At 51.7% G+C, this 60,948-nt stretch overlaps 1 protein-coding gene across 1 annotated transcript; it reads left to right on the forward strand.

The window, feature by feature from the left end:
* The first annotated feature begins 29,828 nt into the window (after positions 1-29,828).
* Positions 29,829-60,405, forward strand: NAT8L (N-acetyltransferase 8 like). The gene is made up of 3 exons (XM_068149721.1): positions 29,829-30,504; positions 31,900-32,064; positions 58,816-60,405. The coding sequence occupies exons 1-3, from the start codon at positions 30,168-30,170 to the stop codon at positions 59,181-59,183; spliced, it is 870 nt and encodes a 289-aa protein (XP_068005822.1). The 5' UTR covers positions 29,829-30,167; the 3' UTR covers positions 59,184-60,405.
* The last annotated feature ends 543 nt before the right edge of the window (positions 60,406-60,948 follow it).

Raw genomic sequence — 60,948 nt, forward strand, 5'->3', positions numbered from 1 at the left:
TCTGGGCCCCTCAGTTTAGGAAAGATGTTGAGTTGCTGGAATGAATAAACCTTTATTTAGAATAAACCAAACCAGGTTGGAAGAGACCTTCAAGATCATCACGTCCAGCCCATCAACCAATCCAACCCACCCAAACAGCTAACCCATGGCAAACCCATGTGTCCAGAGAAGGGCAACAAAGCTGGGGAGGGGTTTGGAGCACAGCCCTGTGAGGAGAGGCTGAGGGAGCTGGGGTTGCTTAGCCTGGAGAAGAGGAGGTTTAGGGGAGACCTTCTTGCTCTCTGAAGGGAGGTTGTAGCCAGGTGGGGGTTGGTCTCTTCTCCCAGGCAACCAGCACCAGAACAAGAGGACACAGTCTCAAGCTGCACCAGGGGAGGTTTAGGCTGGATGTTAGGAAGAAGTTCTTCACAGAATGAGAGATTGCCCATTGGAATGTGCTGCCCAGGAAGGTGGTGGAGTCACCATCACTGGAGGTGTTCAGGAGGAGACTGGATGGGGTGCTTGGTGCCATGGTTTAGTTGATTAGATGGTGTTGGATGATGGGTTGGACTTGATGATCTCAAAGGTCTCTTCCAACCTGGTCTGGTCTGGTCTGGTCTGGTCTGGTCTATTCTATTCTATTTTATTCTATTCCAGGAGCAATTCCATTTTAGAAGGAGTGGGTTCAAGCAACTAGCTGCAGACATCCACAGGCATTCCAAGCCATTTGGGTGGTTAAATTGTGGATCATCATCATCCAGACATTAATACTGAGGTTGTCCTTCAGTACAAGCACAGGAGTCCCTCTGCTATGCCATGGACCACACCTTTAGTGAGAACTGCATTGGTGCTGGCTCATGTCTGCACACAATCCTAAGCTACCTGAGGTGATGCTACTCAGTGGTACAGCACAGCCCCTAGCATGTGTGAAACACCTCAGTGTTCACCCACCATGAGGGACTGGAAGCAGAAACTGTCAGCACTGGTTTGTGTGTTGCTCCAGCTGCATGTTCTCTGTCCTCAAGCAAGCTCAAAGCATAGCTCTAGACTAGATAAAAAGAAGAAAGTGTTTGTGATGAGGGTGGTGAAACTTTGGCCTAGGCTGTCCAGAGAGGAAGCAGAATTCCCAACACTGGCAACGTTCCAGGTCAGGTTGTTTGGGGTCCTTAGCAACTTGCTGTACTTGAAGATGTCCCTGCTGATGCAGGGAGGGGTGGACTAAATGTTTCTAGTGATGTTTTGTGTCTCAGGTCTGGTGACTGTGCCATCCTCTGTTACCCTGGCCATGAATGAGAAATGGAAATGGAGCAATGAGTGGGGAGCTTTCAGAAACCATTTCTCAAGTCTGAGGGAGTGGTGGTATGCACCATGAGTGGGTGAGTAACCAGGCATCTTGCTACCCCTCAGAGAGGACTGTGGACTCTTTCAATCTGCACTGGATAAACTTATTCCTCCTAATGTATTTTCCAGGCTTCTTGAGGTATGGCATGACTGGAGAGGTGAAATTCAGGCAGGCATTATTGAGCAGAGATATATTCTGGTCAGGTGCCACTCTCTGTCCCAGTTAGTTCCATGCATGCTTAGCTGGTTTCATCATTGCAGCATGCTGACAGCTCCTCACAGGAGCAGAATCCCTTATCTGATCTGGTGCCTGGGCTGATTAATTGGTTGACTATGCAAAATGGCCCTACCAAGACCTGACCTTCTTGTGTTGCTTGAGAAAGAGCAGGAGGCTCATTTCATCTCCATTTCTGCAGCAAGAGGTTTCTGTAAGGGCTGTTTGTGCAGTTGGTGGAGAGATGATGCTCCAGGAGTGAGCATCATGACTGCTGGATAATACACAAGGAATCAGTTTGTCTGAGAGTACTTACAACAGGGAAGCTCCCAGGTGTTGCCTCTTTGCATTTACCTAATTGCCTGACTGTGCACCTAATTAACTTGCAGTGCTGCCTTCATGGGAATCCATGACCTTTCCAAACAATCCTGAGGCAGCCAGACGTGAGCCCTCTGTAGGAAAGAGGCAATCTGGTTTTTGATTGCTGTGCCCATTTTGCTCTGGCTCCTTTCTTCCAAAAGAATCACAAGTGAGGAGAAACAAAACTGAAGCAAGGACAGAAGAAATGTCAGGGACTCCTGAGACTGCAAGGCATAATGGGGAGTCCTAAAGAGATGGCATCCACATGAAATGTAGGCTGAAATTCTCTCCACATTTCACTGCAAACTATTCCAGCTGATGGATTTAGCCAGCATCTGTTCATTGTCACCTCCTTTTCCCATCCTGCTGAGGCTGGCTCTCCCCCTTGAGATTGTTCTTCTACCTGGCCATGACATTTTGAGAATGAAGTATCTGAAGGGGGCCTACAGGAAGGCTGGGGAGGGACTTCTCAGGATCTCAGGTAGTGATAGGACTAGGGGGAATGGAATGAAGCTGGAGGTGGGGAGATTCAGGCTAGATGTGAGGAGGAAGTTCTTCACCATGACAGTGGTGAGACGCTGGAATGGGTTGTCCAGGGAGGTGGTCGAGGCCCCATCCCTGGAGGTGTTTAAGCCCAGGCTGGATGAGGCTCTGTCCAGCCTGATCTAGTGTGGGGTGTCCCTACCCATGGCAGGGGGGTTGGAACTAGATGATCCTTGTGGTCCCTTCCAACCCAGACTGACACTATGATACTATGAATCTACCTGCCCAGAGAACAAGCTCCCCTTGGCATCTTCAAGGACAGCCATGGACTTTTGTACTTGAATACAACAAAGGGACTTGGGAGCTTTGGGGACTATTTCTGTCTCTGGCACCAGTCACTAGAGGAAGGAACTCAACAAAAAGTCTCTGACCTTTTAAAAGATAAAGACTCAAGTATTCACCAAGACCTCCTGAGAGATGGCAGAGAGAGTCACTCCTGGATGTGTCATCCCACACCCAATAAATATGTTTAAGTAAACAAAGTAACTCCCCTCCAAGGTCAGCTCTGCCTCTGTGCTGTGCTGGTGGCTCCATGTCAAATGGAGGTAATAAGGTTTGTTAGGTATGAAGTGAGGGCAGCCATGAAATTTCAGCTGCTAATATATGTCAGGTGTCCTTAAATCCCTGTGCAGGAAGGCAAATTGAATTTGCTGTCATTTTGATCCAATAGCAGAGAAAGCAATGGTCTGTACAGCCCTTTTCTCCAATGGGAGAGGTGTCCAGAAGAAAACTGAATCACAGAATCCCAGAATGGGAGGGGTTGGAGGGGACCTCCAGAGATCATCGAGTCCAACCCTCCTGCCAGAGCAGGATCACCCAGGGCAGGTCACACAGGAACACATCCAGGTGGGTTTTGAAAGTCTCCAGAGAAGGAGACTCCACATCCTTTCTGGGCAGCCTGCCCCAGTGCTCTGATTAGATGATTAGACCATGAGGTGGGTTGGCACCTGGCTGAACAACGGAGTTCAGAGGGTTGTGATCAGCAGTGCAGAGTCCAGTTGGAAGCCTGTGGCTGGTAGGGTTCCCCAGGGCTCAGCACTGGGTCCAGTTTCATTCAGTATCTTCATCAATGACCTGGATGAGGGGAACTGAGTGCACCCTCAGCAAGTTCATTAATGATACCAAACTGTGAGGGGTGGCTGACAGCCTGTCAGGCTGTGCTGCCATGTAACAAGGTTTGGACAGGCTGCAGAGCCAGGCAAAAGGGAACCTCTTGAAGTTTAATAAGGACAAATGTAGAGTCCTGCATCTGGGGAGGGTAAACACCAGCTACCAGTGCAGACTAGAGGCTGCCCTGCTGGAAAGCAGCTCCACAGAGAAGGACCTTGGAGTCCTGGTGGACAGCTAGTTCTGCATGGGACAGCAATGAGCCCTGTGGCCAAGAGGGCCAATGGCATCCTTAGGTGCATCAGGAAAAGTGTGGCCAGCAGTTCTAGGGAGCCTCTCCTGCCCCCCTACTCTGCCCCGGTGAGACCACACCTGCAATACTGTGTCCAGTTTTGTGCTCTCCAGTTCAAGAGAGACAGGGATCTGCTGGAGAGAGTCCAACAGAGAGGTACAAGGACGATTGTGGGACTTGAACATCTCTGCTGTGATGAAACTGAGATTGCATGAGTAGCTCTCCTGAGCCCAGGCAGTGATTATTCTGGGAGCAGGTGGATGGAGAGCTGTTGTCAGTGAGGTGCAGCTGTGTAGGCTGGAAGCTGTGCATCAGGTTATGTGGGTGGTGCTGTACTTAACCCAAGTGCAGAGCCACATGATGCCCTCAGGACTTTCCTTTCCCCATTTCCACTATTTTAGCTTTTTAATTGGGGTGCATTAATTATGCTGCCCATGACATTGGGCTAATAAATGGCTGCTCTGTCTTCTCACCATTAGCTTCTCTTTGCCTGTCTCTGTCACATCTTTGCCCCTCGTGCCAACTTGCCTTTTTATTCTCCTCATGCCTCTTAGGACATGCTGAGTGATACTAATCCCTGGCAGAACTGGTCTCTGAAGTCAGTTTTTCCTTGGGTTTGCACCAAATCTCCCTAGTCTTGGCTAGCCTGAGCATTTTGAGCTACCAGTCCCTTTTACCTCCTGGCTGGCCAGTGGTAAGCAAACCCAGCACCAGTCTGCAATCCTGGCTTTGCAGCCACCCATGATTAATCTCTAGACGCACTAAGAATCGGCCATTTGTTCCTATTCTGTGCTCCTTATCTCTTCTCCAGTTTTTAATCCGTGACAAGACTTTACCTTTCACCCCTGGATTGCCAAGTTTCTCAATAGCCTCTTGTGCAGGACTTTATCAAAAGCCTTTTGAGAGCCGGCAGAGTCCTCCCTGCTCTGCCGTTTCCTTAACCCTTTCAAGGGATTCCAGCTGAATTCCCTCGCAGCCCTGATTCTTTCCTGCCCTTGCATCCTGCATCCATGCTCTGGGGGTGCAGCTAGCAGCACTCTTTATTATGTAAAGAAAATATAACAACTGTAAGTGCATCTGGACAGGAGCTCTCTGGGTCTTTAGAACAGAACAAAACGGAACGGAACAGAACGGAACGGGATAGGATAGGGTAAGATAGGATAGGATAGGATAGGATAGGATAGGATAGGATAGGATAGGATAGGATAGGATAGGATAGGATAGGATAGGATAGGATAGGATAGGATAGACCAGGTTGGAAGAGACCTTCAAGATCATCAAGTCCAACCTAGCATCCAGCACCATCTAATCAACTAAACCATGGCACCAAGCACCCCATCCAGTCTCTTCCTAAACACTTCAAGTGATGGTGACTCCACCACCTCCCTGGGCAGCACATCCCAATGGTCAATCTCTCTCTCTGTGAAGAACTTCTTCCTAACATCCAGCCTAAACCTCCCCTGGTGCAGCTTGAGATTGTGTCCTCTTGTTCTGGTGCTGGTTGCCTGGGAGAAGAGACCAACCCCCACCTGGCTACAACCTCCCTTCAGGTAGTTGTAGAGGGCAATAAGGTCTCCCCTGAGCCTCCTCTTCTCCAGGCTAAGCAACCCCAGCTCCCTCAGCCTCTCCTCACAGGGCTGTGCTCCAGACCTTTGGTTTTTTAATGTCTTTTACAATGATCTACCCCAAGCTGAACTATAGACATATATTAATTATAGACAGAGTACCTAGGGCATAAATAATTGTACAGTTTGGGTTTATGTAGCACAGCCACCATACAATGAATACAACAGGAGCTGCAAGCATGGACTGACATCTCTGACTCTCACAGGGAATCCCCAAATTCCCAGCAACTGTATAAAAAGCAAACAACAAATGGCAGGAGAAAGATAACAGCGTATTTCAGTTGCTACCTGAAATCCTTAGGGGCATCAAAAGCCTCTGGAGGGTTCTGCTATTTATAGTGAGGAGTCTGAAGAAATGCTGCCACCGAGGAATAGGTGCAAGCAGGTTGCAGGTTACAGATAAACATCTTCAAGCAGGATCTGTGACAGCCCCACAAACCCAGCCACCTCTCCTGAGACAGCTGCACTAAGGAAGCCTTAACCCGTCAGAAAACGTGTCTGGAGGAGGGCAACAAAGCTGGGGAGGGGTTTGGAGCACAAGCCCTATGAGGAGAGGCTGAGGGAGCTGGGCTTGCTTAGCCTGGAGAAGAGGAGGCTCAGGGGAGACCTCATTGCTCTCTACAACTACCTGAAGGGAGGTTGTAGCCAGGTGGGGGTTGGTCTCTTCTCCCAGGCAACCAGCACCAGAACAAGAGGACACAGTCTCAAGCTGCGCCAGGGGAGGTTTAGGCTGGTGTTAGGAAGAAATTCTTCATAGAAAGAGAAATTGACCATTGGAATGTGCTGCCCAGGGAGGTGGTGGAGTCACCAATACTGGAGGTGTTTAGGAGGAGACTTGAAGGGGTGCTTGGTGCCATGGTTTAGTTGATTAGATGGTGCTGGATGATAGGTTGGACTTGATGATCTTGAAGGTCTCTTCCAACCTGGTTAATTCTATTCTATTCTAAAAGCAGCCAGCCCTTGGAAATGCCTTGTTTGTTTAATCATTTTACCTCCTTAGGAAGCAAACACCACAGACATGTTTCCTGGAGGAGAGCCAAGAGCTTACTGAGGAAGGTGATGGTTTCACCCCAAAGGAGCCAAAGCAACAGTGGTGTTGTGTAAATACCATGAAGCGTTGCCAAAACAACAAACCTGACAACAATGGACAACACCATAAACTGTCTGAACAGCAGGAGAGATGTTCAGCTCAGAGACATCACTGCTCACGCCAGCTAGAGACTCTGAAGAGAAGCAATCCTGGCAGGTGGGATGGGGACTGAACAACCTGGTCTAGCAGGAGGTGTCCCTGACCATAGCAGGGGGATTGGAACTAGATGATCTTGAAGGTCCCCTCCAACCCAAACCATTCTATGTTTGCCAGAGCACAGGAAAGTGCCCTCTGCAAGGTGACCTCCTCACTTCTCCCCCCTTTGGCTGAGGTCTGACAGCCTTTCGTTAAATTCTGACATTTAGTTATGTTCATGTTCCAGCTGCCTTGCCTCTCTGACACATTGCTGCTGACCAGGGGATACAGCAGTCTGTCAACTTCATCAAATGCTTGTGGGCTTGGGAGGACTTTTTGTGGGAAGTTTTGTAATGGCCTTAAAAGCAAACTCCCTTGTGTTCTCTTTGAACTTTTGTGACAGGCTCAAGAGTGTTAACCTGAAGGAGAAACTCTGAAAGGCTGGAAATTCAGCTGCCCACCTCACCTTCTTGCAGACAAAAAGGAGTGGCCAGCAGGGTGTAGAAGCTGGTGTGATGCAGTGCTGCCCTGGCTGGCAGAGGATTGGGTCAAAGGTAGGTAATGCTTGCTGGAAAGGGAAAGGGCTTGTACACAACAGGGAAACTGAACATCATCCCCTTAAATGTCAGGAAAGACTTGAACCTGTTGGAGTGGGGTCAGAGGAGGTCATGAAAATGTTCAGGGAGCTCAAACACCTCTGCTGTGAGGACAGGCTGAGAGAGTTGGTGTTCAGCCTGGAGAAGAGAAGGCTCCAGAGAGGAGTCCTTGTGGCCTTTCAGTACTTAAAAAGACCAATAAGAAAGCTGGGGACAGACTTTTGAGCAGGGCCTGTTGTGACAGGACAAGTGGTGATGGTTTTAATCTAAGAAGAAGGTTCAGACTGCATAGAACGAAGAAAGTTTTTGTGGTAATGTTGGTGAGACTCTGGAACTGGTTGTCCAGAGAGGTGGGAGATGCCCCCTCCCTGGAGTGAGGTTGTTTTGGGCTCTGATCAAGCTGCTCAAGTTGAAGATGTCCCTGCTGACTACAGAGGGGTTGGACTAGATGACCTTTAAAGGTCCCTTCCAACCCAACCCATTCTATGATTCTATGGGTAACATTGGTCACAACTCTGTTCTGCACCTGAAAAAAACCAACCCCACAACACCAAAGCCACAAAGCACTGCTGTGGGATTCCTGCAGGAAGTGTAGGACTTAGACTTAAATCTGAGTAAATCAGATTTTGCTCAGCTCAGCTTGAGAGCATCCAAGAGAGAAAACAAACTGCTCTCTTCTGTTCTGTCAAAACACAGCTCTGCCTCTATTCAATCTGGGGACTAACAAAAGGGGAAGAATGTTATGAGTCAGAAGCAAACTGCTTTAGTATGAAATAGTTTCTATTGAACTCACTCACCTCAACTGTGTTTTAATTTAGCTTTCTCAAGTGCATTACAGAGAGACTTTAGCCAGCCCTTGATGCTCTGGTGTCTCTGGGATTATACATCAAGCTCATTGCAAATCACAGCTTTAACACATCATGTGTTGCCTTTCAGCACCTGATAAATGTTATGGGTTCCCTAATGCTCTTGCAGAGCTGGAACCACCAGACACCAGGCTCCCCAACTGTTGTTTGACTCTGTGGCATTAAAGGCTGAATATTTTATTAACAAAAGGAAAACAGCACTGAAATTAAACTGAAATACCCCACCCAACAGCCTGCCTGCAGGATGCTCAGCCTCAGATCCAATTTGTGCTCTTAGCTGCCTCCAGAATACACAAATTGAATAGTCCTGACAATTAAGAATGTTTTCCAGGATCAGATTCAATAACCTGCCAGAAGTCCCACCTGCTACAACCTAAGGATGCCTTTTTTTTTTCACAAGGAAAATCATCAGAGCAAGAGGGTTTGGGGAGCTGAAATAACAAACCACAGCAGTTTGCTAACAGCAAGCAGTATCTTTTGGGACACTTGGCACAGCAAGACTGAACCAAACAAACTTCCAAGCACAAATCCTGAAACTGAGTGGAAATAGTCCCAGAACTGTAGACATGGTGGTTGGAAGGGACCTCTGGAGGCCTCTTTTGCCTGCTCCAAGCCAGGTTGCTGCCAACTCTGGATGAGGTCAGCTGTGGCTTTGCCAGCCAGACTTTGAAACCTCCAAAGACTGAAGCTGAGCAGCCTCTGTACAACCTGTTCCAGTGCTGCACTATGTTCATGGTGGAATCCTGCTTTCCCTGCTGTTCTTTCTAGCTACAGACTGGCCATTGTCCTCCCTTACACTGCCCTGCAGTCCTGAGGAGAGTTTGGTTCCATCATGTTTATCAGTCCATCAGGGAGTTGTAGGCAACTGCTCAATTTTCTCTTTTAAGTCCCTTCTGCCATATTAAACAACTCCAGCTACCTCAGCCTCCCTCTCTAGAAGGGCAGGAGGTCCCTGCACCCTCTTAGTAGAAGTGTATTAAGAAGTTTGGGGTCCAAAGGAGCCCAGACATGTTGTTCCCACAGCAGGGCATCCACCAGCATACTTGGAGCAGTTCCTTTGAAAGCCTTGGGTGTCTTACACAAGCTGCCCTTCCAGATTTACTGCCAGCTGAAAAATGCTGTCTTGAAGTTAATTCCCTCCAAGAAGAAACTAAAAGTCAGTGAGACTTGGAAGCTATTTCAAAAAGGTGTCAGAAAATGCACAGCTACCTAAAATCTCCATGTTTTGTTCCATGTGCTCTTTCACTGAACCTGGTCTAGTGCAAGGTGTCCCCTGGCCATGGCAGGGGGGGTTGGAACTAGAAGATCTCTAAGGTCCCTTCCCACCCAAACCATTCTATGAATGCAGCAGGCAGATGCTGGTTTTAATGCACATCCAGAAGTAGGTCCCACAGTCCTTTGGAGGCCTGCCCAGTGAGGGAAACTTCCAACCTGCTGAGATACAGAGCACAGCCTTTCAGGCAGGGCAGGGATGAGGTTGGTTCGGGGAGAAAGGAAAGGGGAGGGTCTGCCAGAGCCATCATCTCTGGAGCAATTGCCTCCTGTCGAAACTTCCATGCCTCTGAAAGCATCTCAGCCCAATTAGCTTGTAATTTAATCTCCTGTCTTTCTTCTCAGGGTGACTCAGTCTGCTGTGGGGTTTATTTGCACAGACGTGGTTTGTAGTTAGAGGCATGCTGACACTGTCTGGGAGGACCAAGGGAACCAGCTGAACATTAAACTGGTGCAGGCAAGCACCTGCTGCACAATGAATGAGCCCCCTGCTTTTCTAAACCTTCTTCTTTCATTCCCTGTTCTTTCCTCTTCCCTGCTCTTTCCTCTTGCCTCATTAATTTCCCTCATTTCTGAATTTTCTGGCTTCCTACTCCTCTTCTAAAACCAAACACTTCTTTCTCCCCCATTCTTGGTTTCTTTCCCCATCCTGCTGCCTGCACTTCACAGCTGTGTACGATGTCTTGAGGCCAGTGGTTGAGCCAAACTCATGAGCCCATGCAGCTGCATTTACAGACTGAAGGGATCTGGTAAGCTGAGGGAGATACTGGTGACACCGCATCTGGAGTCAGGTGTGTCCAGTTCTGGGCTCATCAGCTCAAGAGAGAAAGGGAACTACTGGAGAGAGTCCAGTGGAGGCTGTGAGGATGACGAAGGAACTGGAACACCTATGTGATAAGGAAAGGCTGATAGACCTAGGGCTGTTTAGCCTGGAGAAGAGGAGCCTGAGATGGAATCTGATCAATGCTCAGCAAGAGCTATAATGCAAGAGGATGGGGCCAGTCTCTTTTCAGAGCTGCCCAGTGGCAGGACAAGGGGCAATGGGCACAAACTGGAACACAGAAGGTTCCACCTCAACATCATGAAAACCCTCCTTGCTATGAGGGCAATGGATCCCTGGAGCAGGCTGCCCAGCGAGATTGTGGAGTCTCCATCTCTGGAGAGATTCCAAACCCACCTGGATGCATTCCAGTGCCACCTGCTCCGGGTGTACCTGCTTTAGCAGAGGGGCTGGACTCGATGATCTCCAGAGAGGTCCCTTCCAGCCCTCACCATTCTCTGATTCTATGCTAGATTAGAGCCAGTGTCAGGCAGCACTCGCTACGTGCTCACACACAGTCACCACCACGGGTCGGGCCGGCAGCGCTCCGGGGCCGCGCTCTCTGTCACCGCCGTGCTGGTGTTTGCAGATTGTAGAACATTTGTCCATAATTTAGGAATGCCAGGCTGCCCAACGGGGGCAGCTGCTCTTACCGGGTGAGCAGATGTCCAGAAACCCTGACATCTCCGCTGTGCACAGGAACATCTGCGCTGGAGCCTCGGAGCGGGCGGAGGGAGGCTCCCGGGAAGCCGCGGGGGGCGCTGGGCTGTGGCAGTAACAGCAGCGGCTCCGTGACCCTGGCACGGAGGGGCTGGAGGGCACGTCCCTGTGCTCCTGCAGGCTCCTGCAGCCTTAGCAAGCAGTGTCAGGGCAAAGCAGAGGACTGAGGAGGGTTTTTTCTATGCCAGAGGTTTGCTCTGCTGCTGTCGCTGCGGTTTTGGTGCCTGCATTCACACCAGCTGCACCACGGAGCTTGTGTTCCCCTTCTGCTTTTCCACTCAGGTCATCAGCAGTGCTGCTGAGAATCTCCTGAAGCTCAGCAGAGACCTGATCTTCAGCTGCATGTCCCCTGAACCACGAGGGAAACCTGCAGCACATTACAGAAGTATGTACAGTCCTTGGTTTTTTTGTGAGCTGAAAGAGGTTTGTTCATACAGATCTGAGACCTTCCTAACTGCTGTGAAGGAGGAGATGTGCCCTAAGCCCAGGTTTTACAAAGTCCCATGTAGGAGACATGGGAATGGGGAGAACATGACACCAAACCCTTGGGGCTGCTGTCAGAGCTGGTGGCACTTACTCCTTTGCTGGTGTCCTGGTAGTGGGAGCCCCTGTGAGGCAGGATCCTCACTGCCCTTTCAGTCCTTGGGTGAAGCACCCTCCATCTCTGAAGCCAACAGGACTAGATCCGGAGAGGCCTGGATCAGCAGCGTCCTCATCCCCACCCTGCAGAGCTGTTCTGAGGTTTATCTGGAAACATGGCACTTTGGGATGTGGGGAGATTAGGGCATGAAAATTCCAGAGCCACATGTGTAGGACCTAAGGCAGGGTCAGTCTGTGAGGCATGGTGACATGTGCACCTGATAGGGAAAGCAAAAGCAGGGGGGTGAAGGCATCTGCCTCTAAGTTCCCCAAAAGGTTCCCCAGATATCACTGTCCCTGGGGAGCCAGCCAGGAATAACACTTCACCATTAACTGACAAGAGAGAGAGTAACCACCACCCCAAACCTCCTACCCAGCACCCAGCAGCCTTGACCATCACAGTGCCCACCACGGGTGACAGACCGTGGCAAAGGCTTGAGGACACTGCTCCAGCCTCACCAGGTGCTGTCACCAGGCCACAGGAATCTCACTTTGCCAAGAGGCTCCAGACCCAGTGAGTTACAAGGTACAGGCTGTGGGATAGATGCATGTCCAAGACAGGAAGACACTGTGATCCTGTCATCTGATGCTGCTCCTTCTTCCATGACCTCATTGCTGGCATCTGTCAGCACCACCCACCAGGGAAACCCCTCTCTGATAAGAGGTCTCCATTCCCATCAGGGAGAGAGAGCTGCTCTCACTGCCTTGGCCAGATGTGGGCAAAACCAGCCTCTGTGGGCAGACTGGTTCCCATGTTTGGTCTTCTACAGCAGTAGAGGGGATGCTGTCTCCATAAAGGGAGTACTGAAATGGTCCTGGGTGGCTCTCCCCATGCTGAGAACCTCCACAGTAGCTCCTGAATCAAGAAGCACTAAAACAAATGACACTTCTGTTTGGAGATGAGCATGCTTCTGCTTCCTCACCTGGACCTTGCATCCTAGCAGGATGCATCAGGCCCAAAGTCCAAGCCAGCTAAAGCTCCCTTTTAACTAGCTCAAAGCAAAGGCACAGATCCAGGTGATTTTATTGCAGATAAAAAGTTACATGCAAATTTGCCAGTGTGAGGAAACCTTTTGTCCTGCTGAGAGCATGGAAAGCAAGCATGACTTTGCCCAAAATTTCCTCTCTGATTTAAATATTCTGCATTCTTTATTCTCTCAAGCTGCTGGAAGTGGAGTGATCATCCTGCACTGCCAGCCCAGGGGTTTGTGACAGCCTCTTCTACAGCATCCTTGGGGCTCCTTGGAGCAAAGGTTTCATATGAGGGACACCACCTCAAGCAGGGCTTTCAGAAAGGTAGATGAGCTGAAATGAAAGGCTGTTCTTGATGGTGTTATAGCAATAAATGGGCCCTTCCCTTCCTAGTCCCAGGGAAGAGCTCTCTCCTAGTTGAGAATGCAGCTCTCTGTCACGAGCACAACATCCAAAATTAGCCAAGGGGTTTGAAGTCCTGGCCAGCAGTGCTCAAACCTCCTGGCCTGGTGCCCAGACCCTGTCTGTCCCTGCTCGGGAACCACAGCTGACGGTGGCTGTTAACTCTTGAGGCCACCACCTTTGGCCAACACAGAAAGTGATGGGCAGCTTTGCAGATGCCCTTGGCCAAAGCCACCCCTACTTGATCAGCCTTGGGGAGAAATACAGACAAGCTGGAGGCCATGCAGAAGAGCCAACAGCTCCTGCTGTGTTGGAGAGGAGCCCACAGAAAGGATAGGTCCCACAAGGCTGCTGTGCTGCTACCTGTTCCTGCTGCAGGCAGAGAACCTCAGAGGAGAAGCAGGGCTCCTCTGGCTTTGGTGTTTTACAGGTTTAGCACGTGCAAATAGTCCAGGGAATTTGTCATCCTCAAGGAGTCAAGCATCCAGGAGGAATTTAAAAGTCCTGCTGGGTTCTTAGGTCCCCCTGATTGTTCTCTGGAGGGTGATGACTCCCTGCAAGAAGCATGACTTGAGCCACTGAATATGCCTCCAACAGCTACTGGAGATCAAAGGAGCATTTTGGAACACCTTTGTTTCTCCCCTTGCAAGGATCTGATTGGGATTGCTCTCCAGCTGCCTCAGTTCAATCTCTGTACCTGTACCAAGGGACTCTCCATGACCCTGGGGCTTGACAGGACACAAAGCCTGAGCGCCACGTGCAGCCTCCTTCCCTGCCTTGCCCTTCTGCTTCAATAATGCTAAATGTTATCTCAGCCCAGGAAACTGATTCCAGTTCATGCTTGACTTCACATACCAGGCAAAGCTCTACATGTCTCAGAGCTCAACAGAAACCCATGATCCTTTCAGATGAGTCCCTCTGTCTCGTGCCCTGACCAGGTATTTCCTCATGCACAGGGGTGAAATCCTTCCTCCAAACATGGCTTTCAGAAACCAACTTGCAGGTGCCACTAGCTCCAAAATCCTCTTTGCCACCACTTCCCCCAGCCTCGGTGTCCTACTCTGATTTTGGAACTGGTGTAGTTTAGCCTGGAGAAAAGGAGGCTTACAACAGACCTAAGCCTCAAGTCATCTCTACAACTCCAGGTAAGGAGGTTACAGCAAGGTAGGTCTTGGTCTCTTCTCCCTAGGAACAAGTGATAGAACAAGAACAAAAGGCCTCAAGTTGCATCAGGAGAAGTTTAGGTTGAATATCAGAAGAAACTTCTTCCCTGGAAGGGTTCTCAAAGGCTGGGGAGGTGGTGGAATCCCCATCCCTGGAGGTATTTCAGAGGCAGAGATGTGGTGCTGAGGGCCATGATTTAGCACCAGTCTTGGTAGAGCTAGGGAATGGCTGGACTGGGTGATCTTCAAGGTCTTTTCCATCCAAAGCAATCCTCTGGTTTCTCTGAGTTTTGCTGCCGGTCAGAGCAGGCTGGTGGAAGGCACTGGTGGGCAGGCAGGTGGGCTGATGCAGACACTTCTCAGCTCCACTCCTGGCTCTCTGTTCTCCATGCTGGTCACAGTGACAGACTGACACAGTGTGGGTGGGCTGGGAGACAGCAGCACCGTCAGGAAACGCAGACACAGCCCGCTGGGGAGCGTGGCGGGAGGGCGAGGAGCACGGAGATTCCAGGAGAGCAGCGGAGCTGCAGGGGAGCTGCAGCCGCAGCTGGGAAACACCAGTGGGCTGGCATCAATCACTCCACATGCCACACTTATTCCTCCAGAGCTCATAAAAAGTGGCAGAGCCCAGCCACAGCTTGGAGTGCTAAGGAGATTCATGGGGGAAAATTGATCAGAGGAGCTAACAACAATGTGTTCTGCTGGGAGGGGTGAGGGGGGGAGAAAAGGAAAAGTTGGCTTCGAGTCAGTTTGCAGCTTGGAAAAGTTGGAGGTTTGTTTTGAACCATGCTTGACACTGCCCAACAGAAATGGTTCTGCAGCTGCTGCGGGGTGATGGGCAATCACAGGGTGCTTGAAGTGGAAGTGAAGCATTTCAGCTGCACTCACTGGAATCTTTTCCTTCAGGTTTGCAGCACTGAGAAACGCTTCTGTGGTTGTGGCTTCTCGGTGCAACTCATGACAGATTTATTATTCTTTTTCTTTGATGCCCTAACAACTTTCACAGGGGAAGAAAACCGAGCTCTGCCCAGCCCTGGCTGCTCACTCTTTGGAGCCAGGCATTGTTTTGCAGGGAAGGCTCTAGTGTGGACAATTAAAACAAGGGCTACCCCAAACCCAGTTGTGCAACTGGCTGTTTAACCCAAACAGGAGTATTAACAGTCAATAAGTCAACCCAAATGTGGATGCTTCTTACAAAGGCATCTAGTGACAGGGTGAGGGATGACAGCTTCCAACTGGAAGAAACTTGAGTGAGATGAGACATGAGGAAGAAATTCTTCCCCATGAGGGTGGTGAGGCACTGGAACAAGTTGCCCAGAGAAGATGTGGAGGCTCCAAGCCTGGCAGTGTTCAAGATCAGGTTGGATGGGGCCTCGAGCGAGCTGCTCTAGCAGGAGGCATCCCTGTCCATGGCAGGGGCTTGGAACTAGGTGATCTTGAAGGTCCCTTCCAAACCAAACCATATTATTATTCTTGAGTCCCCAGCAATGACATATTGCAGTCTGGAGGCAAGTGTCTCCACCAGGCATTACCTACTGGCTCCCAGGTCTGGGTCTGCAAGCAGAGCCAGGATGGCCCCTATTTATCTACCCATCCAGAGGCACATAGCAGCACTTGAGATCCTCTGTGGGCACTGCCTGGTGGCTGTGACAGGAGGTCTAAGGCAGATTGCTGCCTGTACAGAGCAGCTGGACACCAGGTAGGCTATGAAACAGCATCAGTCACCTCTGTTTAGGCAACAGCACTGCACTGTCCTCATCTGCTTGAAGAGAAGACTCCTCACTGCCTGAAGATTACTGAAGGACTGAGATTATGGTCGTGTTCACACCCCTTTCTACAGAGCTTCTCCCCACTGCTGAGGTAGTCAGGTCTGGTGGGTGGATCTCACCTTTCTCCTGACCTTCAGCACGATGATTAAAGCAGACAATTAATGTAAGACCTCTCAATTCAGCCCAAAGTCCTTGCAGGACACTGGCATTTATCACCCCAGCCTCAAGGCTCTGGCAGGAGGTTTGGAGGCTGACAGCTTGCTCTCCCCCTTGCAGTGATCCAAGGCTGGCTCAGCAGAAGAGGCAGAGGTCTGCAAAGTGCCTCAGGGTGAGAAGCACCAGCAGTGGCCACCCGCCGCCCGGGGTGCAGAGGTGGAGGTCCCTGCAGGAAGCTGCAGGACCTGTACCCAGCATGATTCTTACAAGGACTGACAACTGAGGTTTCCATCAGGGACTGCCTCTGGTAGGAAAGCTGGGCATCATTAGTGATACAGGCAAAACTCCTGGAAGCCTCTGAGCATGAGGGCTGGGCACAAAAGCGGCAGGGTGCTGGGTCCTTGGAACAGGTCCTTTCCTGAGGGGTCAGGTTCCTTTGGGAAAGGAAGGCACTGGCTCTCATTTGCCTCACACCTAGGTGACCAGCCTGGGGTCATTTTTGCTTTGATCTGCTGGAAGAGAGAGGTGAGTGAGGACTGCTCTCTTTAGTCTTTGTCATCTGGCATCTTGCTATCACACCTCTGCTGGCCGAGCCAGCTGCTCCCCACACTCAGTCCTGCCGAGATAGCACAACCAGCTAAACGTGCTGTTCCCAGCGTGCTCCTCCAGCCTCACGCCTTCCACGAGTCAGGGAAGTCCCTGGCCAGGGTGCAGACCCCCCCTTTGGGGCCTCTGAGAGAGCAGAGGATTGTCAAAGGCAGAAGAGAGGTTGGCAAAACTTGTCCTCAGCACTGGGGACCCAAGAAGGCTTCAGTGCAAGCCCAGCTGTAAGGATACAAAGCAGAACCCAGGAGGTTTCACATGAACTTAAGGACAAACTTTCTTGTGAGGGTGCCAGAGCACTGGACCAGGCTGCACAGAGAGGTCTCCTCTGAAGACTTTCAAAACCTTCCTGGGCATGTTCCTGTGCAACCTGATCTAGGAGAACCTGCTTTAGCAGGGGGGTTAGACTAGATGATCTCCAGAGGTTCCTTTCAACCCCCACAAATCTGTGATTCTGTGAAATCAGATCTCACCATGGTATGGCTGTGCTGGCTGGGTGCTGTCTTGCCTTTCCTCTTTCTCTAGTCCTCCCTTCCCCAGAAGGTGCAGGGCATCTGGCCCAGGTGGCCTTCTGTGACAGCACATCAGTCACACAAGCTCCCACCTACAGAGAGGAAAGGAATTCTGTGAGGAAAACCCAGGGAGAGCAGATTTCCCTTTTTTCCCTACACATATATGACTTCAGGCAGGAGAAGGGCATCCAGGACTGTAGCAGCCCATGGCATCACTCAGAGACCTGCTCTAATAAAGAGGGGGGTCCAGGTGAGGGTACACAAAGCATGGGCTGAGTGTCCCCTGCAGCAAACTGGACTACCAGCCTAGGCTGCCCTGCTCCAGGAGCATGGGCTTTTGCACTGAGCAAAGACAAAGCAAGAGCCTTGCAGAATAGGTTCTGCTCCACTTCCTACCCTGTTCATAGCACTAGAAGAAGCCAAAAGCACAAGCAAGTTCAGAGCCAAAGCAAAACCTCCTGGAGAAGCTGGGCAAGGGCAATGCCACTGGAAACCGAGTCAGAAACATGCTGCAAACCACTGTGGTTGAAAGAGAGAGGAACCTCAGAGTTTCAGCTGAGTCTTGGCTAGAAAGCTCCTGCAGAAGGGCTGTACTGACTCAGCCTCCCCATGGTGCTGCAACCACAAGCAGCTCCAACCAAAGGCAACATGATGTCTGTGGCTGCATCTGCTTGGATGATTTTGCTGGCACAGCTGCAGCCAGCAGAAGAGGAGCTCACAGCCTTAACCTAGGCACACCAGCCAAGCCTTAGGCTCTCAATTAAGTCCAAATGGCTGGAAAAAAAAATCCCCCAAACAAGGTTTGTGGCTAAAGTTGAAGGAATTAGCCTTGTTTAGTCTACAAAAGGAGGCTAATATGCCATAAGATAATGGCCTTCCAACATGGAAAAGCTGCTGTAAAGCAGGAGGGGGGCAGTCATTGTCCCTTAGCCTCTGGCAGGAGGACAAGAGCTAATTGGAGTAATACCCAGCAGAAGTGACTCAGGCTAGATGTGAGGGGATGTAAACACCAGGCAATAAAAGTGGAGATTAACTTACTGAGGAAAGCTGCAGGCTCCCCATCTTTGAAGGCTTTTAATGACAGATGAGACTAACTTTGACTGGGAACGGTTTGGGAGTGCTTGTTCCTTCCCTGGTGAGGGACATCTGGATAACTTCTGGCCCCATCTCAACCAGAGATTCTGTTTTAGGGGCTGAACATGGGCAAGCAGATGGTGGGCAAGCAGATGGGCATAACTCCAAGCTGATCATTGCCTACAAGAAGAAGCCACTCTACAAACATGGCATCCCAACATTGTATGCTTGTCTTGCTCCCCATCTCTGTACAGCAGCTACCTGCACTGGTCAGGCAGGATGCAGTGGTCTGTCCCTCACCCTGCCTGTCTGTCCTCTCCCCTTTCCCAAGCCCTGGCTGTGCTTCCCCTGGGATCAGGGCTGCCACACCACGGTTAAGGTGTGTTTGGCACGTTCAACACTATGGCGTCTCCTGCTACCCAATAAAGCTGAAGTCAGGACCTGGCCCTGCTGTGATGTGACCCCGTGGGTCCCAAGAGGATGCAAGCTGCTGAGCTGTGCTTTCCAGTTTACCCAGATTACTGAAGCTTCAGGGCCAGACTGATTTATTGATGCTCCCTGGAGCCTGCAGACACAGCGTTGACCTCCTGTCGGTGAGCAGTGGCCAGCTGATCTCCCAAGGTGTTCCTGCTCAAAACAGGTGGATGAAATCCTTCCTCACCCCAGCAGAAGAGATGGAAACGTTGATCCTGTGTGAAAGCAGCATCCAGTGACCTCCTGGCAGCCAAGTGCTGAACCAGCTGAAAAGGTCACGAGCCTATCAGCCAGAACAGCTGGATCCAACAGAAAATGAGTCAAGATGATACATAGCTGGCATTGCAGGAATAGCAGATGGAGACTGGGCTGGTTGTAGCAGTGTGGTGATGTACTGAAGCAACTGAAAAGAGACTCAGATGACCACAGCTTATCACCCTGTTCCCTTCCACTGAAACTGAGATGACCCACAGATGTTACACACAGATTTTCTGGTGACCAGGTCTCTGCACGTGGCTGATACTGGGCAGCTCTCACAGCAAAACATGATCCTGGGAAGGGCCATTTGCAGTGAGGGATGTGGAGATGGAGCAGATCACAGACCAGTAATCCCCAGTTTGAATTTGTCTTGGGACTTTACTTCTGCCAACCTAGACCAGGGATGCTGAGAACCCAGGCTTGCAATTTCACCTTCTCTGCTGTTGTTGAAGAGACAGGGATGCTGAGAACCCAGGCTTGCAATTTCACCTTCTCTGCTGTTGTTGAAGAGACAGGGATGCTTGCAGGTGGCAAAAAAGCAAACAAACCACCCCCAGACCCCAGCTACTTAGCTCAAAGCATCTTGGCTTGCCCAAAGTAAAGGAGGAACATGGGGGTGAGGTGGGGAAAGGGCTGTGAAAGCAGTTAAGCCTACCTGTGGGCACTGCAGTGCTGCATTGGCAGCACCTCACTTCCAGAGCTGTAGGAAGGGATTAGCTTAAATCTAAAAAGAAAAAAGAAGACTAAAATAGGAGTCTAAAATAAGAATCAGAATCCCTCTGGTAAGTTGCTGAGTCTGCTCCTCGTGGTGGAGAGCCACTTGTGTCGAGGGGAGTGAGCTACTTTCTGGAGATGGGCTGGAAATAGCACGAGGTGGTCAGGAGCTGCAGCAGGTGAGCAGCAGCACAGGAGCCTGTGCTCCTCCAAGAGCTCTCCTGCTAGGCTGGACACCCCAGCGTACACTGAGGGATACAGCAGGAACCAGCTGGATGTGGGATGGGATGGAGTAGGATGGGGAAGGTTATGGGTTCAGTGTTGCTGATTCAAGGCTCCTGGCTCCAACTCTCAGCAAAATCAGCCTGTTCCTGGGCAGGGCACTGAGCCCCAAGCCTTGGTGTGCTGTTCGTGGGGTACAGCTGAGCGCAGTGGGATGCCGGCTTCTTGAAGCCCCATGACTTATGACACTGTCCCAGCACTGTAGTCCAGCTGCTTCAACCCCAGCAGGAAAGAAGTTTTCCTTCCCAGGCTTCAACCCTCACTTGGACATGCTGAAATGAGCCCACAAGCCTTGAACTCGAATCCTCCGATCTCCCCTTTAGCATTCAGCACTGCTCTGGATTTTTCCCCTTATCAAACCTGTTTGTCAGAGCCACACAAGGCACCTATCCAGGAGGTGGGCTCTGAGATGCTTGTGCTGAGTTTTGAGGTGATTCTGCCTCTTGTAGAGGGCATGACAAGAAGGTGATGGGCACTGGGGCAGTCAGAAGCAGCCATAAACTGCAGGAGGCTGGGGCTAAGAAGCTATGCTAAGGAAAAAGAGCTTTTGCATGTGGTGGCCAGAGGTCACAAGAGTTAAAAAAGGCACATCCAGCCTAATTCCCAGGGCATGGTTAAACCTGGGAAATCATCACCAAAAAGCAGGGATTAATTTTGCTGCCTTTTTCCCTCCCCCCAGGAGCAGCAAGCTGGCACGTAGAGCACTGCCCTGTAAATGAGTAACCATTTCCTACAGGGTATTTACAACAGAGGCACGTGGAGCAGGGCTGGTTGTTAGGAGGCTTTTGGTGAGGTCACATGAAGCTGATGAGTTCAAGCCCTGCATCTGCCTGGAGGTGAACACCAGGAGAGAGGATAGTGAGGGAAAGCCCAAGCGTGTCTCAGGGTGGGAGGGAGGGAAGGAGCAGGTGCAGAGATTCCATGCCAAGCCCTTTCCTGTGGGCAGCAGGTTGTGTGGAGCTTGTCTCAGTGATACATGGTGATAATCCCTGAGCCACAGCTTTCCTGGCCCGTCAGTGTGTGTTCCATTCCTGAGTGTTGGTCACTCATGAGAAAGCCTCTGATGAAGTTTGGGAAATGAAATCGATGAGGGTCTCACCTGGACTCAGGCTCCATGTTGCAACACCCAGAGGGGACTGGAAGCAGCCAGGCTGAGCCTGTGCCAGCTCTCAGACCCACATCAGGACTGTGCAGGTTCAGCTGCATTTCCAGGGACCTGTGGCTGTGAGCACACCCCTGCTCAAGCTGCAGGCTTTGGGCCCCAAAAGTCAAACCCAGACCAGGACAGGCAGCTCAGCTTCACTTCATGGGCAACACCCCCACAAGACCCAAAGCACAGCCTGCAGCCTCAGCCAGCCTCATGCTTGAGGCAGTGGCCACTGAAGCAGGGAGGAATCAAAGAATCATTTGGGTTGGGAAAGTCCTTGAAGATCATCCAGTCCAACCATGCTCTAACTCTACCAAGGCTGGGGCTAAACCATGTCCCTCAGCACCACATCTCTGCCTCTGAAACACCTCCAGGGATAGGGATTCCACCACCTCCCTGGGCAGCCTGTTCCAGTCTTTGAGAACCCTCTGGCCAGCCTGATCTAGTGTGGGGTGTCCCTGCCCATGGCAGGGGGGTTGGAACTGGATGATCCTTGTGGTCCCTTCCAACCCTGAATGATACTATGATACTATGATAATACCCAACCTAAACCTCCCCTGGTGCAACTTGAGGCCATCTCCTCTCGTCCCATCAGGAGAAGAGGATCTCTTCCACATCTCTTTGCTTTTCTACAGGACCCCTCACTGTGCCTGAGCTCTTGCTGACCCACATGCAGCGTTGAGGAGGAAGCAGAGGTGAGGTGCCCCTGGGGTGGCAGTGGCAGCGCAGTGCAGTGCAGTGCAGTGCAGTACTGGGGAGGACCACTGGAGGTCTTGTGTGCCTTTGCTTTCTCCACTGCACAGCGCAGCAGTAACCCCACTCGCAGCCACCACCCCAGGTCAGCCCCAGCCCCCATCCCAGGTCAGCCCCAGCCCCCACGGGTGGGGGGTGCTTCCGTAAAATTTGGCACCCCAGGATCACAGTGCCCCTCGGTACCTTGTGGTGGCCCCGGTCAAGATGAGAAAGTCAAACTCCTCTCTCTGCTAGAGATTTTGCTTCTCCGGGAGAAGCCCAGGTCTCCACGGCACCCCCAGGGAGCATCTGCCCACCCCATGTGCCGAGGGAAGGGGAGTGGGGCCCTCGTCCTGCAGCACTGGAGCCTGGAGGCATCAGTGAGCAGGAAAACTGGAAATACCTGAAAACTGGCCTCAGCTCCTTGCTGAAAGGCATTATGCAAGGGAAGGAAAATCCCAGACTGGATCAAGGGCTGGAAAAAACAGTGTAAAATCATCTCTGGCATGAGGCCAACCCCTCCAGGAGATGATCTATACATTGCCTCCCCCGAGGCAACCAGCCATCGCTACTGGAGGAACTGGGGGCAGTGGCTGGCCCCTGTGAGCAAGCGCTGCCCAGCCTTGCAGCCCAAGCTGAAAAGGTGGCTTTCCTTTGCTCAGCAGCAGAAGCAACTCCCAAACGCTTTAAAAAAGCACAAACCACAACCAACCAACCAACCAAGCAAACAAAAGCCCCAAACAAACAAAAAAGCCCCAAACAAAACCATAAGCAAAGAAGAGAAGGCAAAACAACCCCCAAATAACCTTTCCACAGCTTTTCCTGCCTCGTCGTTGCAGAGTTCATCCTGGGCAGGGGCATTTGCTAGTGGTACACCTGTGGTTGGTTTGACATCTAATTTCCCTCTGCCTGCTACAAACTGTCCTCATCTCTTCTCTGCTGCAATTTGCTGCCTGTTTTCCTTCTTTTGCCTCTCCTGGGTCTTTTCCAAACTGCTTTCCCTCTGTCTGCTGTCAGGCTGCAGTGCCTGCCGTGCAGAGGGGTAAATAAGATGCTGCTCATCCGAGTCTCCTCAGGCTCCTCAGAAGACCAGGAGGCTACAGCCAGATTTTGGGGGCTGTTAGAAATGCCAGCAAAAGAGCTGTTGGTCGAAAGTACAGCCATTAACCTTATGTTCTTCTCTCCTTCCTTGGGAAAGATGGATACACATTGACAGAGCTGCTCATGATACAGCAAATTTTGTAGCAGCCTTACCCTGCTGACCCAAGCAGGTAGCCAAAATTCGGGTGGCTGGAGGTTATTTACAGCAGGAGAAGGACCTGGCTGTGGAGGCAGGTATTTTTCCACAGCACTGTTGCTAATTTACAAAGAAAGTGCAAAGTCCTGCACTGAAAACCCCAGAAATGAGCATTTCCTGCCTCCCACCACCTGTGTTATTCCCACGTGTACAAGAGCTCTTGTGCTCTCGGCTCTCCTCAGGTCACACATAGCCCTGTGCTCCTTCCTGTGCTCCCAACACATCCCCCACCCAGCCTGTCCCATGCTCTGCACGCACAGCTCTGTCTCCTACAGCTGACCAAAGTGAAAATCTCTGGTGAAATCTGCCCCCCAAATCTAAGCTTGCAGCAGCAGCGTTATCAGGAGGACAGATGTGTTGTCTCCTCAAGCCATCAGCCCCCTCGTCACGAAACACTGCTTTCAGTCTCTACAGCAGCTCTGCTTCTCTGGAAATATTCACACACACACTCACAGAATGGTAGGGGTTGGAAGGGACCTCTGAAGATCACCCAGGCCAAAACCCCTGCTAGAGCAGCATCACCTAGAGTAAATCACCCAGGAACACGTCCAGGAGGGTTCTGAATACCTCCAGAGACGGAGACTCCACAGCATCTCTGGGCAGCCTGCTCCAGTGCTCTGGCACCCTCAGAGAAATTCCTCTTCTTGATTAGATGGAACTTCCTATGTTCAAGTTTGTGCCCATGACCTCTTGTTCTTCCAGGGGGACCCCTGGGAGGAATCTGGCCCTGTCTTCCTGACACCCAGCCCTTAAATGTTTGTAAGCACACTACTCCTCAACTGAAGATGCTTTAAGTCTCTTGAGAAGCTCTCCTATTCTGAAAGTATTCCTCACACTTGCACCAAGCTGCTCTAGATATATCTCCAAAGAGTTGCTGCAGAGCTCAGATTGCAATGTCATAGAATCATAGAACCATAAGAAGAGACTTGATGGGGTGCTTGGTGCCATGGGTTAGTTGATTAGATGGTGTTGGATGATAGGTTGGACTCGATCTTGAAGGTCTCTTCCAACCTGGTCTGGTCTGGTCTATTCTATTCTATTCCATTCCATTCCATTCCATTCCATTCCATTCCATTCCATTCCATTCCATTCCATTCCATGGTTGGAAAAGACCTCTAAGATGATTAAGTCCAACTTTCTACCCAACACACCCATGACCACTAGACCATGTTCTGAAGTGCCATGCCTACACCTCCATGCATGGTGACCCCACCACCTCCCTGGGCAGCCTGCTCCTGTGCCTCATGCTGCTGTGATCTGCAGTGGTGCTCTTTCACTATAGATGTTACTCTCCATTAAATGTGCATGCAGTCCCAAAAACCCTCTTGGGAAGAGGATAAAGACAACTGGGTGCTGGCTCACAGTTGAGGAAACATTTGCCTTATATTCACAACCCACAAAATTCTTGCAGCCTGAAAAAAAAAGTTGTAGGAGGATATCCATCCTCAGATATCCCTCAGGGGAGACTCCCAGAGCCCAGCTAGTCACCCTGCACTTCCTTTGGTGACAAACCCAACCACTTTCTGCACATGAGTCATCCTGACTATTTTAGAGGTCCACATTGGATCAGGAAGCTCCATGCCTCCAAAGAAACTCCATGCCTCCCCCCTGGCTGGAGTAGAGGGCTGCCAGCTCCAATGTCAAGGTCCACCTGGCACAGATCTATGTCCATCAGCAGATCTCACCTCTGGTTACCAGTTCATGGAGTTTTACACATTGGAAGTATTTTGGCACAGAGGGGCTTGTAGTGACTCATTACTCATGACACCAGGAAAACAGCAGAAGGAGGGAGCCTGCATCACCTCTGGGGCCCCCAGCACAAGAAGGACATTGCACTCTTGGAGTGAGTCCAGAGGAGGCCATGAAAATGGTCAGAGGGCTGGAGAACCTCCTGTGTGGGGACAGGCTGAGAGAGTTGGAGCTGGTCAGCCTGGAGAAGTGAAGGCTCTGGGGAAACCTTACAGCAGACTTCAGTACCTGAAGGGGGCTGCACAGGAGAGCTGAGAAGGGACCTTTTACAAGGGCTTTTAGTGATGGGATGAGGGGCAATGGATTGAAGATGGTAGAGGGGAGATTCAGACTGGAGATTAGGAAGAAATTCTTTACAGAGGGTGGTGAGACACTGGAACAGGTTGCCCAGGGAGGTTGTGGATGCCCCCTCCTTGGAGGGGCTCAAGGCCAGGTTGGATGAGGCCTTGAGCAAGCTGAGCTAGTGGAAGATGTCCCTGCCTATGACAGGGGGTTGGAACTGGATGATCTTTATGGTCTCTTCCAACCCAAACCATTCTAGGATTCTATGATTCCATGACCACTGCTGTGATGTGTCACAGCTTGCAGCAGGACTGGGGAAACTGGGCTGTGTGCACAGTTACTGGCTCCCATGGCATGGGTGCTGCTGCAGTGACAGCTCCTGAGCAAAAGATGTGCAAACCCTCAGGGGTCTCTGCGTTGGAAAAGGGGCTGGCAGCTCCCAGCGGGAAAGAAGTGGCCCTAAGAGAAGATGCTGCCATCGGAGGGAGTGCAGTGAGAGCAAATCTGGGGATGCTAATTAATCCCCCTTCAGGAAGATATTTATTAGGCAAATGCCTCACATTCATATGCACATCTGCAGCCGACAGAGAGGCTTTTACTTTCTCCCAGCCCAGCAGAGCAGGAGGTGGGAGGCTGCTGGGGCCTAACAGCTGGCAGTACTGCGGGAGATCAGCCCGTGCTGGGTGTCTCAGGTCAAGCATGAAAAGCCAATTCAAGCACCAGGTTGGAGGAGAACCTGGAGGTAGTTCAGAAGAAGAGGTTTGAAGTTGGACACCTTCCTCACTTGCTCAGTGATGGAGACTTCAGAAAGGCCAGGGTGGGAGCCATCCCTGCCAGACAGCCTCATCCTGCTGGGATGAGCTGTTCCGGAACCACTGCATTCACATAACCTGGGGCAGATTTTGCTGTCAACCAGTTAATTGCTGAGGTTGATTGATACAGCTCCTGATGAGCAAAGGCTTGTAGCTGCTTGAGGCTTTTGCAGAAGAAAGAGCACAGCAGCACGTCTCTCCTTGCCCAGCAGACAGTGCGCAGTGGGTCAAGGAGGTTTGCAGGGGACCTGCCTTGCTGTTCCCAGCTCCTTAAGCGTAGATGCTCTGCGGGAGTGACTGCTCATCCCAAATGGTTAGCTGCATTTAGAATCATAGATTCACAGAACTGCTGAGGTTGGAAGAGACCTTTGAGATCATCAAGTCCAACCACTTGCTTAGAGCTTGCAATCCCACTGCACTTGCAGTCACACAGATCTCATTGCTTCACACGGATCTCATTGCTTCAAGAGGTACAGCAAAGTCTAGCTGGAAGATGTTTCAAAGCCCAGGGTTGGACAAGAAACCCTAAAGTTCCAGACCAAGAGCAGGGTGTGAGCTTCCCAGCAGGGGAAGCTGCTGGGTGCTCCCTACAACCCATCAGCAGGAGCAATTCCCCAAACCCAAGAAGAGAGCTGCTGCTTTGGGAAGGATGAAGAATGTCATCTCTGAGGCTTACTGGTTTGATGTGCTAATCCAAAGCAAAGTCAGCCTACAGCAGACATGCTGAAGGCAAAGCATGGCTCTTGCTGAAATATTCAAACATGCCCAGCCCCCTGAGCCACATGATCTGCCCTGCTTACCCCAGGGCTCTTTCCCAGCCATACCAATGAGCAAGCATCTATACAAGCTCCTACTTTACACCCAGCAATGAGAGCTGCTGAGCACACTGGCACGACATTCCAGCTCTAAGCTGTCCATCTTAATTAAATTAGCTCGATCCACGAGGTTCAGCAGTCGGTCAGGGCATGTGGGAGACCTCCCCTCAGGTCCTGGAGGAACAGGAGTAAACCCAAGAGCAGAATCCTCTGTGACTCGGGATGACAACTGCGTTCTTAAAGACTGAGAGCTCCTGGCAAAGCAGTTGCCGTGCCAGCAAGCTGCTAACAATGTCCTTTTCATTCCAGGGGCCCAAACCTGCCCTCTGCAAACCTGACTGGCTTCTGCAATTGATTTCAGCCAGGCCCTTGATTCTCATTGACATTTGCTTCACTCAGTCACAGCCACCTGCTCCATCACCACCCCTCCTCCTCCTCATCACACAGCAGCACCCCCAGAGCCTCCTCACCAGCCCAGTTTACAGAGGAAAGCTGAAATCTTGGCTTGGCAATGAGAAAGGCAAAGTTTGGCATTCAGACAGCCAGGAGGGACTCGGGAAATCTGGTCTCCTTCTTCGAGTCACTGCATGATGGTGCACAAATCACCACGTCCCTCTGTGCCTCAGGTCCCTCACCCCCATGTGGGGGGGGGTGACAGTACCTGCTCTCCTCGGGGGAGCAGAGGTTACTCAGGAGATGCTCAACTGCAGCAGCATAAATAGTAAACAAGGATTTAGTGCCTTTCTAAAGATATCTCTCTGCAAACACTCCAGTCTGTAGCCTGGGTCTGGAACTGGGAGCTCCCCTGGCTGTTATGTAACTGCAGTGGGTTGGGGTGAGTTGGTTTTATGGGGTGTTTTTTTTTAAGCAATGGGTAGATTTTATTACTGTTGGCTGTTTCATCAATAAGCAACACATCTGACTAGAAAGGATCACACCAAAATAAATGCCTGCTTAACTCAGGCATATGGAAACTAAGCAGCATTTTAATGATATTTTTGAAACAGCAGCCTCCTATCTTCAGCCCCAGGATTTCAGAATTCAGAGCCAAACACTGCCCTGGTTTATTTTAGTGTTTATTTTCCCCACCCACAGAGCCCTTGCCTTCACATTGGCGAACGTGGGGCTGCCAGGTATCTCCCGAGTACAGAGTCCATCTGATCCTCACTGAGGTGAGATGTGACAGGGGGGCACAGGGGTGCCATGGGGGAGCTCCTTGCTGGGCTTCATTCTTGAGCAAAAGGGAAAACTTCACTGAAAAGGTGATGGAGCACTGGAACTGGCTGCCCAGAGAGGTTGTTGAGTCTCCTCTGGTGATTTTCAAGACCCACCTGGATGTGTTCCTGGGTGACCTCCCCTAGGTAACCCTGCTTTGGCAGGAGGGTTGACTGGATGATCCCCAGAGGTCCCTTCCAACCCCTACCTGTTGCTCTTTTGGCTAACCCATCCACAAAGCAGCAAGACCTCCATTGTACCCATGCTGTGCCATCTTTTCTAACCCTACATTTTGCTCTCCAGTTCAGACAGTTGCAGGCTTTGGGAGCTGGGGGTTGTTCTGGCTGCAGCTGAGAAGATGCTGCTTTGAAATGGGAACTCTGCTGCCAGCAAGTCCATGCTCTGCTTGCCCCTCCAAGCAGCCTGGCAGTGCTGCAGCTTCTGACCATGCCTAGATCCCACAGCTGCCCAAAAGGAGCTTCTCACCAGGGACATCCGATGCAGCACAGCCCTGTGGGGGGCTGGCATCACTCCTCCGGATGGGAAGGTTTCCAAGCCCTTATCTAATGCTTCCTCCTCTCCCATCTCTCGTACTCCTGAACGACTTTTCATAGCAAAGTGAAGCAAAGAAACCACAATGAAAATCAACGCAGTGACAGCAAGCTTCAGCTTGAAGCGAAGACCCGTGGCTGTGTCTTCTTTGAAGGACGGAAGTGTCCCTTGTGAGCTCCCCAGGGGCAGCACGTCTTGCGGGATGCCAAGGACAGAGTGAGCAGCTTCTGGAGGGGTGCAGGGATGGAACTCAAAGAGGCGTGGGAGGCGGGGTGCCTCCTGCCAGGGGGATGCACCTTGCAAGAAGAAAAGACATAGATGAAACTTTCCGGGGGGGTGGAGCGGTGCACCTTGCAGGCAGAGGCGCAGCTAAAGCTTGCGGGGGAAGGACGCACACAGACCAAGAGTATGTGGGGAGTCGCGGCTGCACACCCCAGGAGGAACCTTTCGGGGGATGTACCCCGCAGGGGTTGGGGGGTCAGCACAGCTCTTCAGCCCCGGGCCGGCGGAGGAAACCGGGTTGAGGGGTGGTAGGGGTGGTCTGGAGCATCCCCCCGCTCCGCCCCGTCCCCGCACCGGCCGTGCACGGCGCATGTCTCGGGCAGATGCCGGCCGGTTCCAACCGGGAGAGGCCGAAGCTTTTCGGGTGCTGTGAAGAAGGGCCCACGCTCCTCCCTGCGCATCCTTCCGCCGCTTCTCTCCGCCTCGCGTAGGGGCGCGGAGCCGGCCACGGAAAGAAAAGTTACCGGCCGGAGGGCTGATCGGTGGGGAGGGGGCTTTATTTAGGCTTGAGGAGTACCGCGGCTGCACACACACCTTCGTACCCCTCCCACAGTGTTCCCTCGCTGGGTGAGCTGGGGGTGCTCCTCCACACCCCGCGCAGGGCGGTGGATGACTCCCTGCGGAGCAGCCCACGCCGCAGCCCGCCGGGCTGCGGGGACGGTGCGGGTCCAAGGATGCCGGGACACCCCCAAGCCTCCCCACCGCGGTCCGCAGGCTCCCGCAGCGACTGTTCCAGAACCCGTAGGGTGCTTTGGCTGTATATAAATAAATAACCACAGGCGCACACACACCGGCCACACACGGGTGGATGCGGTAGCGATGTGCGACCGCCCCGGGAGGAACCCACCGCGCAGCCCCGCGGAGGGACGCGCCGTAGTAATTTGCAAGGGGCGGTGCAGGGATGGTGGAGGGGGTGGGTGGAGAGGAGGGAGCCGTCCCCCCTCCGATCACATGGCGACCCTGCGCAGCCAATGCGGGGGGCTCTAGGACCCCGGGGACCTGCGGGCCGTCCTCCCCCCGCACTATAAATGCTTCTCCAAAATGCAGCGAGGGTCCTTTCTCCCGTCCCGCCCGGCCGCGCTGCTCCGCGCCCCGCGTAGCCGCTGCCCGGCGGGTCTCCGTCCCTGCTCCGCGCCCCGTTCCTTCCCCTCCCCCTTTCCTTTTTTTTTTTTTTTTTTTTTTTTTTTTTTTAAATTAATTTAATTTTTTTTTATTTCCTTTTTTATTTTTTTGTTGTTTTATTTTTTCCCCCCTCCCACCCCCTCATCCCGTTTTTCTCCTGCTCCCCTCCCCGCGGCCGGTTTGCATGCATTGTCTGTCTCCCAAGATGGTTTGTGAGACCAAGATTGTGGCAGAAGATCATGAATCAATCCCGGGCTCTAAAAAGGACACGATCATTGTTTCCTCCTCCCAAATGTGGCCCTCTTTGGCGGGTTCTCCTTCATCACCCCCTCCACCTCCCCTCACCCCCCCAAAAGAGGACCCTAGGCGCGACAATGTCTATATCCGCGAGTTCCACCCCTCGGAGCAGGAGGTTGTGCGCCGCATCTTTTACGAGGGGATCATGGAACGGATCCCCAACACGGCCTTCAGGGGGCTGCGGCAGCAGCCCCGCACCCAGCTGCTCTACGGGCTGCTGGCCGGTGAGTACCTGCTCTCTTTTTGGGGGGGTGGTGGGTGGCTTTTTTCTCCCCCCTCCCCTTCCCCTTGTCTCCTGGGTCTTCACAAAATGGTCGGAGAGGCGGGAGCAGACGCGGCCCCGCAGCCCCGGGCTCGCCGCCGCAGCATTGTGCGGTGCGGAGCGGCCGCGGAGCCGCAGCGCTGCGGCGGGCGCAGGCAGGCGGGGGGAGCCTGGAGCGCCGGCGCCGTGTGTGGTGGATGCGCGACCCTGCGCGGGTTTGAAGGGAGGGGAATGCTGTGTGTGTTTGGGGTACGCCGCGCAGGTTACGCGGGGGGGGGAAGGTGGAGCCGTCCTTCTGTTCCCGCAGGCCTGGGTGCGGGGGGAGTTGCGGGGAAGAGGAACTCGCCGCCCCCGCGCAGCACTGTGATTTGAGGGGGGGCTGCTGCGTTTCGGCGTTGCCTGGAGACGGCCGGGCCCGCCAACGGAGAGTTCCTCCCTTTAAGCGCCCCCCCAAAGCCATGGGGAGAGAGGGTGACCCCTGATACAGGGCCGGGGGGCGTCGCCTCTTAGAGCTTCGTGCCCCAAACAGCATCCGCAAGGTGCCCTCTTCCCAGTGCAAATAATAACGCACCCCCTCCCCGCGGTGCAAATAATTGCACACAAGTGAGGCCACGTTATTGATAATGTGCGTGTCCCCTTCCCCTGCTATGCGCCCACCACCCCTTGGAGCAAGATCTGCGCTGGTTTCTCATGCCCTTGGTGGGTGCAAGCAGGTTGCCCCCCTGTGCCCCAGCAAGAAGGGAGGACAGGGCCCTGTGTTGGAGGAGAGTTGTCCCCCCTCCCCAGGCAGACATTTGGCTTGCTCTCGGAGGCTGGGACCATGCTGGGGGAAGCTAACATCTCGGGGGGGCATCTGTAGAAGTTCCCCCAGGTCTCCAGCAGCATCGTGGCAGGCAGGGTATTCCTCCCCCTGGGAGCAGGTGCTCCCCGTGATGGGAGCAGCAATGCCGCAGTGCCACACGCGTGGCTGCGGAGCGGCGTGCCTGCAGCATGGCTTTTCCACCTTGCCTGCCTTTTGGCTTCATCAAGGAAAGCAAAGCAGGCCCTTGAGGAAAGCGCCTGGCCCCCAGTGGTTCCCCACCAGCCTCTTTCCTGAGGGAGTTTGGTGGGCTGTGCTGCAGCCTTCTCCTCCGGCTCCCTCCAAGCACCCCACAAAGTTATCTCAGCGTGATCACCTCGAGAGGGTGAATTTTCTGTGTGCTGCAAATGTGCATTTTGTCTGTTCTGTTTTGTTTGCTTTTTTTGTTGGTTTTGTTTGGTTTTATTTCATTTCTTTTTGATGAGTTTGTATTCCGAAATCAACACTAAATTCTCTTTTCTGACAGGTGTCGTTTATTTCTCTTCCTTATCTCCATAGTAATATGCTTTGTTGTGACCAAGTCCTTCCTGCTGACCTGCTGCTTGCCCATCTTTCTGATGGGCATGAGGTACTACTTCAGTAGAAAAGTTATCCTCCACTATCTCGATTGCGCCCTGCACACGGACATGTCTGATATTGAGCAATATTACATGAAACCACCAGGTGAGTGTCCACTCCCCGGAGGCAGCCTCCCCCCAGCCCTCCTGGGGGAACATGGCTGCTCCCTGCTCCTTGCTCCCGGAGCCTTTACCCTCCTGCCAGCAGCCCTGAACAAGCTCCGGAGTCGCCACAGCGCAGCTCTTTTAGCCGCTCCAGGCACAAACCTACCTCTGCTCTGCTTTTAATTTGGCTTTACTTGAAGGTTGGGTTTGTTTTTTTTGGTAGGGTTTGGTTTGGTTATATTTTTTTTGGCCTTTTTTCCCCTAAAATGTCTAGTCATCCAAGGCAGCCTCCATCCACCCCCTGAGTGCAGCACTCCTGGGTCCCATGGTCTGCCTGCTGACTGAGGTGCTGAGTGCCTGGGGACACAGGGGATGGATGATGGGGGTTATTTACTGCAGGCTAGGTCCACCCCAGCCCTGACTTCTTGAGCTTATGGTTTCGTTGCTCCTCGACTTGGCATTAGCTCTGAGAGCAGGAGGAGTGGGAGAGGAAAGCTCTTTCAGTCCAGAACACATCAAGGAACCTGTTTAATTGCACTGATTTTCCATATTATCCAAGAGCAACATTATTTGCTGCTAGTGCTTTGGAAGAGGCACAGATCAGGTATGCAGAGGGATGCTGCCTGACTTTGATGTGATGCCTTCCTCCATTTGTGACACACATGCATGTAATTAGAAACAGAGTATCTGATGATAACATTTCCTTGCAGTGCTCTTAAAGATCCCTGATGTGATTGTTTTAAAGAGCCTTTAGAACTTGACAGCTGCTATTTCCCTTGTTGTGGGCAGACAGGCCATGTTGAGGACCAAAGCAGGGGGGCTGTCTGGGCAGCCCTTTGGGGTCTGAGGTGTGCATTTGGTGGTTGCTTAGTAGTGGTGGTAAGCTGGGAGAGCAAGGCAATGCCAATATCCCACCATAGCTCCATCTTCTCAGGGTTGTTTATCTCTCTGCCCATGTTTTTGCTGTATCATTGCAGTCCTTCAGGTGTGACAAACCCCTTCCTGGATGCTTTTAGGAGACTCATAGGAGGTGCCATAGCCACAAACTTTCTTTGACTTCTGATGCACAATTGTTATTGCTATGATGATGCTGCTCCTCTAATAAGAACCCCCCAAACACTTCAGATGTGCTTGCTTTAGATTTTGTTTCCCATCACAGTGCGTCTCTCGTCCAGATCTTGTCCCACCTCACACACAGGTTGTGCTGCACTTCCACAGTGTCCTTGGTCTGTACCAATTAAGTAATGTGTGACTTGCATTTAAAGAGCTCAATCTTTTTTAAGGGTGGTGGCACAAAAATAAAAGGGCTGCTGGCAAAACTCTCTCTGAACCTCTGTGGTGGGGTTCAACTGCGTTGTTGTGCTGGAGAAAGAAGCAGGAGACTCCAGCAGCATGGTTGAGCTGCGTCACTCATGGCTGGGATTCGTGATGTGGACCCAAGTGCCTGTTTTGATCATGCTAACACAGGGAGAAAACAAAGGGAATGGGCTCAGAGGAGTGCCCTGGGTTTGTTTAGGGTCAGCAATTGTCATCTGCTTCAGCTGTGTGGCCAGCATGGCTTTGAAGCAGTCACCCTGCTTTTATTTGGTACCTCAAAGGGCTGATTTCAGTGACAGAGCAAGTGTGGGGGCTTTGCTTTCTGACAGGATTTAATTGTGTCATTAGGCTTCTGCCATGCCATGGAAAAGCAGATTTATGGGGATGTTGGTGCTTGCTGGAGTTCCTCAGTGATGATAGTGGTGTTAAACAGAGTGACTGGAATTGTAATTAGGTAAAGACCAAAGAGGCTTTGGAAACTGGAGAGGGGAAGGGTGTCCATGGATTGGGACTGACCCCCCCAGTGGTGCCTGTCCATGTGCCATGAGGCTGTCCAGTGCTATTTGGTGGCACTGTGCACAGGACATGAATCCTGTGTTTTGCTCCTGTTTCCTCCCAAAATAAGAGCTGCTGGATCTCTCCCCTGTATAAATAACAGTATAAATAGTCACCTGGGAAAAGCCCAGAGCTTTGTGGGCTTCAGAGGCCATCTGTCTGAACTGCATTGTCTGCCTGAAGGTATGGAAAAAGGCACATCACCGTGTTGGGGCTGCCCAGCCCACCCAAAGGACACAAAAATGGCAAGGAAACAACTTCCAGCCCCAAGCTTGTCTTTTGTTTGGCTGCTTTGCAGATTAGCACCCAGGCAGAAATGATTGCAGCGGGAGGGAGAAGGGCTCCTTGTCTTCTGCATTGCTCTGGCTGGGGGATTAGGTCCTCATTGAGGTGTTGGAGAAGAAATGGTCACAAGAAGGGTAATGAGATGTGAGAGCAGCTGCCCAGAGAGGCTAGAGGTGGTCAGAGCTTGACTAGATGAGTTGACAAACCTCAATTTGATGTAACTGCAGGTTGGCCTGGCTTTGGCTGGGAGTATGACCAAGCAACTTTTTGCTCCTTCTTGCAGAATCCTTCTTTACCTGCTTCAGTGTTTTGTTTTGGTTTTTTCCCCCCCATGGGAAAACAGAGGAAGTGGAGTGTTCCCCTGGTGGGTTTATGGATTCTTTCTTCTTAGGGTGATGAATGCAAAGGTGGGACTGGAATGTGGTCTTAAGGACTCAGATGATGTTGCTTGTGGCTTTGCTGAGGTTTTGCTCTTGGCATCCCTGGTAGGCAGCCATAAAAACCTGTTGTTGGCAGTGGGCTCTGTGGTGTCTGGGGCTGGGGATGCTGTAGCAGAGAGTCAACAGCAAATGGCCTCTGGTGAGGCAAGGGTCTACAATGAGGGAATATTTTAACTATCAAAGCAGGTCATTCCTGGTGTTTTTCCCTAAGCAGCTGCAAAAATGGAACTGAAAGGACCCAGTTTGCAGTGGGATACCCCACGAGCACCCAGCTTAATGATTAATGTGGGACAATTCCATCAGTTACATCATGTTGTTTTGCGCCTGCAGTTGTCCTGAGCCACTCACCTACGTGCTGGTTGTGGTCTGAATTGCCTCAGCTGGATTTTGTGTGAACTGAAAAACACCTTTTGCAGAAGTTCAGTAGCCAGAATTTCCATCTTTGGTTTCTCTTGCCCACCTACACTTAGGCCAAGAATCTGGCAGAACATTTGGGCCAGCACTTGACTTGGAATCATAGAATTGCTTTGCTTGGCAAAGACCTCCAAGATCATCAAGTCCAACCATCAACTGAAGACCACCATGGCCATTAAACCATGTCCTGAAGCGCCAGGTTTCTTGAGCACCTCCAGGGATGGCACCTCCACCACCTCCCTGGGCGGCCTGTTCCAATCCCTGACCATGCTTGGCAGCACAGAATTTCTTCCCAATCTCCAACCCAAACCTCCCCTGGTGCAACCTGAGGCCATTTCCTCTTGTCCTGTTGCTAGCTACTAGAGAGAAGAGACTAACCCCCACCTGGCTTCAATCTCTTTTCAGGGAATTGTAGAAAGGGAATTGTAGAAAGGGAGAAGGTTTTCTCCAGTCTAAACACCCCCAGCTCCCTCAGCTGCTCCTCACCAGCCCTGTTCTCCAGACCCTTCCCCAGCTGTGTTGCCCTCCTCTGGACCTGCTCCAGCACCTCAATGTCCTCCTTGGAGTGAGGGGCCAAAACTGAAGGCAATCCTTGAGGTGTGTCTTCAGCAATGCTGAGTGCAGGGGGACAATCCCTTCCCTGGTCCTGCTGGTCACATTGTTCCTGATCCAGGCCAGGATGCTGGTGGCCTTCTTGGTACTTCACCTGATCCTGGGGAGAAGCTCGTGCTTGGAGCTCACACGCAGTGGAGTGACTTGAAATTGCTGCTGATTGGAGGGCAATTGTGTCAAGTCCTGTGCTGGGGGGTCTTAAAGCAAAAGGGTGAATGGTTCCTACACCTTCCAGAGCTATTTGTAAACTTGTCTTTTTCGTTTCATAAACAGCACTTACTGCCTTCCCCCCCTGCCCCTCCTCTTCTTCGTAGGGTGTGAAAAAAGGCACTGGGGTGGTGGGTAAGAAAGGAGTTGGATAATTGAGCTTAATTGTCAACCAGAGTAACTCAGGCTCTAGTAGATGACAGAAAAAGCAGGAATTAATTTAAAATAGAACTCTGCCTCCTCCTCTACGCAAATAAGAGGAGCACAGCTGGAGCTTCTTTTATGGTCTGATGATTTTGACGACTAATCAGTTTTACAGTGTCTCTTCAAGCTTCTGTCCCTGCTGCTTGTGTTGTGTGTTGTGGGTTTGTTGATGGGTTGGGTTGTTGTTTTGGTTTTTTTTTTGCAGTGGTTGGTGTGTTGGAGAGATGCTTGTTAAGGTTGTGAGATCCCTGCTGGAGAGCTGCTGGAAACCTGGACTCTGCCTCCAGTGCTAACCCTCTGCTCTCCACGTTGAGCTGAGCCAGGGCTTGGGAGCTAGCGTGTCGTGCTGTGGTGGTTTGAAGTGCTCTCTCCTGCTGCTGGCTCTCCTGGCAGGGTCTGCTGAGGGGTGTGCGTGCGTGTGGCGGTGGGAGCCAGCCTGTGCCAGCGGTTTTGGGCACCGGTGATGAGCTGGGTGGCTGCATTGCAGTGCTCAGTGCCGCAGGGCAGGATGGGCAGGCAGCGGAGGGGCGACCTGGAGCGCTGTGGCCGTGGGACCGGGTGGAGTCTTGAGGGCATCTGCCTTGCATAACGCAGCAGATGAAGCTGAAGTGGTTGCTGCAGGAGGTGTCTGGTCACATTAGCCACGCCAGGCTGAGAGCTGTGCCTTTTGGCAGTGGCTGCACATCTGTGGCTCTTGGCCAAACTGGTGCCTCTGGTTTCCTCGTGCTGGGAGGAGACGTGTGCCTCTGCTCCCCTGCCTCCACCCATCCAGGGGTCAGCAGAGCCTCCCTGTGCTGCTGTCCTTTGTCCTCTGGTATGTGAGGGTGCAAAGGAAGAGCCTGCAGTGATATCCTGACCTCCATGGGGGACAGGGCCCTAAGGAAGAGAGGTCAGAGGGGGTAGTTCATTAGGGTTCAGTTTCTGCAGCTCTCGGGTGACACACTCCTTAGGTGGGCACAAAGCAGGGATGTCCTGCTGCTCTTGGCTGAGCTTTTGGGATCCTATCCTTCTGCCAGAAGCACACCAGTTGAAGTGGGGCCAGAGCTGGGTTGTGAGGAGGTGGGATCCTGTTTGTTTTCTGTTTCTCTTGAGATAGTCCTCACCTTCACTGAGATGTTTGGGAAACATGAAGTATTTCAGTTGTGCTCTTGCATCAGGCCATTCCCAGTGGCTTTGATGCCAGGGGGACAGAGCTGATACCAGAGGAGGTGAACCCAGATGTTTGCAAGGAGGAAAGCAGCAGGGTTTGAATGGTGTGGTGCCTGCTAACCCAGCTCAGCAGGTGCTGAGCCCCAGGGGGCTGTGGGGTGAGCAGCAGGGAGTTAGGGATGCAGGGAAAACTCAGGGGCCACCTCGGGAGGAGATCCTCACCCTAGGAGCTGTGGTTGCTCTGCTGTGCCCAGACCCTTTGCAAGCCAGGGCAGGAGTTTCTCCCCATCAGAGCCCCCAGGGCGGAGGGGCAACCCTGGAGCCCAGTTCCTCCACATTCTGGGTAATGCTCAAGCTGCCAGATAAGCAGGAGCTCCACTGCCAGGTGATAACATTGTTTGTCCAGAACAGGGCAGCCCTTGCTTTGCAAAGGGAGGGCTTAGTTACCTGACACAGGGCAAGGGCTCAGGGCTGCTGCTTCCAGTGGAGGAACCTGGTTTTGGAGAGCCCTACCCTGCAAGGTGCCCCAGAGGCAGCTGGAATCTGAAGCATCCCTGTCCTCAGCATTTCCTGCTGGCTGTGCAGTGTCCTCACCTAAGGTATCTGCCAGACCCCTGAACTGGGAGTCCTGCAGGGAGATGTTGGGATGTGCCTCTCCTCATGCACTGCACGGTGTGTGGAGGAGACCGGTGTGGGGCTTGGAGATGGCAAGTGCAAGGGAGAGGCTGTGTGCTTACCTCTGCCTCCCTCTTTCCCCAGCCCTGCTCCAGGGAACTGAGCTCAGGTCTTATCCTCAGGCAATGGAGGGTCTGCCCAGTGAGCCTTTCACTGCTGGCATCTCTCTGCAATTCAATGAGGGTGCTCCAGGGGATGTGATCTCCATATCAGAGAGATCCTACCAGATTAGGATTAGAGACCTTCAGTGTATTTTGTAGTGGGAAGGATTACATCTGAAAGCTGAGACCCCTTGGGAGGGGGACAGCCAGGGCTGCTGCTGCTTACCAATTCCCATTGTTGCTTTTGGGTTTGTGAATCTCACCAGCACTGAACTGCCTGCTTTGGCATTTTTGTTGTCTCCAGGGTGGAGTTTGTTGGGAAGCAAGAGGAAAAACAACTCGTGTTTCCAAGTGTGAGGGATGTGCTTTGTCCAGCATTGGTAGTGGACTGAGATATTTTGGGTTTAACTGAATCATGGATAACATCTTCAAAGTCAGGGTGCCTCTCCCAAAACCCACCTTGCCCTGGAGGAGCCTTGGCAGCTCCATCCTGCAGGCACTCAGCGTGGGCACAGCGAGCATCAGAGCTCCTAACCTCCACCTTGCCTTCCCAGAGCTGACCAAGGGCTTTTTCCTGGTCCCAGCAGCAAGGGCAAGCTGAAGACAACTTTGTTGGGTCCCAGTGGCAAGGATCATCTGAAGGCAGCTCTGCTGGGCTGCAGCTCTACTGAGCCCCAGCCCAACCCTGCAGCCCTGCTGATAAGCTGTGGGTAGCTCTGGAGGTGACAGCCTGGGTCTCTTGCAATGCCACGCCACGGGGGTCAGCTCTGCTCAACCCACCTGAGGGCCTGCAGGGTCTTTCTACCCTGCAAAATCTTTATCCTTCAAAATCTCCCCCCCCCCCCCCTACTTTTGGAAGGTCCAGGTAGTGCAGGGAAGAGCAGTGCTGCCAGCCAGGAGCTGGCACATGGCAAAACTGAAGTTTGATGGTTGGAGGAGGGTGCAGGGCTATGTCATCCCCCACAGATGGGATAAACACATTCCTGGGCAAGCTGCTGCAGCCTCCCCCCCTCATATTTATTTATCACTGGAGTAGCAACATATGCCCAGACCCATTCCTCAACATGCATCTCCGTAAGACAAAAATAGCTTTGCCTTCAGATCCACCAGCTTTGGCACACTCCCGTGTCAAAATTAGAGGGAAATAGATTTTATAGTAAATTTTGCAGAGCAGCAGCACTTCCCCTCCCCCACACCCCCTTTTTGTTTTCCCCACTCCTGTGCACTCAGAATTTCTCCCTGTAGGTAAAACTCTGCCATGACCATCAGCTGATCCAGCAGTCTCTGAGTTGCAGCTATAGGATCAGTAAGGTTGGAAAAGACTTCAAAGATCATCAAGTCCAACCTGTCAGCCAACACCTCATGACTACTAAACCATGGCACCAAGTGCCACGTCCAATCCCCTCTTGAACACCTCCATGACTGGGTGGATGTCATGGGGTGGCAACTAGAAAGGTTCCTTCCAACCTAAAGTGTTCTGTGGTGGTTCTAGAAGTGTGTTCTGCCTGCAGGTATGAAAACCTCTGGTACATGCAAGTGCTGTTCATTAATCTTCAGTACAAGAAGTAATAAGTTGTGTAAATTGGACATCATTAGGTTTTTTAGGCACAGTTAACTCCTCCTGAGTGTCAAATGCAAGCATGGGGATCTGGAGAAACAGATCTGGTGAGGGGCAGCTGAGGGAGCTGGAGGTTAGCCTAGAGGAAAGGAGGCTGAGGGGAGACCTCATTGCTCTCTGCAACTCCCTGAAAGGAGGCTGGAGTAAGGTGGGGGTGGGTCTCCTAAGAACAAGTGTTAGAAAAAGAGGAAATGGCCTGAAATCGTGCCAGGGAGCTTGAGGTTGGATGTTAGTTAAGATTTCTTTCCTGAGTGGTCAGGCATTGGAACAGGCTGCCCAGGGAGATGGAGTCACCATCCCTGGATGGTGTGCAAGAAGTGTGTGGCCATGGTAGTGATAGGACTAGGGGGAATGGAATGAAGCTGGAGGTGGGGAGATTCAGGCTGGAGGTGAGGAGGAGGTTCTTCACCATGAGAGTGGTGAAGCCCTGGAATGGGTTGTCCAGGGAGGTGGTCAAGGCCCTGTCCCTGGAGGTGTTTAAGCCCAGGCTGAATGAGGCTGTGGCCAGCCTGATCTAGTGTGGGGTGTCCCTGCCCATGGCAGGGGGGTTGGAACTGGATGATCCTTATAGCCCCTTCCAACCCTGAATGATACTATGATACTATGGCACTTCAGGGCATGGTTTAGTGGTCATGGTGGTGTTAGTTGATGCTTGGATTTGATGACCTTGGAGGCCCTTCCTAACCTTAATGACGATGAACATGAAGGGTGCAGAAACATCAGGTGCTCAGGGGCTTTTTTCCTGCCTTTGAGGGTTGTGTGTGTGTGTGAGTGTGTGTTGGTTACCAGGATGTTGCAGAGCACACATTTTTATTTTGGTGTGCTGGGGATCTGTTAACAAATAATCACATTTGGTGCTGCTCCCTTCCAGTCTCAAGCAAAAAGAGAGACCTGGAGTGCTTTGGTGGTTTCTTCTTCTCTGAGGGGCTGAGGGATGCACTGATCTTTGTTGTTGCTTCCTGCATCAGCGAAACAGGGAGCTTCAAAGGGTATTTTAAGATGATTTTTTTTCCCCCTTTTATTTTTGTTCCCCCCTTGTAGGAAGCTGAGGAATCATTTCTTTTTGCTGGCAGGTAGCTAATGAGAGCAGTCTGCAAGAGAATCCAGAGCTTTAGGTTCTGTGTGCTTGGAAGGTTCTGTGTGCTTGGAAGGTTCTGTGTGCTTGGAAGGTTCTGTGTGCTTGGAAGGTTCTGTGTGCTTGGAAGGTTCTGTGTGCTTGGAAGGTTCTGTGTGCTTGGAAGGTTCTGTGCGCTTGGAAGGTTCTGTGCGCTTGGAAGGTTCTGTGTGCTTGGAAGGTTCTATTCCTTGTAAACAAATAATGAAGTTTAGGGGTTTCCTTCTTCATTTGGGGGTTGTGGGGTTGGTTGTTTTCCAAGGGCCCAATGGAATCACCAAGAAACTTCAGGCACTTTGTGAAGGTTGCATCCAAAATGAGTTTGTAGAGGTCTGGTTAGAGTTAGGTGCAAGCCATAGTAATCTGCCACAGATGGCTTTGAGCCATTAGTTGCAGTCATCTCTTGACCCCTTGGACCCCAGCAATCAATTAACTAATTATAGATGGTGTCATTTGCTGTCCTCTACAACTGCTTAGTTCTTTCAGGAGTTGCAAATTTTGTCTCTGCCAGGAGAATTCTGAAACTCAGACCTGAGACTTGGCTTGGCTTAGGGCCAAGCTGGGATTCTGCTTTAAAATGGGATTCTGAGAGTGTGAAAGGAGGCTTTGCAAAAGAGGTAACAGCAAACAAGAATTCCAGAGGAGTTGTTCTTTTTTAAGTGGCTGCATGAGATATTTATTGCTCTTTAAAATGGGATGTGCAGCTCACAGAGAAACAAACCCCATTCGTAGCAGGTTATTGGGTGCTGCTTGAAATGATGGCTTGTGAGCAGTAGCTGTCACTGTAAAATTCATCTGCTACTTCTAGGATTCATCCAGGTGCCAAAGCTGAAAACCAGAGGCTTTATAAAACAATTATCTCTGCAGTTCAGGAACTGTAAGATAAAAGGGAGGATAGTTTTGATCACCTGGATTCTGCCACTCTATTCTGCTCTGGTGAGACCTCACCTGCAGTATTGCATCTGGCTCTGGAGCCCTCAGCACAGGAAGGATGTGGACGTGATGGAGCTGGTCCAGAGGAGGGCTGTGAAGACTACTGGGGGGCTGGAGCACCTCTGCTACAAGGACAGGCTGAGGGAGCTGAGGTTGTTCAGCCTGGAGAAGAGAAGTCTGCAGGGAGACCTAATGGCAGCCTTCCAGTACCTGAAGGGTGGCCACAAGAAAGCTGCAGAGGGACTGTTCCCAAAGACCTGCAGAGACAGGACAAGGGGCAATGGTTTGAATGAGAGAAGAGCTGATTTAGATTGGATGTTAGGAACAAGTTCTGCACCATGAGGGTGGTGGAACACTGCAAGAGGGAGGTAGTGGAGGCCCCATCCCTGGAGATATTCAAGGTCAGACTTGACAAGGCTCTGAGCAACTTGATGTAGTGGAGGATGTCCCTGCTGACTGCAGGGGGGTTGGACTGAATGACCTTTGGAGGTCCCTTCTTTTAGAAAGTACTGATTGTGGTAGAGCTGTGACAGGGTTAATGTTTGGTGCCTTCTAGGCAGGTCCCTATGTTCTTGGTTGTGACACTATGAAACCTACACTGAGCCAGTGCTGGGATTGCCTGGATCCCAGACCCTGGTTACAATATCTATTGGGGCAGCAGTTGAAGAGGTGCTGTTGACAGAGACCATCTCTGAGGTCTTGGCAGCCAGGACATCCCCTGTGATGCCAGGGAGGACCGAGCTGTGTGCAGGTGCCTGGGCCAGCAGCGCTGGGGATGAGCTGTGCCAGGATTAGTGCCAGCCTGACTTTCCTCTGCCTTCTCTTTCCCGGCTGAAGATCTTTGGGGAATTCAGGTCAGATGTGGAAATTGTTTTGAATTGACAAAAAGCTGCATTTTGAAGAGAGCTGCTTGCCTGCCTTTACCCTGGGTTGCCAGTAATGGCTGTACAAGCTGCTCCCACTCCCTCTTGCCAGTGTGCTTGAATCCTGACTTGGAAACCGGCCTCAGAGACCCAAGTTTGTTTGCTTTGTACAGTTGCAGCTCTTGGTCTCTGCTAATTGAAATGGGGGGGTGTGATGGACCAGCTGTCCAGCCATGAATGGCTCCTCAGTGCACCTCACACACAACACCCATTTCAGCAGCTCCCACAGAATGACATCCTACTGTTGGCAACCAATACTGGGGCTTTGAGTCATTTTTTTCCCTCCATTCTTTTGCCCTCTTCCTTCCCCTGCCACAGCACTTCTGTGCTTTCTGCACTTGTGTCATGCTGCAACATTTGCCTTTTCTGGGTTTTTATCCTTTGAATTCTGCTTGGCTCTCTTGTCCACAGAATCAGAGAATTGTTTTGCCTGGAAAAGACCTTGAAGATCAAAGACCCTTAAGATCTTTCTCTAGCTCTACCGAGTCTGGTGCTAAATCTTCCCTGTGTTGAATTTTCTGGTGGCTTTGGCCTGGTTCTTCACTCAGCACTTCTGCTGTCTCCCAAGAGGGATGATTCCCCCACACAGCACCCCTCTCTGATCTTCCTTTTCCTTCCATTATGTCCCTTGGGTGATTTTCACCCTCTAAGCCCTAGCTTCTCCTTAGTTTGGCGTTCAGCTGTTTGTTGCACGGTGAGCAGAAGTCTTGGGTAACTTGGTTTGGTTTGGGGTTGTTTTTATGTATTTCTTTCCCCCCCCCCCAGCAGAATACTGAGAATAACAAAGATGAGCAAATAAATCCAAGTCAGCAGCACGAGGAGATTGTGTCTGCTAAGCTGAAAGCAGTGTCAGCCATGGTGGGGAGAGAACACTTTGCCTAAAGGCAAATGAACTGCCAACAACAGGATTTCTTACACCTTCTTGAGAGCATCTGGCATGCCTCTCTCCCAGGTGTATCTGGGCATGGCCTATTGATCTTTTCTGCTATTTTTATCCCTATAAACCTCCTTCTTCCCTTTTTAATAGAATATATAAAATTGTTATTGCAGTCAGAGTGCAGGGGGGAAAGAAAAGGGGGAGGGGTGGAGGGAAGCCATAACAATAATCAACAAAAAGCCACCCCCAACAAATCAACCTTCCCTTTGCTGAGAGCAGGGCTTTTTGTTCTTTTTTTGGAGGTGCCAAATCTGTTCATCCTCTCTGGAACTAGCTAACAGCATCAGAAACACTGTGTAACACTTCTAGTGGGAAGCCAGGGAAGACCTAAATCTGTAGTCTTTCAATTGAAAGTGCTGTTAAATAGTAGAGCTGCAGAGAGCAGCCTTTGAGATCAGCCTGGTTGGGAGCTCCTGCCATTTAGAATATTTAGGATAGAATTAACCAGGTTGGCAAAGACCTTTGAGATCACTGATTTGCAAGCAGTTCTGGATGATGATGGTGAGTTGAAGGGCAGGGCAGGTACCCAGCTGCTGTCCACAGAGCATCTTGGTGAAGTCCTCCTTGACAGAATCCCATCTCTAGTTGTGGGGGGAGAGAAAAGGAGCTTGAGGGGAGGACATTGTAGGCAAGTGGAGCTAATGAGAGATGTTTATAAGGCCCTAGCTGTTTAAGAGGGGGATTTGTGAGGCACCTCTTCAAGCTTTTGCTGCCTGTAAAGTCAATTAGATTCACTTAATGGCTATGAAAATACACATCTGGTGTGATTTTTGGAACCTGCAAACGCGGAGAGGATAACATCAAGCTGTGCCTCTTGGGCAGTGATTTATTTACTTATTTGTTTTTCCTTTGGGAGTAAGCCATCAGCAGGTTTTACAGGGCTCTGTTCTGAGCCATCAGTAGTCTGAAAAGCATCAAAGCATCTGCAAGGATTCCTTGAGAAGTGGGGACATTTGTTTATTCGTTTTCATGGAGAGTTCAGGCAGCTAAAGAGGATTTCAGTGAAATGCTTTAAAAAAAAGAAAAACCCCAACCCTCTGAACAACCAAGACCCCACCCAATCCAGGCAGCCCCAAGCCCCCACACAAATCAAGGCAGCCCCAAGCCCCCACCGAATCCAGGCAGCCCCAGGCCCCCAGCCAAATCCAGGCAGCCCCAGGCCCCCACCGAATCAAGGCAGCCCCAGGCCCCCACCCGAATCAAGGCAGCCCCAAGCCCCCACCCGAATCCAGGCAGCCCCAGGCCCCCACCCGAATCCAGGCAGCCCCAAGCCCCCACCCAAATCCAGGCAGCCCCAGGCCCCCACCCAAATCCAGGCAGCCCCAGGCCCCCGCCCAATCCAGGCAGCCCCAGGCCCCCACCCAAATCCAGGCAGCCCCAAGCCCCCTGCCCAATCCAGGCAGCCCCAAGCCCCCACCCAAATCCGGGCAGCCCCAAGCCCCCGCCCAATCAGACAAAACCAAAAACCTGAGAAACCCTCAGCTGAACAGAGAAGCAAACAAAACACCAAATGCCCCAAACTCAAGAAAAAAGCGCCCCCCACCAAACAAACAAACTACCCCAAACCAACCAACAAAGCTCCCAATAAACAAACAAAAAAAACCAACCCCTCCCCCCCAAAGCCAAAGAAGAGAATGGGACTGATGGGGCTGAGCCCTTCTCAGCGCTGCTTCGTGACAGGACATGGGGCACTGGGCACAAACTGGAACCCAGGAGGTTCCACCTAAACATGAAGAGAAGCTTCTTTGCTGTGGGGGTGCTGGAGCCCTGGAGCAGGCTGCCCAGAGAGGTTGTGGAGTCTCCTTCTCTGGAGAGATTCCCAAGCCACCCGGACATTGTGATCCTGGGCAAGCTGCTGTGGGTGTCCTGTTTTAGCTGGAGGGCTGGTCTGGATGATCTCCAGAGGTCCCTTCCATCCCTCACCACTCAGTGATCCTCATTCTGTCCTGTCTCAGCATGGGGTGTGGGGGGGTTCACAGTATCACAGTATAACTTAGGTTGGAAAGGACCTCGAGGATCATCGAGTCCAACCTATCAACACAGACCTCATGACTAGACCATGGCACCAAGTGCCACGTCCAATCTCCTCTTGAACACCTCCAGGGACGGTGACTCCACCACCTCCCTGGGCAGCACATTCCAATGACGAATGACTCGCTCGGTGAAGAACTTCCTCCTCACCTCGAGTCTAAACCTCCCCTGGCGCAGCTTGAGACTGTGTCCCCTTGTTCTGGTGCTGGTTGCCTGGGAGAAGAGGCCAACCCCTTCCTGGCTACAACCACCTTTCAGGTAGAGTTCAGTGTTTAGTGTTGCTTTTGTGGCTGGCAAAACCCAGCAGCTCCTCACAATACTGCACTTCTGCTCAGGCTGGTGTGGATTTGCTCCTCTCCTGGCTCTGATTGCTGTAGGTGCTGTTCATATTTATAAGTCGATCCCCTTTCTGCAGACACTTGAAGGAGCCTGCCACAGGCTGATGGTGCCTGCTGTGAAGGTATCTGGTGTGCCACAGGTGATGGTACATGCCCTGAAGGTATCTGCTTTCACCAGCTCTGAGCTGGCTGCCCTTCATTTCCATGGAGCGAGACCTGGCCCAAAGTAAATCATCTTGGATTTAGCAAATCTCTTTCAAATCCCCAGCTCTCCTCTTGAGGCTAGGGCTCAAAGGAACCCTGCTCACCTGGGTGGGGGGTGTAAGGAGGTGGTGGATGGTCATCACAGGAGAGCTGGGAATCCCTGCATGAGGCTTCTGCAGGGACTTTCCAGGCTGCCAGGGTAGTCTGAACTGGCAAAGTAATTTTAGAAGTACAGAGATTTACAGATGTCGTTTTCCTTTTCCCTTAGTGCATCATCCACAAGAGCTCCATTGTCTGTGCCCAGCCCCACAGATGTTCATGTGTTTGAGTTTTCTTTGGCTGCCCCATTAAATAAATGGGCTATTTGCTGTCTGCTGTGGTAGAGTTCAGTGGCATTCCACTAATGGAAGAGGTAGATAATGGTTGGACTCACTGTGAAAGGTCCTTTCCAAAGGCCTGAAACCTTTCTATTATTCTACACCCAAGGTGCATCTCTACAACCATCTCTCCTGTAGCTCCCCCTGGCCTTGGATGTCAGAAGTACCCAGCAGACCCCCTCCCCAAGGAAAAGGTCTTGTTTCTTGGCATGCTGCAGGTACAAACTGCTTGGTTTGTTCCATCACCTCCCATGCCAGGATGAACATCTCCATGGAGATGCTGTTCCACCTCCATGGCAGCAGGGCAGAGCAGTAGTAGGTTTGCCTGGCTGACCCAAGCCTGATTATCCTTAATCAGCTTTGTTATCAACCAGCACCAGAACAAGAGGACACAGTCTCAAGCTGCACCAGGGGAGGTTTAGGCTGGAGGTTAGGAATAATTTCTTCATAGAGAGAGAGATTGGCCATTGGAATGGGCTGCCCAGGGAGGTGGTGGAGTCACCATCACTGGAGGTGTTTAGGAAGAGCCTGGATGGGGTGCTTGGTGCCATGGGTTAGTTGATTAGATGGTGTTGGGTGATGGGTTGTATGCACTGATCTTGAAGGTCTCTTCCAACCTATTCTGTTCTATTCTGTCATTTCAGTTCCCCTGTTACTTAGTCATCTACTCCTTACCCAGAGGTTAGGGGAACAGGTTTGACCCATTGGTTGAAGGGCTTTTACTGAGAGGTCAAGCAGGCCTGGTCCTGGTGAGAGGCACCCAAAGAAGCATCCTTGGTGAGCAGCTGGGGAGGATAGAGTACTGAAACCACTCTCACTCCTCACCTCCTGAGCTCTTCCCATTCCATTGCAGTGGATTCTAGGGGCTCATCTTGGTGTGGCAGATGGTGGCTGTTCACGTGCTGCGATGTTGAGAGTGTGGGTTGGTCTCAGCTGGTTACACCTGGTGTCCTTGTTGGCTACCTGAGCTCTGGGAAGGCTGTGTGTGCAGCACCATTTCAAGCTGCTGTGCTAGAAAGAGAAAGAAGTATCTATGGCTTGGAATAGCTTCAAGGAGGCCAACTGACTTCAGCCTGTGGCTTGGACAAAATCTGTGCCCCGAGCCAATTTTTCCTCATAAAAGAGATGTTCTTAAAGGTCTTCTTCCAAGCTTAATGATTCTATCATTCCATGTTCCAGTCCCCTCAGCATTTTTTCTGCACCCTCTCCAGAAATCACTCTCCTCCTTGAACTGGGGAGCCCAGAACTGGACACAATACTCCAGCTGGGGCCTCACCAGGGCAGAGCAGAGGGGGAGGAGAACCTCCCTTGACCTACTGGTCACACTATTCCTGATGCACCCCAGGATCCCATCAGCCTTCTTGGCCAGAATGGCACATTGCTGCCTCATGATCATCCTGCTGTCCACCAGCACTTCCAGGTCCTTCTTCCCAGAGCTGCTCTCCAGCAGATCAGCCTCCAGCCTGGACTGCTCCGTTAGTTTCTCTCCTTGCTGCGCTGTTTGGTGCAGTACCTGTGTAGATACAGACACTTCTGTGGAAATAAAGAGGATTTTGGCTAAATTTAGACCAGACAAGTAATGATGGATGGTGGAAATAAGATCGATTCTATCTGGTTTCCCTGTGTTGATTTATGGCTGGGCCAGCTGCTAGAAGGAAGTCATTTGGTGGTGATTGCTTGGTGCCTTTTTACAGTAATGCACATGAAGCAAAAGTCAGCCAGCAAATCATGCTAAAACATCCAGTAACTGGAGATTATTTTTCCTTCTTTTCCCAGTATTTGGAAGTGGAAAGTGCTGTCATGTAAATTCAGTACCTTTCTGAAAGCAATCAAGCTGTGCAGTGAAAGATTGATGTAGAAGATGGAGACTGAGCCTTAACGATGTCCTTTTAAGGAGCTGGCTTAAAACACCACCAGCAGCACATTTAATCTTGTCAACTAATTTCACTAACAAGGAGCTAATTGTCACATCAGTCTTGTCTTTTGGAGCAGCTGCTAGGAGGACACTGGCCAGCAAAGCTGCCAGAAGGGCTTGATTTCTTGTTGGTGTGTTGTGTTTTTTTCCCCCCCTTTAAGCTGCTAAGAAGCAGTCTGAATTCTGAACTGCTGCTCTGGAATCATTGAACTGTTGAGGCTGGAAGAGACCTTTTGAGATCAAGTCCAACTGCTCATGTTGAGCTCACAATCCTGCCACTGCCATTAAATCACATCCCTCAGCACCACATCCACATCTCTCTTAAGCAACTCCATGGATGGTGGCTCCACCACCTCCCTGGGCAGCCTGTCCAAAGCCTGAGAACCCTTTCTGTGAAGAGTTTTTTTCCTGATATCCAACCTGAAGCTCCCTTGATACAACTTGAGGCCACTTCTTGTTCTGTCTCTTGTTGCATGTGAGAAGAGACCAGCCCCGACCTGTCTCCCACCTCCTTACAGGGAGCTGTGGAGGGCAGGGAGGTCTCCCCTCAGCCTCCTTTTCTGAAGATTGACTTTTTTTGCTTAAGGTCTGACTCTGCAGCTGATCAGCTTAGTGTGGCTTTGGGATGCACAGGGAACATCCTCTGTGAAAGGACTTTGAATACTTTTTCCTGTGCTTGTCCATTTGTGCAGAATGGTCTATTCTGCTGAGCCAGCTCCACTGAGCTGGGAATTGTCAGCCAGCTAGCCCTGAGGACAACGCCAGGCCAGCATCACATCTTCCAGGCTTTATCCACTCCTTTAAGCTGTTTAATGCTTTGCTTGTCAATGACAGTTGCTCAGGTGCAAAACCCCCAGGCAGTGCCTAGTTTCTCAGCTCTGCTTTCCCTTAGTGACCCAGCGGGTAGACCCCAATGTGGGTGAGTTTGTCTCTCCCTTCTCTGTAGCATGTCCTCCTTTTCATCAGCAGGGAGCAGACCAGTGGGCCAGGCTAAATATTCCCTGATGGCATCCTGGCCTGCTTCAGGAACAGTGTGGCCAGCAGGAGCAGGGAGGTCATTCTGCCCCTGTACACTGCACTGGTTAGGCCACACCTTGAGTCCTGTGTCCAGTTCTGGGCCCCTCAGTTTAGGAAAGATGTTGAGATGCTGGAAGGTGTCCAGAGAAGGGCAACAAAGCTGGGGAGGGGTTTGGAGCACAGCCCTGTGAGGAGAGGCTGAGGGAGCTGGGGTTGCTTAGCCTGGAGGAGACTCAGGGGAGACCTTATTGTTCTCTACAACTACCTGAAGGGAGGTTGTAACCAGGTGGGGGCTGGTCTCTTCTCCCAGGCAACCAGCATCAGAACAAGAGGACACAGTCTCAAGCTGTGCCAGGGGAGGTTTAGGCTGGATGTCAGGAAGAAATTCTACACAGAGAGAGTGATTTGCCATTGGAATGTGCTGCCCAGGGAGGTGGTGGAGTCACCATCACTGGAGGTGTTTAGGAGGAGACTGGATGGGGTGCTTGGTGCCATGGGTTAGTTGATTAGGTGGTGTTGGGTGATAGGTTGGACTTGATGATCTCGCAGGTCTCTTTCAACCCATTCCATTCCATTCCATTCCACTACCCCAGGCTATCACAAGCAATGCCTGGTGTCACTCATGACAGATGAGGAAAAATGGAGCAGCCTAGAAGAGGCACAGTGCAAAACACAGCAGGGAAAGGAAACCAGCTGCAAAGGGAGCAGGAGAGAAAAATGTAAAACATGTGAAAGTTGATCTGGGGACAGAGATGATTGTGTAGTAACCTGGAAGTCAAGAATAAAAGCCTTGAATTTGTGACATATGATAGGAAGTCAAAGAGGGAACATGGGATGAATGGGAGTTGGGGGGAAAGGGATAGTTCACCGCAGAGGAAGATCAGATAGACACATCTGGCTGGCTGGCTCTGGCCAGCCTGATCGTGTGTGGGGTGTCCCTGCCCATGGCAGGGGGGTTGGAACTAGATGATCCTTGTGGTCCCTGCCAACCCTGACTGATTCTGTGGTAACCTGGGTGCCTCTAACCTCCCCACAACTGCTTCTGCAGCTTTTCCTCGAGCAGTTGTTGCAGGTTGGCTCTGTTGCAGTCTTTGCTTTTCAAAGTGCATCACAGCCAACAGAAAAAGCCAGAGAGAAGATTTTTTTTTTCTTCCCAAGCCCTGCTGTTGCAGTTCTTAATATAGCACCCTCTGAACTGTGCAGGAAGGGCTTTCTGTGCCCTGCTGGTGGCACATTTCTAGCTGTCTCATCAAAAGCCTGTTCCCGCGATGTGCCAAGCGCTTCCCGGGGCTTTGATGAGCTCCCCGGGTGCCGTCGTGCCTGGTGACACTCTGGGTCCCGTGGGACTGAAGCCTGCTGGAAAAACCAGCCTGTGAAGTGCTGATGTGGGGCTATGGCTGCTAACAGCTTGTGTTGCTTTGGAGGAGCAAGGTGTATGGGTAGGAGCTGTCACCTAGGCGCTTCAGAGCGGGAGTGCAAAGGTTTTAGGCTCAGAACTGCCTGCAGGCTTACACCCCCAGCAGCAACAGCAGGTGATGCTGTTTGGGACCAGATCTGGCCAGGTTCTGAAGTCCATTTGCTGCAGAATGTCCTTCTTTTCTCCAGTCAAGATAGGAAGTAAACCACAGCTGGCTGCCAACATCTTGGGGGTTATCAGGGGTTTTGACAGCCCCTAAAATCCTGTGAGGAGGTAGCTGGGTGCTTTTGAGGATGGACCAGCTCCATCAGCAGGCGTGGGGCAGACACTGGTGGAAATCAGTTCTTGTGCTGTTACTGTGAGTTGCAAGCCCACCACCCTTCCCATCCCCAGGTGAAGATAAAGCTGGGCTGCAGCAAAACTTCCTGGTGGGACCATCACCTGCCCAGGTTTATCAGCAGTGGCACATCAGGGCACTTTCCAGTCTGAATCCAAATGTGCTCTTGGGCTTGCACAGATGTTAGGCCAGCTGTTGCCTGCAGTCTAAACCTCATCACTCCCCCATGTCTCATTTTATGCTCAGGTTTTAGAGGGCACCTCTGAATTCCTGTCTCCTGAGTCAGTTTGAAACCCACTGCTCTTGGGGGTGATAGTGACAGTGTTTCTGGTGGTAAAGGTGCATGGAACAGTGCTGTGGCTGTGTTCCAGGTCAGATGCTGTATGTCATCCACCTTGAGTTCTGGGCCCTGCAGTTTAAGAAGGACATTGAGACTCTTAAACATGTCCAGAGAAGGCCAATGAGGCTGGGGAGAGGCCTTGAGCACAGCCCTGTGAGGAGAGGCTGAGGGAGTTGGGGTTGTTTAGCCTGGAGAAGAGGAGGCTCAGGGGAGACCTTATTGCTCTCTACAACTACCTGAAGGGAGGTTGTAGCCAGGAGGGGGTTGGTCTCTTCTCCCAGGCAACCAGCACCACAGCAAGAGGACACAGTCTCAAGCTGCACCAGGGGAAGTTTAGGCTGGAGGTGAGGAGAAAGTTCTTCCCAGAGAGAGTTGTTAGCCATTGGAATGTGCTGCCCAGGGAGGTGGTGGAGTCACCATCCCTGGAGGTGTTCAAGAGGGAACTGGACGTGGCACTTGGTGCCATGGTCTAGTAGTCGTGAGGTGTTGGGTGACAGGTTGGACTCAATGATCTTTGAGGTCTTTTCCAACCTTGTTGATTCTGTGATCCCACAGTGACATCCAGAGCTGACTGCAGCTCTGGAGGCTTTGCCTGAGCTTAGAGATTACTGCAGGTAGCTTCAGCTGCTGGTAACAACCAAGGTGGAAGGTAGCAACGTTGGAAAAGGAGGCAGATGGAGAAATGGCTGAGCTGGTTGCTTGGGACCAAATCATCCATCTCCTTATGTGCTCTGGGGGCTGAGCTCATTGCCTGCTGCCCAGATGTGCCATGAATCAAGAGGTGTCACCCACCCTTGGCATATAGATCTGCTGCCCTGTGCTCTTCCAGCAGGGAGTTATTTATCACAGGGCCATGAATCTTGTGCTGGTAGCTTCTGTGGAGTTATTTATGGGAAGGAAGAGGTCCCACAGCATTTCTAATTTCATGTGTGAATAATTCTTGTGTGTCCCTGACATTTCTTGTTTCCCCTGTGCCTGGGCTTTGTCTGGTGTAGAGGCATTGTCAGGGGTGTTAAGTCAGGGTCCATCACATCTAAACAAGTTTCCATGGCCATAAACTACTCTGCAGTGTCACTGTTTTGTGGGAATGGCTTTTAACTGAGGTCAGGTGCAGTGTTATCAGCACAAGCTGTGGGGGCTGCTGCACAGCCCTGTTTGAAGCCAAGGGGAAACTAGAAATGTGGAAAGGAGACTCCTAGAATCATTGAGATTGGAAAAGACCCCCAAGATCATCAAGTCCTTCAGACACCACCACCATTAAACCATGTCCCCAGTGCCCCATGTCCACACATTTCTTGACCCCCTCCAGGGCTGGTGACTCCACCACCTCCCTGGGCAGCCTGCTCCAGTGCCTGACTACTCTTGTAGCAAAGACATTTTTCCTAACATCCAACCTGAACCTTTCCTGGTGCAACTTGAGGCTGTTTGCTCTTGTCCTGTTGCTAGCTACTAGAGAGAAGAGACCAACCCCCACCTGGCTCCAGTCTCCTTTCAGGGAATTGTAGAAAGGCAGAAGGTTTTCTCCAGACTAAACAACCCCAGTTCCCCCAGCTGCTCCTCACCAGCCCTGTTCTCCAGACCCTTCCCCAGCTGTGTTGCCCTCCTCTGGACCTGCTCCAGCACCTCAATGTCCATCTTGGAGTGAGGGGCCAAAACTGAAGGCAGTCCTCGAGGTGTGTCTTCATCAGTGCTGAGTGCAGGGGGACAATCCCTTCCCTGGTCCTGCTGGGCACATTCTTCCTGATCCAGGCCAGGATGCTGGTGGCCTTCTTGGTACTTGGTGTCTCTCTTCTCCTCCTGCCAGCACTGTCTGCACACATCACTTCAAGTGAGACAGGTTGTACATGGCAGCAAAGGGACAGCCTCCAGCACAGAGCTGGCTGTGCACTGTCGATGCTATTTCAGTCCCTGCCCTTATCCCTGTCTGGGTCTGGAAAGGAGCAGAGGGACTCAGCACTCCAGACATCCTTCCCTCCTCCTCCACCCTGGGTGAAGCATGGGGCAGCCTATCTGAGTCACATTAATGTCAAGGGAGAAATGAGGCTCTTCTGGGGACAGCTGACAGAAATGGTGCCTCAGGAGGAGTTTAGGGCACATGAACAGCCACACAGACACGGTCAGCTTGGGCACAGGGACACTAACCAAGGACAGGCAACAGCTGTACCTGCTGCTGGCTGCAACTGCTCAGCCAGCTGGGATGGAGGGGTTGCTGCTTCTCCTTCAGGCTGTGGGCAGCCTCCCTGCTCAGAGCTCACAGCTGCATGTCACACCTCTGCAGCTTCCTCACTTTCATTTAGAGCCTGGCCAGAAGGTTCTGTTAATATCAGCTTCCTTCTTTCCTGGTGGCCAGTCCTCAGATGCTTTCCTGGCTCAGCTGTAAGCATGATGCAGAGGAGCCAGTGTTCACCTGGTAGGTTCCCAGCAGTGCTGGTGGTAGCTGCTGAGTAGCTCTCCTGGTCTCCTCATCTGGATGATGCTCTGAGGATGTCAGCTGGGACAGCTTTGAGCCAGGAGGGGAATTGCTCATGTTTGCATCGTTGTGACATGCTGGAGCAGAGCTGAAAATCACAGTGCTGGAAGGGACATTGCCTGGGGAAGTTGCAGGTCTGGAAATTGTATTCCACAAATGACTCTCAAGGAGATGATGAGAGCTCAGCTGTGGGAGATAGCAGTGCCACCTGTGAAAAAAGACCACCTTCTCTGCATAAGGTCTCCATACTTGCCCTCTGCTGAGCTCCCACAGAAAACTTCTTCCTGCAAGGATCAACCTCACCCAGGCAAGATCAGCACCAGCAGTTGGTGGTGACCACAGGAGCTGCTCTGTCCTCTCTCCAGCCCTGTGGGAAGCAGGGAGAGGTTTTGTCTGGCTCAGCCCTTCACCCCTTGATGCATGAATCATAGGCTCATGTAATTGTTTTGGTTGGAAAAGATCTCAAAGGTCATCAAGTCCAGCCACCAACCTGTGAGTGCTGCACCCAAGAGTGACTTCAGGATGCTCTGGGGAGGCAGAGCTCTGCTTGTTCCTGTGGAAGTACTGGAATTTACTAGAAAGCAATGGATTTTAGCAGTACCTGGCAGTCAGAGTGTTGCTTTTTCTGAGCAGCTCTGGGTTTTGAGGTAGATTCCTCAGGTGCTGAAGGACTTGGGCAAGCTCTGAGAACCTGCTGGAGTCAGTCACGTAGGACTCATGTTGGTGGGGAAGGCTGGGATCTCATTTCCCCCCCTTTCTGCTAGCAGTACTCTATGCTCTTGCTTTTGGCTCCAGCCTTTCCACCCATCCACCCACCAGCCTTTTATTCACCAGAGGGGGGAGAGGAGAGTTTGCAGCAAAAATAAATGAATTTATTTTCACCCACCAGCCTCGTCGGCTGCACGGGGGAGAGCTGTGCAGCTCGTGGTGGCGGAGGAGAGCAGGAGAGGAGGGCTTGCAAGCACAGCTAGGGGCTCACACAGCGTGTCCTCCTTGGGCAGGGCTGCTGGGTGCTTTGGTTTGAGAATAAGCTATCAGGCATGGTGCTCCGGGGAAGTCCTCAAGGCGTGGGGCTGGCAGTGGTGTGTGGAGCCTGAGGGCAGGAGAGGAGTGGGTGGATTAGCTGAATGCTCTCTTTTGGGCCTCAAAAGCTGGGAATCAGCCTCAAATTTAGAGCACAAACACACTGCCATCGTGGGTGCTTTCAGGTCCTGGGTGCTCTCAGCTCAGGAGCTGTGGGTGACCTTGCTGTGAAGCATGAACAACCCCAAATTACCTTCCTTGTTGTGCACATCACACAGGTGCATGCATCCCAGGTGGTCATAGAATGGTTTGAGTTGGAAGAGACCTTGAAAGATCATCTAGTCCACCCCTGTGCCACAGGCAGGAACATCTTTGAATAGATCAGGTTGCTCAAAGTGCTGTCCAACCTGACTGTGGATGCTTCCAGAGATGAAACATCCACAGCTTCTCTGGGAAACCTGTTCCAGTCTCTCACAGCCCTCTCATCATAAAGAAATATTCTTCCTTTGTTGTGACTTGTGCCTGTGAGTTTCTGAAGTTAAGGCTCTGTGTGGTGTCCTTAGGAGGCTGAAGGATCTGGCCACCTTTGGAAGCTTGAGGTGTCTTTAGGAAGCTGAAGGATCTGGCCAGCTTTGGAAGCTCGAGGTGTCTTTAGGAAGCTGAAGGATCTGGCCACCTTTGGAAGCTTGAGGTGTCTTTAGGAAGCTGAAGGATCTGGCCACCTTTGGAAGCTCGAGGTGTCTTTAGGAAGCTGAAGGATCTGGCCACCTTTGGAAGCTCGAGGTGTCTTTAGGAAGCTGAAGGATCTGGCCAGCTTTGGAAGCTCGAGGTGTCTTTAGGAAGCTGAAGGATCTGGCCACCTTTGGAAGCTTGAGGTGTCTTTAGGAAGCTGAAGGATCTGGCCAGCTTTGGATGCCTGAGATGTCTTTAGGAGGCTGAAGGATCTGGCCACCTTTGGATGCTTGAGGTGTCTTTAGGAAGCTGAAGGATCTGGCCAGCTTTGGAAGCTCGAGGTGTCTTTAGGAAGCTGAAGGATCTGGCCACCTTTGGAAGCTTGAGGTGTCTTTAGGAGGCTGAAGGATCTGGCCAGCTTTGGAAGCTTGAGGTGTCTTTAGGAAGCTGAAGGATCTGGCCAGCTTTGGAAGCTCAAGGTGTCTTTAGGAGGCTGAAGGATCTGGCCAGCTTTGGAAGCTTGAGGTGTCTTTAGGAGGCTGAAGGATCTGGCCAGCTTTGGAAGCTTGAGGTGTCTTTAGGAAGCTGAAGTGTCTACTGATGATCCTGAGAGCAGATGCAGACAGAAGGTGGGAGGCAGGGTGACAGCGTTGGGGGTTGCTGGTGTGAGAGCTGAGTACCAGTGGCATTGTTTGAGCAGCTGTGTCCTGTCTGCTACTAACCCTGAGCGTTGTGTGCACAGCAGATGCTGGCAGACGTGCCAGATACGATGTCTGTTCACATTGAACCCAAAATCGTTGTAATTAAGCTTTGAAGTTGTAAGTGGAAGCTAAGGAGGAGTGTGTGGGGGGGGGTTGTTGTCATGTTGCTTGTGACCTTGGACAATCCCTTCTGTGGTGAATGAGTGTGAAGCTCCTGGCCTGGGGTGGGTAGTCAGAAAGGGCTGACCCCAGTGGAGGTGTGAAGGGCCATGTGGGCTCCCTTGTGGTGGTCATGCCCAGATTTGGGTCTTAAATAGGCACCAAATCCCAAAATACTGGAAATTGTCCTCTATTTATAAATGTGGGCAGTGCTGCTGAGGGAGCTGTAGCAGCCTCCTGGGCCTGGTGGGCTCGGGGCAAGAGGTGCTTGCTGAGAAGGGGAAATCAGGAACCTGGGGCTGAGAAGAATCACAGAATCATTTTGGTTAGAAAATCCCTTTAGGATCATCCAGTCCAACCATTCTCTAGCTCTACCAAGGCTGGTGCTAAACCATGGCCCTCAGCAGCACATCTCTGCCTCTTTGAAACACCTCCAGGGATGGGGATTCGACCACCTCCCTGGGGGGAAACCCTTGGCTGGTATCTGTGGTTTGGGGAAAACAAAAAGCTGGAGAAGCAGCTCCAGGAGGAGATGCTGCATTGTAGGGCTGCATGAGAAGGATGTGGTGCCTGATCCACCAGCTGCAGCTTAGCAGCCACCAGTTGATGCCTGCTTTGTGGCATTTGAGTTTGCTCCAGAACTGAATGGGTGCTGGGGAGATGTGAGTGTGTACCTCCATGGGACTATCCCACCTCTGGTCTCCAAGCATGGAGGAGACTCAGGCACCCCATTTCCTAGACTGCACCACAGGAGCTGGGGGTTGTTGAGCAGAGCCCTAATGTGATGAGCTGTTTAAAGTCAGCGTAGAGAGCAGCAAGCTGAGCCCTGGGACTCATGTTCAGAGGGAGGCTGGCTGCTGGGATTCAGCTCTTGCAGGTCTTCGTCTGGGGTCACGTCCGAACAACTGATGCTTGGAGATCCAGGTGAATGCAGGCACTGCCAGCACAGCAGCAGAGGAGAGACATCTTAACTGCTCCTGAGAAGTGGGTCAGGATAGGCCCCAGTGTTTTAAAAATTAGCAGCTGACCTAGATAGTGCCAGTGGAGTGCCTTGCAGTGGGGACAGCAGTGGGCATCACTGAGCTGCATATCACTGATGCTGGGCATGAGCCAGGGTTGAACCTGGGTTGGTTCCCTGCACTTTGTACCTGGTGGTAGAGTCTCCATCTCTGGAGACATTCAAACCCCACCTGGTTGAGTTCCTGTGTGACTTTCTGTAGGTGAGCAGCCTGCCTTGGCAGGGAGGTCAGACTCGATCTTCAGAGGTTCCTTCCAACTCCCACCACTCCATGATTCCTCTGCAGCTGGGCTCTGTCATACAGAAGCACAGAAAGCCTTGGCCATTGCTTTCTGATGACTTTGCCAAGTCACAAGGTGCTGCTGTACTACTCCAGAGTTATGCCAGTTGCTAATTGAATCAGCTTTCATGTTTGGCCAGTGTAAGCAGTGGGACGGGATGGTCTGGGTGCTGCCTCTCTCCAACAAGGTCATAGATTCATAGAAAGGTCAGGCTTGGAAGGGACCTTGAAGATCATCCAGTTCCAACCCCTCTGCCATGGGCAGGGATGCCTCCCATCAGACCAGGTTGCTCAAAGCCTCATCCAGCCTGGCCGTGAACACCTCCAGGGAGGGGACAGCCACAGTCTCCCTGGGAAACCTGTTCCAGTGTCTCACCACCCTTAGAGTTTGTAGTGACTTCTCTGTGTGTCTTCCTCAGGAGAACAACATCCCCTTCACGGTGTTAGAGGAAAAGGAAGTTTGGTCTTTATTCATGGAGGTTATGACAGAGAGGTGGTTCCTGAGCCTGTAGGTGTGTTCACAGGATCACAGGATGCTAGGGGTTGGCAGGGACCTCTGGAGGTCATCTAGCTCAGCACCCCCTGCCAAAGCAGGGTCACCTAGGGCGGGTCACACAGGAGCACATCCAGATGGGTCTTGAAAGTCTCCAGAGGAGGAGTCTCCACAACCCCCCTGCAGAGCCTGTTGCAGTGCTCTGTGACCCTCGCAGTGAAGAAGCTCCTCCTCATGTTGAGGTGGAATCTCTTGTGTAGTTTATATCCATTACCCTTTGTCCTCTCACAGGGTGCAACTGAGCAGAGCCTGTGCCGTCCCTCTTGACCCCCAACCCTCAGATATTTATACATACTGATTAAATCCCCTCTCAGTCTTCTCCTCTCCAGACTGAACATCCCCAGCTGTTCCTCAGGGGGTGCTTTGCCTGCCTTGTCCATCTGGGGTGGCTCCATGTGCTGCTTTCTCCCCCGCAGGCTCCTGCTTCTGGGTGGCCGTCCTGGACGGCAACGTGGTGGGGATCGTGGCGGCGCGCGGCAACGAGGAGGACAACACCGTGGAGCTGCGCCGCATGTCCGTCGACTCCAACTACCGCGGCAAAGGCATCGCCAAGGCCCTGGGCCGCAAGGTGCTGGAGTTCGCCGTGCTCAACAACTACTCCTCGGTGGTGCTGGGGACCACGGCCGTCAAGATGGCCGCCCACAAGCTCTACGAGTCCTTGGGCTTCAAGCACGTGGGGGTGGTGGAACATTACGCCCTGCCGGGGATGACGCGCTCCTGGCTGGAGAGGATGTTTTTCCAGGTCCGCTACCACCGCTACCGCCTGCAGCTGCGGGAGGAATGAAAACCACCCAACCAAACAGCAACAACAAAAGTTGATTTCCTCTCTCTTTTCTTCCTTGTTTTCATTTTGTTGTTGTTGTTGTTGTTCTGTTTTTTCCTCCCCCAACTCCTCCTCGTCCCCCTCAAAACATAGTGAAGCCCCTTTTCTCTTTCTCACCACTGCTGATTTGCCAGTGTAGGGTTGAGTTGGGTTTTTGTGTTTGGTTTGGTTTTGGTTCCCTGACGTCCTCTCTTGGCTGGCTGGGCGCGCAGCGCTCCTTCCTCGCATGCTGCAGGTGGTGGTGCTGGGAGTCCTGCCCGTGACCCGCGGCGACCTCTCCGTCCCAGGTACCTCCATAAAGCACAGAGACCTCACTGCAAAGTCCTAGTGCCACCGCTCTGGTGTACATAGTCCTCTCCTTCTCCAGGGGCGAGATAACGTAGCGATGCATCCACCATAGCGCAGAAATCTTACTTGAAACGCGGTCTGCAGTATTCCACGTGCCGGTGAAGTAGAATTCACACTCGTCCCACCCTTACTTACTGGTCAGTAGTCTTCAAAGAAGAGGTGTGGCGGGGGACAAGCCTCCCCCTCCCCAGCCTGCTTGCTCCCCTGCATGAAGAGGACAGCGCGCTGCACGCCCTCTGACACAGCACTTCCTGGGTTGTTCATTCCTTTTGGGATGTGCCTCGTTCTGCCAAACCTCCGAGAGACCCTGGGTGCGTCCGAGTAACCACAACTCCATCCTGCCCCTCTCCACCTCCTTCCTGAAGCCAGCACAGACTCCAAACTCTAAGCCCCGTTGTACCATAGTGTGAAGTTGAGATCAATCCCCAACCATCTCCTGCGCTGTTCCGTAGCCACGTGTTAAACCTGCAGCCCTGGGCCAGACTCCGCATGTGCGTTGGGACTTTCTCTTTGCTGCCTTTTTGGGGTTTGGGTTTGGTTTGGGTTTTTCTGTTGGGGTTTTTGTTTGTTTTTTGGGGGAGGGAGGGGGGTTTGGTTTTGGTTTGGGTTTGTTTCTTTTGCCCCCTGTTTGTTTTGTTTGACATTTTAAGGGCTTTTTGTTGTTGTCGTCGTCGCTGTTCCTTGTTTTCAGTTTTGGCTTTAGCTGAATGGTGTCGTCGAGGCGTAATGGAGGCTGCAGTTCCTATGGCAACACATTCTGCACAAAATTCATGTGCACACCAAACCCAACCGCTTCAGAGAAGCAACCTGTGACAGATACTTAGCATTTCTGGGAGGGGGGAGTGGGGGTGGGATGGGAGGGGGGAGGAGCTCCGAGGGGTTTGGGGTGGGGATGGGGGGCGGGGGGGGGGGGAGCGTACTCACTATCTTAACCAGCTGCTTGTCTGATCAATGTAGATGGCCTCACTGCAGCCTGCCATCAAAGGTAATTAACTGCTTTAATGATGTCAGATTTGTGACTTGTACAATGCAAAAAGCAATGCAAAGCAGATTCGGCATGTGTCTGTACCCGGTATGTATGTACAGTGCCTGCCAACTAAAGAATAACCAAGACTACAAGCTTCTTCTAGCCTGAGATATCAACTTTTATAACTTATTTAAACAAAATAGCAACTTTGCATGAATTAAGTCTTGGGGGAGAAAAAAATAAGAGAGGAGAGAGAGAGAGAGAAGCCTGGTAGGTTTGCAATTTGTGAAGCGTGGTATCGGAGGTATAGAGAGAACCGTTTCTGGCTGCACTTAATTGGGGGTGGGTGGAGGGGTTCAGCTCTGTTAATACATGGAAAGGGAAAACTCCTTTAATTTAGTTCCTGGGGAG

Source organism: Melanerpes formicivorus, unplaced genomic scaffold (genome assembly GCF_026170545.1).
Source record: "Melanerpes formicivorus ecotype bairdi unplaced genomic scaffold, bMelFor1.0.p_v2 SCAF_18, whole genome shotgun sequence".
Classification (NCBI taxonomy): Eukaryota; Metazoa; Chordata; class Aves; order Piciformes; family Picidae; genus Melanerpes; species Melanerpes formicivorus.

Excerpts from the sequence above, each read along its gene's own strand:
- NAT8L (XM_068149721.1), top strand. The coding sequence starts at position 30,168 with ATGCATTGTCTGTCTCCCAAGATGGTTTGTGAGACCAAGATTGTGGCA. Across the intron at positions 30,505-31,899 it reads GCTCTACGGGCTGCTGGCCG|TAATATGCTTTGTTGTGACC; the intron begins GTGAGTACCTGC and ends TTATCTCCATAG. Across the intron at positions 32,065-58,815 it reads ATATTACATGAAACCACCAG|GCTCCTGCTTCTGGGTGGCC; the intron begins GTGAGTGTCCAC and ends TCTCCCCCGCAG.